At 34.4% G+C, this 72,089-nt stretch overlaps 1 protein-coding gene and 1 long non-coding RNA gene across 4 annotated transcripts; one reads left to right on the forward strand and one right to left on the reverse strand.

Annotated features, from left to right (window-relative positions):
• The first annotated feature begins 9,199 nt into the window (after positions 1–9,199).
• LOC132267266 (E3 ubiquitin-protein ligase RKP) lies at positions 9,200–30,273 on the forward strand. Of its 3 annotated transcripts, none has more exons than XM_059768385.1 (11): positions 9,200–9,448; positions 9,889–11,514; positions 14,663–15,493; positions 15,896–16,056; positions 18,544–18,682; positions 20,857–20,940; positions 23,016–23,297; positions 23,433–23,564; positions 27,421–27,620; positions 28,217–28,421; positions 29,619–30,273. In XM_059768385.1, the coding sequence occupies exons 2-11, from the start codon at positions 10,018–10,020 to the stop codon at positions 29,907–29,909; spliced, it is 3,822 nt and encodes a 1,273-aa protein (XP_059624368.1). In that variant the 5' UTR covers positions 9,200–9,448; positions 9,889–10,017; the 3' UTR covers positions 29,910–30,273. The 3 variants fall into 3 exon arrangements, with proteins under 3 accessions (XP_059624368.1, XP_059624369.1, XP_059624370.1); XM_059768386.1 differs by having other exon boundaries at positions 9,200–9,429; XM_059768387.1 differs by lacking the exon at positions 20,857–20,940.
• A 2,086-nt stretch (positions 30,274–32,359) lies between these two features.
• On the reverse strand, positions 32,360–39,216 carry LOC132267267 (uncharacterized). Its single transcript, XR_009468956.1, has 3 exons — positions 38,799–39,216; positions 35,023–35,287; positions 32,360–32,588 (listed from the first exon to the last, which is right to left on the reverse strand). It is a non-coding gene; the product is annotated as an uncharacterized LOC132267267 (long non-coding RNA).
• Positions 39,217–72,089: the final 32,873 nt, after the last annotated feature.

A 72,089-nucleotide genomic window follows, 5' to 3' on the forward strand; every position in this document is an offset into this window, starting at 1 on the left:
ATGTGTGCCTAAGCACACTTTTTGACATCCATTTTATGTTTATGATATGTAGCCAAGGGCCAAACTTTATTTGAAAACCATGTATCCTCATAAATGTAGAAATTTGTCTTTAATGTGAATAATATAAAAAATCATGTGTTTTAATGTGTCATTTTTGAACCAGAGTGTACATTGGGTGTGAAATTATTATTCGGTATTCATTTACCATATATGAGGTGTGGCCAAGGGCCAAACACCATTTTGTTTTAGGTTGTGCATTTTGGTTTCATATATTGCATTTTTATGCTAAAATAGGAAAATCTAAACCTTTAAGGGTTCATTTCCAAATCGGGTGCTGCAAAGTGTGCATGAGCACATTCATCAGTACTTATTTAATATGCATGAAGTGTGGCCAATGGCCAAACAGTCTTTTGATTGCATTAAAGTCCAGTTGTTGCATATATTGCCTTTAAAGGACATTTTTCAAGCATTTGAGGTTTGATAGGTCATATTTTTCATCGACGATATTTTTGAGTTGTGGATCATTGTAGCATATCCCAATAGATAAGTTACGTCTGCGTGCATGATCGTTTCCGGGCAAAACTTCTTCCTTAGTGATTTGAGTACCCTTTGGATTCATTTTACATTTTCTTTTTCATATCTGATCTTAAGGGCATTTTAGGGGTTTTTTTCGGGAAATAAATTCCGGCTTTGACTTTGTCACATAGAAAATGTGATTTTAGATATGGTTTCTTCACGGCATATTTCTAGAAAATGTCTCATTTTAGATTTTTTTTTTTCAAGAAAATCTGGTGCAGCATGCTATCGGCCTAAAGGAGCCGACTCTTTCTTCAACCGAGCCGACTCGGTTCACAAGGGAGTCAACTTGGTTCATCTGGGCATCATTTCCTTCATTTTTTGTACTCTCAGCCCAAAGGAGCCGACATAATTCTTAAAGGAGCCGACTCGGTTCATTCATGCATCATTTCTTTCATTTTTATTGCTCTCGGCCTAAAGGAGCCGACTCAGTTGTCAACTGAGCCGACTCTTTCTGGCTGCCATGATAACATGTCTTCAAATGGTCGTAACTTGTTTATTTTAAGTCCAAATTAGGTCATTCTTGAGTCTAACTTCAAGAACTGGAAGTCAGCTTTCCATTGGTACTAACCACACACTGAAATTCTAACCATAGTAAGAGTTATGATAGTTTTAGTGAGATAAGGTCGTGGTATCTCTTAATCGAAGGATGTCACTTTGTTCTATCTTCATATCTTTTCCGTCCGGACTCCGAATCAGGCGATTCTTGAGTCTAACTTCATTCATTTTTCGTTGTCTTTCCAATGGTGTGCACGGTAGCACCCATTTTAGTTGAAATAATAATTTTACCCTTGATTCATTTATTTTCGGGTTTGAAATCTTTACTTCAGTACTTGACTCATTTGAGTTCCGTGACTTCATGGGAAGTCATTTTGGTGCCTTAGGGATGACGTACATCTCTAGATCTCATTTTACTTCTTTCGCTTCCGCATTTCAGATCTGTTATCGAGTCAACTTTTGGGTTATCACTGACGCACCGGGTTGTAAAAACTTGGGCCGTCGCATGGAATCTTTGTTTTATAAGCTTTCTGTACATATTTTATTTGCAATATTTGGATGTATGATTTGTGAAATATGAAATTTTGAAGTTCGGACAAATTAGACTTTACATAAAATGACATTTTGGTCTTAAGCATACACTCTTTTATCCCCTCGATAGTTGAGGAAGGTTCTTTGGTAAACAATTAGACAAAAGTGATTTATTGAAAAAGACTACAAGTCAAGGGGTTTTATTATACTTTGTCCTTTTATAAACTGAATGAAAATTCCCCAACAAAATTGTAGTATATAACATCCCTATTTAATCGCAAGATCACATCCCTATTTAATCGCAAGATCAAATCTGATAGATTTTTCATCAAACAAAATTAAAACTATAGTAGTAATGTTAGAAATAAAATAAAATATTAATAATTATTTATATATATTTTTTATTAAATATCAATAACAATATATGCCTCATAAATAGAAATACACGTTAACATGAAATAAAAGCAATGAAATTGTGTGTCAATAATTTTCCTTTGTACTATAATTTTGAAAATGATTCAAAAGTTTATATTCTTTATTATTTTATTCTTACATATAACTTAAATATTATAATAATTTTAAAATTTAAATTTTTAAAGCAATCCTGTCACGAGCTAGGTTAATGCCAATAGTTTCAGGCCTCCAAAGAATCGAGAACCAATAATATCATGCCACCAAAGCACAAATTATTCCATCTTAACCTCATTTTATATAAAGTCATCTAATCTTTACAATATAAAAACGATTATTTTTCAAAATATTATTTTTTTATTTTTTTATCCAAACAATAATTAAAGAGTTAATAATTAATTAAAAAAAATGATAGTTGAACAAAAGATGGGTTAAAGTCTAAGTCACATAATCTTTTTTAACGGGTATTGCTCTTATATTCCCTCTCGCTCTTATACTCTGTGCGTGTTTTGACTTAAATTTTTATTATTTATGACTTAATTCCGTCATTTCCGAATTCACTTTTATTCTTACTTATCGTGACTTAAACTAGAAACAACTAAAGTGTGCCAGGCCTTTCCGCTCGGGCGGTACCACCGTGCCTACATTATTGATGGTTGTAATCATTTTTTTGGAAGGCATTCCAATTAATCGGATTAGGCCCTTCCGTTGTCCCACCACCCCTATAAAGTAAGCATTCATGAGCAACTTGGGGTCTCTCCGATTTTCCACACCTTTCTTGGGAAAAAAAAGTGGCAAACGTGACCAATTGACACCAAAAATTGTCGGAACTATTATTATTAGTACTATTATATTATGCACGTGGATTTTGTGAGACCTTTCAATAATTGGATGAGCTGTCCACTTAATTTACCAAAAACACCCTTACCAAAACATGCATGAAACTAGAAACTTCAAATTAAAAGTGACTACACTTATCGTGCTTCTAGTTTGCAACTGAAAATCAGCCCAATATTTTTTATTGTTTATTATTATTTTTTTTACATACTCACACACATTTTATTAACACTTGGACTTTGCAACCCCTCACTCAGGATGGAGATATTATACTATTAGATTAAAACACGCATGAAAGTAAAAACTTTAAGTTAAAACGTGACTTGATCATGTTTATGGTTTGAAATTAAAAATTAGCATATAATACTTGAAGGAACAGTGTATATTTTTATTATTTAATTTTTACATAAATAAGAAACACGCTCACACTTTAACTTACACTTCTGGCTCACGTTTGGATTCAAAATTGAATTCCTCTCTCTTTTAAAGATGGAAAATTATATCATTAGACATGAAAGTAAAATTTCAAACTAAAATGTGACCGTGTGATTTTAGTTTGAAATTGAAAATCAACATATGCAATGGAAGAGTATTTATACATATATATATATATATATATATATATATATATATATATTAAAAAAAACACTCGTACAAAAAACAAGAGCGAAAGCGAATTTAAGAATAAGAGCGTGTGAGTTGCAAAATAATATTATAAATAGTGAAAATTTGAGTAAGAATATGCGCGAAACATAAAAATGAAAGTACGTTCAAAATGTGAAAAAACACTTATTAAAAAATATTATGTGACTTAGCTTGTATCTTTAATTAACATATGTTTTTTTCGTACACATTCTAACTCAAATCATTCCCATCTTTTGAGGGTTAAGAGAATCTTTATGAAAGCCTTTCATCTGCTTTTCTTCCATAGGAGTTTTATTTTCCCAAGAAGTATCCTAATTTTTGTCCTAATTCTTCTTCTGTTGATCAATTCCCACACTTTCTTAAAAAAAAAAAGAGGAAATGACCGGACGTACCTGGTTGCGATCATAGGAAAAAAGAAAAGAGGTAATGCTAAAATCACACACATGAGAATAGAAATTTCAAACTAAAACGTGACCACACTTGTCCTGCTTCTAGTTTGAAACTAAAAATCACCACAACACGTGAACGAACAGTTGATGTTCGACTCTCCTTAAAGGAAGGAAAAAAAAAAAATTGAAAATAAACCTGTGAACCAAACGCACAATACGACGAACCGGATCCAATAAAGCGGTTCAGTTTGGTCCACCCGAAGTGGCGCAGTGCGCACATCGAGTGACTGAGAGCATCTCTTATCTTAGGGCGGGAATCTTAGGGCGTGAGTGCGCATCGCAGTGCACTTTAGCGTTTGCATGTGAAGTGCACTTTATTGACAATTTTGATGGAAGGTACCAAACTGTTGGTGCTTTTATAGCCACGTCATCAATTCACCTCATTACAACATTACGTAATTGACACGCGTACAGTTATATGTCAATTATATGGTTTTTAATGGTACTCATTAGTTATTACTATTATTATATTAAAGGAATTGTGTTATTTTGAAGCTAAGGAAATTTATTTTATTTGTATTTTGAATTACCTTTTTAAAATTTTATTTCTCTATATTATTATACCCAACGCCCAATTATATTTTTGTTGTCTTATATATTATTATCTTCATAAAAATTTATTTCTTTATTAAATCTAAATTAATAGCAGAGATTTAATAGTGGACCTAAAAATTAAGTCTTATTTTTAATCTTTATCTAATAAAAAATTTTCCCTACTCCCCTTAGTTCTATTTTTTTTCTTCCTCTATCGTTACACCAGCTCTATTGATCATTGAATATATATTTAATTATCTATTTGATTGGTTGTATATATTAAAAAATAAATTTTTTTTAGCATAACTTGAATACAATAATCTAATTACTAGCTTCGTATTTCAAAAAATAAGAAGAATGATTTTTAAATAGACATAAATAACTATCCCAAATTTGTTGGGCAGTTTGGGGATTCCATTTTTTTATTTTAGTGGATTTTAATACTTTTTTATTATATTAATAAGAGTGAATTTATAAATTTATACATGTTATAAATTTAATACTATTAATATATGACATATTTAAAGATCAGTTTTATATTTTTCTAGTGGTTTTGGATAACTTATGGGTTTTACACTAAAATGAAAAAAAAGGAAATGATATTTATAAGAATTATATTCACATAAACACAAAGTATATAAAAAGTTGAACATGATATATCATACGAGTAGAAAAATAAAATAAATAATTTAAATAAAAATAAGAAAGAAAGTTGATTTTTAAGATATAATAAATAAGAAAGAAAGTTGATTTTTAAGACATAATAATGTTTGCCTCAAGATGGTAAGTATGAATGTCTTTCTTATGCTGACATGGATCAATAAATATATAATATGTGTTAAAAACTTCTAAAAATAATTAATAAAAATTGTTTGGATCTTTATGGATAATCCAAAAGGAAAGATTTTTTTTTTTTTTCCTCTCATGCATTTCAGATTTTCTATTCCAAACCCTTCACATTGCAATCCATTATAGAATAAGCTAAACAATTATCCCAAGCATGGTAAATTAACCATAATTGTAAGACTCTAATTATAATGGAGTTTAAAGAAATCAATTTAGCTTCAAATTGCAACAGGCGGTGATAAATCTTAAATTTTTGAATGCCACTAGAGTTGTGCGTATTTATTAATTAGTCGGCCTCGAGTCATCTGGAGATGGCGGTGCAACAGAGATAGCTGACAACTAATGTGGTGACTTGAATCATCTCTAAAGATTGAATGTAAAATATTAGGGTTTGGGAATAGAGGAGGTGGCAAGCAGTGGAGATCGACAAGCAGTGAAGGTCGGTTGGCAAAAGAGAGGATTAATATTAGGGTATCAGAATTGGGGAGATGGTGGGCATCAATGGGGATTTGGTGGGAAGAGAGAAGGAATCGTGAGTTAAAAAAAGGGAGAGCCCGCTACTACGTCTCACATACGCGTGAAAGAAAATTCTTTCTTTTTGGATGACTTGTGAAAAGATCTGAATGATTCAGATTTAATTTTTTAATTTTTTTTGACACATGCCATGTTGTTTATTAGTCTATATCAACATCAGAATGAGAGCCCTGTTTATGCACCTTAAGACAAGTTTTTTCCTTTAAGATAGAGAGTCACAAGGCATCTTGAACTTAAAATTATTATATATTTAACTGATAAAAATATAACATATATATTTTTCAAGGCACGAATGTTAGTTATATCAGAAGTTAGAGATGTTAAGGCTCGAAATAAGCTCTCAGGAGCAATGGTTGGGGAGCAACCCAATCATTGAATTACAAAGGCATTGACGAAATGCATTTATGTAAGCCCGGACGTCAGATACAAAATCACATAACTTATAATAAATAAATAAAAACAAAGGTTAGAACATATAAAAAGTGAAGGAAATTGTTACCTTTTTTTTTTTTTTTTTGTGATATATATATTTTTAGGGTTAATTACAACGACACCCCCTGAGGTTTGACATAATGACAGAAATATATAAGTTGAGCCATTTTTGAATGATAACACCTCCTTAGGTTTGATAAAGTTAACAAAGACACCCTAATGGTTCTGAATTGACATTATTGCCCTTGACACATTCAATTACCAATTTATTTAACACATTTTTTTTATTGACCAAAATACCCCACCATAGCCACCACCACAACCACCACCCACCAGTCGCCACCACTAATACTACCACCCCTTCTTTCTCTCTCTCCACCCACCACTGCAACCTCTGCCACCACAACCAAAACCCATCAATTGAACACATGAAAAACCCACAAAAAAATCCAGCCAATTGAACCCATGAAAAACCCACAAAAAATCCTAATTGTTGCATAAACACAGATTTATAGATATATATAAATCTCAAACCCCCAATCTCATACACTTAAGAAGATGATGCCTAGACCCCAAACCCAACCTATCAATCCTCACTAAACTCGATGACCGGTGGAGCAAAGGCCGAGCTCTGCGCCGTGCCTCGCCGCCGCCGTTCCGAGCTCTGCGTTGAAGACGTCTCAATCGCCACCGTTGTCGAAGAGAAGAAGTTGTTGGCCTTGATGAGTCTCGGAGGTTCTTTCAACTGATGTGGACTGACGAGGATACCATCGAGCCGTTGCAAGATTCGTGAATCGTGAACCAGAAAATCGTCGCTGGAATCGCGACTGATTCCTCATTGCCGGCTCGAATTCTGATTTGCCCGGCAACGGCCTCTGGCCAACAAAAACTCCGATATACTCCTCGGTAACGGTCTCTACCCGAACCCGTAATCTAAAACCCACCATTGCCGCCTCCGTCAACGGCGTTGCCGGATTGAAAGGAGATCGATCTCCACCGTTCCTCCACTTCATCATGTTTGTTGGGTTTTGTGTGGCTTTGTAGTGGTGGGTGGAGAGAGATTGGGGATTTGGGTGTGGCAGCGTAGTGGAGAGAGGTTGGGGAATTGGGTGTGGCAGAGTAGTAGGGCGGCGTCAATGAGAGTGGTGGCGGCTGGTGCTCCCTTCCCCGCTGCTCTTCCATATATATATATATATATATATATATTACGCTAATATTTTAATATATTACACTAATATATAATAATACACTAATATTTTAATATATTACACTAATATTAGAGTAATAATATAAGGGTAATAATGTATATATATAAGGGCAAATTTGACTTTTCATGAGTTCTGATATTTTATAATAAAAATGAATTAAATATTGAAGGGCAATCTCGTCTTTTCAAATGTTTTTAGGGCTTGTTTGGATCAAAATTATTGCAGGGGGTGTCTTTGTTCAAAAAAGAGCCAAGTTGTATATGGCTGTCATTATGTTAAATCTCAGGGGGTGTCGTTGTAATTAACCCATATTTTTAATATCATAATTGTCATTCTATTTTAAAGTGAAATTATTATACTCCTTTTTAACCTTTGTTAGATGGACTCTTCATCATTCTTACTCAGACAACACCTTTGTCTTCTCTTCCTCACAGAGTCAAGATCCTACCTCAAGCTGCGGTCCAAACAAAAAATGCTACCCTAAGAGGAACCTTTGAATGCCAAACCGTTTTTCACGGGAAAGTGGTACCGAGAAACCCGGAGAGACAGAAAAAGAAGGACCGGACCTGAAAAGTTTGTGAAATGTTTTTGATTGTTGTGAAACTGATGTTTGTTTTCACAGGGAAGGAAGAGGATTATTAGATTTTTGATACAGATTATTGAGAAGAGGTCCAATTCAAGCTGTAACAAAGGAGTTTCAAAATTGTTGGTGTAGAAGACTTACTAAATAAATACTTCAATATACATAATCTTATACTCCGTGCATATTTATTTTAGTGATCCACAAGAGTTGTTGTAATGTCAAAAAGAATATTGAATCGTCAATAAAATTATTTGTTAGATAATTTAATTCTAAATTGTCTAGACTGATTTTTTCATGCAATTAATGTTTTTGTTTAATAAGATTTTTCCTCTTCGTTTTTGGCGTTGGTACTATAGTCTTCCTTTGTTGTTGAGAAGTGTCGACCGTTCTATTTGTGCTGGACTTGTGGAGGTGAGATCTTCCATTTCTTGAGAGAGGGGTTGCTTGAAGGAGAAGTCCAGAGAATATGCATTTTGGCACCAAGAATCCTAGCTTCTAGATATTGTGGGTAGGAATTATTTTGTAATTTTATTTTAAGAAAGGAGGAGGATAGAATATGTTAAAAAAAAATTATCTAGAATACTGAAAATATCATATCTTACCTTTTAGCTATTGATTAATAATTGAACGGAAATATCAACCACATTTATATAACTATAAAAAGAAAATTTTAAGAATAGACAATTTTCATAACCATTGAATTTTCTTATAATTTAATCTTTCCAAAAAAAAATAATAATAATAATATGGGCAACTTTTAAACTTATTATCTTATTTAATAAAAATAAAGAAAAACTACACTTATCAAATAATAAAGGACAAAATAGATAAATGAACCATTAAAATGAAAATATTCATCATAACCAAAACATATTGAAAAACTTTTTCAACTTCAATTTTTATTATTTTTAATTTTTCAAAAAAAAAAAAAGAAAAAGAAAGGAAAAAATAGAATGTCAATATCATTGACCGAGTTTCCGGTACAGGAACGGCGGCCAACTATTCTGGAGAGCGGTTTGTGCCCGGGGCGTAGTTTAGCTAAAATGCCACGTTATCATCCGGTAAATCCCTCATGAGCTCAACACGTGTCGGTTTTCCTCTTTTAGGGTTCAGTCAGCGTTGCGAACGGAGCTGCTTTGTCTCGCGGTTCGTTCCTCTTCGTTTCCCGAGTTCTGGCGAACGAATTCAAATCCAAACCCATCTGTCTCTGTCTTTCTCTCTCTAGAACTCTCTCTATCTCTCTCTAGAACTTTATAACGTTCATGGCGTCTGCGAACCCTAATTTCAGTCCGCCGCCTTCCGTGTTTCGAGGAACAACAATATAACGACAGACAACGTTCTCTCTGTATGTAACTCCTGCACTTGTGAGTACTTTTATAATTTAGTGAATCGTTGTGAATTATGGCAAATTATATCCCATCATATGGGAAATTTGAGTCGGTTGTAAATTTATGCGTTGCTACATAGTAGGATCTAATTTATTGTATTTTCTTTCAATTTTGCAAGCATATATGTTGTGTACAGTTCCTCTCATCTCTGTTTGGCTGTCGAGAAAACTGAGGAACAACAAAGGAATGAGAAATTTTGAAAATTTTCATTCGAAACTGTTTTAGCTTCGAGGAAATGCAAAAAAATTACTATAATTGTATCAAAACGTTTAAAGTTTTGAGGCGTCGGTATTCATTTTATCTATTTATTGCTGTTTTGGTTTTTCAGGAGTTTGAATTTGTTGCTATAAAGCGAATTTTTTCTGTGTATTGTGTTTATGCAGTCATATATGTTGCAATATTTTTTGATATTTCAGGGTCAGGAGGATGGTTGATTGTTAGGGTTTTGAAATTATCTGGGGAATTGAACTGTGCCACTCAATTACTTGTAATTGGATTTCCAGAGTTTTTTGTAATTTGGGAGGTAGCACTTGCCTTCCTCACAGATGGCAGAGGACGTCTTACGGATTGGTGGACTTTCTTCTGGATTGGCTGTGGTATTGAATAATGAGAACAGGAAAGACAATTCTCAGAAAATCCGTTTTGTTTCGTGTTGTGATGATTTTGGCGACCAGTCTGTGGAGCAAACTCTTGAACATATATTTGATCTTCCCTACAAGACGATTAATCCGCTGACAAATCCAATTGACACTAGTATAGTTTGTTCTATAATAAAGGACTTCTTGAAGTATCATCCTAATTTATCTACCGGAGTGGGAAATAGGGACGGGGTGTCTACTGTTGGTGATGGCTGTCAACCCCACACTGTTGCAATTGAAGAATCTACCATCTGTGGTGACATTCGAATTGTCAAGCCACCGTTGCTTGTGGAGAGCCAAGCCATGTTCAGTAGTGCAAGGGCCAATGCCTGTGTTTGGAAAGGAAAATGGATGTATGAAGTGACCCTTGAAACTTCTGGTATACAGCAGCTTGGGTGGGCGACTCTTTCTTGCCCTTTTACTGATCATAAAGGTGTAGGGGACGCTGATGATTCTTATGCATATGATGGAAAAAGGGCTAGTAAATGGAATAAGGAAGCTGAGGCTTATGGTCAGTATTGGGTTGTTGGTGATGTAATAGGATGCTGCATAGATTTGGACCATGATGAGATTTCATTCTATAGGAATGGCGTTTCTCTTGGGATGGCATTTAGTGGGATTCGCAAGATGGTGCCTGGGTTGGGGTATTATCCTGCAATTTCTCTTTCTCAAGGTGAGCGATGTGAGTTAAATTTTGGGGGCCGCCCTTTTAGATATCCAATAGAAGGCTTCCTTCCCATTCAGGCTCCTCCCTCCACAAACCTTCTTGCTACTCATTTGCTGCATTGTTTATCTAGACTGTTGGATATGCAACGCATGGAGAGGGCAGAGTTCAGTTCTGTTGAAAAATTGAGAAGACTGAAGAGGTTTGTGCCATTCCAAGAACTTTTTAACCCTGTCTCTCGTGGGATATGCAAGGAGCTATTCTCTTTAGTTAATGCAGAAGCTGGGAGTGCAGAGTATATAGGGTGGGGTCCACTTTTTTCGTTCATAATGGAAGTTTTTGGGGTGCATCCTCCACATGACTATACTAGTTTGGATAGAGTACTTGATCTCTTGCTGGAATTTGAGGGTTCTAGACTGATGTTTGAGCACATTATAAATGCTCTTTCATATGGTTGTAAAACAGCGTCACTTGTTCTTACAGAGTGTCCACATTCAGGATCATATCCCTTTCTTGCTTTGACATGTCACATATTGAGACAGGAAACATTGATGTTGCTTTGGTGGAGGTTGTCAGATTTTGAATTCTTGTTTGAAGGGTTCTTATCACAGAAGAGTCCCAATAAGCAGGATCTTCAATGTATGTTGCCTTCTGTTTGGTGGCCTGGTTCATGTGAGGACGTGTCCCATGAAAGTAGCATGATGATGACAACTACAGCCTTATCTGAAGCAGTCAGTAAGGTATGCCTTCTTTTGAAGTTTAATTTCTCTGTGATTTCAGGCTTTTATCATCCAATCGTGCCTGCAATGCTACCTTCTATATAGGCGTCGAAAAGGGTTGTGAAGGGATGGAAAAGAACTTGTTAAAGCACTAACCAACCAAAATTATGAGTAAAAGGAGTTGAAGTTGGCATTTGCACAGTATTTGTGGGAAGTGATAATTTAAAGAGGAAAATGTAATACATATCAGACAATCTTACCTACAACTTACATTCTTAAGCACGTGTAATGTCAATCTTTAATCCTTTATATAAATCATTTTATGTCAGATTAGGAGGAAAAAATTGTAAAATTCGATAATGTCATATATAGTTTACTATGCTTCCTATTGGATTGTATCTCTCACATAAGAATAAGTCATTTGTTGAAAAAAAGAACTCCTATCGACGCTTATAATGATGGATAAAATCTTGGCATGGTCATACTTATCTGACAATTTTTTTCTTTTTCCGAGTTTGATTTATTGGGCGCCTTTTGACCTGGTAATGCTACTTGTATTAGATTTTGCATATTGGGTTTGTGGATATGTTGAAGATACATACAACTGTCAAACATTTAGCACCATGTGTACTCCAGTAGATTTTACGTAGATTTGGGTGGTTAAACCTTTTTTCACCTACTTCTTCTTGTTTTAGTTTATTTTATTTTTTATTATTTTGTTTTTATTGATAAAAATTTGTGCACGTGCGTTATGACATAATCTCTTTGACAAGGACATCTAATTATTTTGTTGTGTGGCAAACTCAAAGGCTAGCCAAGGGCACGAGGTTTCCGCCATTGTGGGGTCTGCACAGGGTCAGATGTTCGCAGAGTCTAACCTCCACATGCAACCTTGCAAAGGCCAAAACTTTTATGTAAATATATGTATGTATAATACATCATTACAGATTTTGATACATTGCAAAGGTCTAAAATTTTATTCTAAAATACAATATTTATAAATTGACCTACAATTTTTTTTTTTTGAATTTTGGGTTGGGGGGCAAAAGTATATTTCTTAAAAAATTAAATGTTTATAAAATGGCCTACAAAAGATTTGTGATATTTTGGGGGGTTCCATGGCCCCCACTAGTCCCTATAAATTTCCACCCTGCAGCCTGCTATAATTGAACTTCTAGAGATTTATGTCAAACTGGGTAAGTTCTGAACTTTTTGTTTGACACTGATTCTTTGTTCAATAATAAATCAAGAAATCTAGGATGCTTCAAACCGAATGGAGTCTTAGGAAATTTTAGGAAATGTTGGAAACATCAGAATTGCAGGAGGGAGCTTAAAATGATGACGTATTTAAAAGTAAAGATGAGTTCAAATGGTGTGCATCTTATACTTTGCTCAATAAAACAACCACCAGCCTGGTAATATAATTTTGTGGAACAACATGAGAAGTTGCATAAGGATATTCGTGAAAAGTTTTGGTACTGAATGTTTGATGTAAGGACATGAAAACCATAGTGTCGTAGTTTGAAAAATCTCGTTAAGTTACACAGAGCCATAAGTAAGCATATTACCATTTTGATGATTCTATTCTTTTATTTCATTGATCCAACATTTTATACGCATACATATGCATAGTATAAAGCATTTAGCACGAGTTACTTAAAAAATCCTTCAATGTCAATGTGAGTTACTAAAATTGGCTTTGAACATTTTAAATCACGCATTACTAAACTTTTTCATGCGGAAAATGAAAATGAATGATCCCTAGTAGAGCTTGGGGACCCATCTCCCCCAAATGTGCGTGTGTGAGAGTGGAAATGAAATTCTAGGTCTGTCCCTGTCAATGATACTGAGTAGCTGGGCTTAGGGTTTGTGCCTTTGGGTAATGCTGTTTGTCCTTTAAAATTTGAAATAGTAATACAATGATTGTTTTTTGTTTAGCAAAACAAATCAGTTAGGGTTTTGACCAACTTCCAGTTGCTCTTACTCTCTCGATTCTTATTCAAAAATTTTATATTGCAAGGCTTGAATTCTTTTGATATCTTTGGTAGATTGAATAGAACAGAATCTTTCGGAGTTTCAGCATTTTCTCTTTGGGACTTTAAACCACATGGTCAGATAAAGGTCACTTTGTCTTTGATGAATGTATAACTTTCTTCTACCAGCTGAACACTTGTGCTTTTCCTAATCGTTCCTCTCTCTCTCTCTTTCTCTCTCTCTTCATTTACAAACAGTGGGTAATTAGTGTTATTGTGAACAGCTTTCTGTGTGCTATTAGAATAACTTTTTCTTATTTTCATTTAATCAAGGTCTAACTTACTGCTGTGTCTTGTTCATTTCTAGGCACGGAATTCAATTGTTTTCCATTTTGTCCTCCCTACCACCCGTTTGTTGTGCTCCTTAGTTTTTATTGAGCTTTCAGTTACCGCTGATTAATAAAATATGAGCTTTCAGTTACTGCTGATTAATAAAATATGAAATAAGGCATAGGTTCACCTAAACATGTATGTGAAGTATTTTTCAATAAGTGAAACACGTGTACAAGAACTGCATTGATCTGAGATACTGGGATCTTTTGAATTCTTTAATATATATATTTTTTGGTAAACCAATCTTTTGAATTGTTATATATTCTTTGTTGACTTAATGGGAGATTATTTGTTCCTTATATTATTTGACTAGTTCAAAAAGAAACTTTGGATTGCACAGACAAAATTAAAAAAATAGATAAATAGATAAATAAATTATAAATATATAAAGTAATGGAGCCATCATCTGATGCACTGGCAACTGTATTATTATTATTATGATTATTATTATTTTTGGAAATTCATAAAATAGTAATGTGTTAATTGTTCATTTGATGTCATGGGGACTTTAGGCCGGGTGCGTGGCAGGTAATATGGTGAAATCTCTATTATTACATTTTTTTTTTAATCTGCATAATGAATTCTTATGTCTTTTAACTACTGGTGAAAATTGTATTCACTATCCAAATGTGTATTTCTTCATTCCATAATAAATTAATGAGATTTCTATTTGGCTTCACAAATGGTACTGGTTTTAATTTTGGATGTTTCATGTCAATGCAAGATGATATGTATGAATTATTACTGGATTCAAGTTTTCCGGTCATGTTTTTCATAACAAATATAATTGACTTCATTTGCAGATTGAGGAGAAGCATAGGGAACTATGTCGCTTAGTCATGCGGTTCATACCACCTATAGCACCTCCTCAGTTGCCTGGTTCAGTATTTATGACGTTTTTGCAGAACCTTCTGTTGAAAAACCGGGGAGCAGATCGTAATGTGCCGCCTCCTGGAGTTTCAAGCAATTCCGTTCTTGTTTCCTTGTTCACAGTTATGCTTCATTTTTTATCAGAAGGTTTCCCTAAGGGAGATATTTATGGATGGATAAATGGCTGTGGAACAAACACTGATCCTGATGTTGGTTTTCTTCACAGAGGTGGCCAACAAAGTTTTCCCTTAGGCTTGTTTCTTAAGAATGATCCTCATAGAGTTGACATCTCCAGGCTTGGAGGATCATTTAGTCATTTGACAAAATCTAATCCAGCAAACGATGATCTGGAAACAGAAGTAATTCGGTGGGAGGAAGGGTGTATGGATGACGAAGAAACTCGAGTAACACATTTTAGTAGGCAGAAGCCATGCTGTTGTTTGAGTTATGATGCTGATTTCATAAGAATCTCAAAGAATCCAATTAGGTATAACGCCAAAGGTTCCCGTGTGCATTGCAGCTCTCTTACAGAGAGATCTGCTCAGGTTGCTGCAGAGTGCAGTGCCAGAAGTTTGAATGATGAGATAGCAGATAAACCCAGCACAAGTGGCCAGTCTGATTCTGAGTTTGGTTATAGACCAGTGCAGCATATGAAGATTGTACCAAGGGGGAGTAATTTGTCTTCAGCAACACTTAGAGAAGAGGAACTTCTAGATCCTATGCTACTGTTATATCATTTGGGTCTTGCACCAAACTTTAAGCAGGTGAGAAAATTACATCTTCATAGAAATTGGATAAATGTTTCGTATCAACTTCGCCCCTCTTATGATTTGGGCTTTTAAATATTTTTTTGGAATTTGATGCTGATGATCCAACTCACTATTGCCTCGATTATCGGATACATAATATGCTGATATGATGCATATAAAAAAAGGAAAAAAAGAAGAAAAGAACCATGCATCATCAAGAAGGTAAACAATGAAAAAGCACATTAGCAGAGAAATGCTCATTATTTTACACATAATAGGGGACAAAGTTGCACTGCATGTGCTTGAGAACACCCTTTTGTTACCAGTAAAACTATCCGGCAAAGGCATTACATATCATTAATTCATTTATGTTTGAAAATGTCTAATATTATCTTAAATATTTTATTTACATTGTAGGCATCGTCTTACATGTCTCTCCAGTCACAATCAATCTCTCTCCTAGAAGAAACTGATAAACAAATAAGAGAACGAGCTTGTGGAGAGAATCTAAAGCGCTTGAAGGAAGCCCGTACTCTATATCGGGAAGAAGTTATGGACTGCATTAGACATTGTGCATGGTAAGATTATTGCCAGGATAAATACGTTTAGTTGTATAGAACTTGTATATATTGTTTGATATACATATCCATTTTCTCTGTCTTCTTTTTATTTATTTATTTTAAAATTCAATGCATTCTTGCCTCGCTGCTCTGAACCCTTTTTCCTCCCACTGCCCACTTCCCCCCTGCACTATACCAAGGTCCATTTCAAAATATTGGTAATAGTCTATATATGTTTTACTTATCAAAAAAAAAAAAAAAAAAAAAAAAAAAAAAATAGTCTATATATGTTTTATGTTATGCACGACTTGTGACTGTAGTGCTGCCTTTTTTTTATTTGATGACCCGCACTTTCAGTAGCAGCATCTTTGTATCTCTTTTGTGCTTTGCCTGACATTAAGGTTCATGGTATGATGAGCAGTCTAAGGTCTAAAAGTTTTTGTTCTAGAAGTGTTGTTTTCATTCCATAATTGCATACTATTCTAATATCTGCGATAATTGGAAGGTTCAGTGATTCACCATCTATACCTGTATACGTTAAGATATAACAAAACCACAGGGTTATATTGTTTTTTCGGAAATTGAATTATATTGTTGGAACTTGGAAAATTTTGGTTCATGGAAATGTTTTCTTGTAAGATAATGTGTTTATTTTACACTTGTGTCTGTTAACTTTGTTGTTTTTACCTGTTTAGCTTCTTCGCTATGTATGTTTGATATATGGAACTCGTGTGCAGCTCTGAAACTTCATAGGTTCATAACTGCATGTCACATTTACCGAGCACTATATTAGTATTTTTCACTGGCTATTTTTGAATTTTTTTTCTACCTGAAAATGCACTTTACAATATCCATTATTTTATCCTGTGTATACAGTATCTACGCAAGTAATGCCAAAGGTTAGTTTTGTAATCCACACCCATTGGTGGGACCAAAATTGGGTAATAGCCTTTTACGGGTTGAGTTTTCCACAAAATTTTGTTCCATGTTATCAGTGATAGGTCCCCTATACCACTCCTTTGATTTAATTGTGAAATTCATTTTCAACCATCTTTCTAGCAAAGAGAATTTTTTGGTGTCATGGCTGTTGTTATGCAGTCTACAGCACAACAGTACTTGAGGTGCTTAGTTTCATAAATTCACATCGTAAAAGCCTCCCCCCCACCTATTTGGACTGGCAAAATTTTGTTCCATGTTATCAGTGATAGGTCCCCTATACCACTCCTTTGATTTAATTGTGAAATTCATTTTCAACCATCTTTCTAGCAAAGAGAATTTTTTTTCCCTTTGGTGTCATGGCTGTTGTTATGCATTCTACAGCACAACAGTACTTGAGGTGCTTAGTTTCATAAATTCACATCGAAAAAGCCTCCCCCCCACCTATTTGGATTGGCTAGATGAATCCTGATTTGTCATTTCATCTATATGTGGCCGCAACCTCAGTCAAAATACGTACTTCCTATAATTTATTATTATTCATACCAATGTCAGTATTAGTATCCTCCTCCTTGCATTACTCCCAATGTGGATCTGCTTGCTTAGGAGCATTTGGTTTTTTTCTGCATCTGTACTTATATAGTATACAAGTACATTGGTAATTGAAGTTAGCTATGTTCTCAGATTCACTATCATGAATAGGAAACAAATCATATCTCTGTCAGAACTGGGAAGATATGGTCTTAACTGCTGGCAGGAATGTACCCATTTACAATTTATCAAATTGTCCCCATATGATTGGGAGTTCTCATTCATAGTCCTGGTGGTAACAGTGGTGGAGTTCATTTTCCTTGTTATTGACAAACTTATAGAATTACCCACCCAAGGGTGTGACCCATTGATCCTGGGATAGCAGGGGTTAACTGATTTGCCAGTCTGAGAGATGGGAATTCGGACTTGTTGGGTCTTTTTCTTGGTTCGACCATTCAAAATGCCGTGTAAGTCAGAGCTATTCCAAGAGCGAACCCTCGATCTGATGACTCTATATAAGACAACAGAGCGATTCTCCTTTCTTTCCCTAAGCACCGTGAGAACTTGGACGTGTGTGTGGACTCCCTCTTTTTGTGCTACTTCTCCCATTTTATTACATTTTCTCTCATCCAGGGAAGAGGTTACCTACTCTTAATGGTCTTAGAATCATGCAATTCACTATTTGAATTGTAATGATTTGGGTCAACCTTGATTTGAATAGGTTGTTTCTTTAAATGTAGAATCGTGCTATTCGTGGTTCGAACCATGTTATTTGAGTTGTTTAGCCCCTCTTTCAATACGAACAGGTTGACTAAATTGACTATAACAAGGAAGCGATTGGAATTGACGCGAATCAACCTGAATTGAAAGATTCTGTTGATTTGATCGATTCTGGACTCAATCAAGTCCTGTCGGGTCTGGGTAAAATTGCTGGGCCTGAATGGATTGTGTTTTTAAATGTGAATTAGGAATCTTCTATAAAAGTTAGTTCCATTTGTTGCTACTGCTTACACTCTTTGTTTCTGGTATGCTTTACAGGTATCGTATTTCTCTATTTTCTCGGTGGAAGCAAAGAGGAATGTATGCAACTTGCATGTGGATTGTTCAATTGCTTCTGGTTCTTAGCAAAGTGGATTCAGTCTTCATTTATATTCCCGAATTTTATCTAGAAACTCTGGTAGGTAGATTCTTGCTTTCTCATTACCCATGAGAGCTTGTGCAGTAGTATTTTGGCTTCTTTTTGTTCCGCAAATATATGTGAGCTTTTCTTTTACTTTCTTGAAACCTAACATTTGCACGTCATTACACCTGTTTCATTTCTTGCAAGAACCATTTAAAACAGTCCACTAGTTTTTGGAATCATGTGGTGATGTATTAGTTACCTTTGTGAAACAAGTTGAGATTCAAGGTATCTACCATATTTATGAACACTCATTCATTGAAGGTACCTTTGTAGTTGAACCAGGAATATTTGAAATAGAAAATGTCCTTGTTGTAAGGGATGTTAGATTGTCAGCCTATGAATTTATCAAAATCCATTGTCAATATGTGAATCAATGAATACGGAGTGGGAGCATAATCTAACCTAGGTGTAATTTTTTTTTTTTTGATAAGTAATCCAACTAGGTGTATTTGGTCACTTGGGTATATCTTATCCTTCATTTTATGTCTTTCTTTTTCTCATACTTTCTATGCCGCGTTTTTCCATTTATATAGGGATCTTATCACTAACTTATTGGTGATGTCAAATGACTCATTCACTCTTTGAGAATTCATACCAAGTCCAAATCTATATTACACGGATCTTCTATATGAGTGAAGTATCCTTGATATCTGGGCATGGATGTGGGACATGTTTCCTATGGTTATAGTATTGTTTCAAGATGAGCGAAGTGTCCATATTTAACACTTCATATAAAATTTCTTTTTTCATGAATAGAGAAAAATAATATTGAACAATATAATTATTTAGTTGTGTCCCCCCATTATTTAGTTATTGAATGGAATTGCCATTGTTGAGGAGTTTGGAAATTCAAAGGATGTTTGGAAGCCTATGATTGTGAACTTAGTAAAAGAGAGATTTACGATTATGGTTAGGCTTGTTGCAGATTGAACAGCAGTGTTGGTGGAAAAGAGAGCGCAGTTAAATGGAGGGGCAGCGCCGCAGAGGAAATAGGACAATTTTTTGGCACTCCGGATGTAGACTGCATATCTTCCAGAATTGCAATTTGAAAATCTCAAAATTCTTGCACTTGTTTGGTTGAATGATTTCACTGTGTGCCCAAATCTGCATGGGAATCCACTGTAATTTTACTTAGCTCAGTGAAGAAACATAAACTGGGTCAAATATTGAATCTGATCCCTCATTTGTTTTCTTTTGTGAGATCCATATACCCATAGCTTTGTTCTATTAGTACATAGGAGTAAGATTCTAGTCATGTAAGTAAATTTGAAGATTCTGGTCGGTTCAGTACAGTTATTTTCGTTAATATTTTGGAAAGCTCTGCTGAAAATGTTTTTGGATGCTGCAATTTTTTTAGCAGGATGCTGCTTTTAGAATATGCAGTTTGTGTGCTATGTTTTGTATAGTAACAGCCTTGTTGTTTGCCTTCACTAAAAAACAAGTATTAGGTGTTGTCTAAATGAAGAACTTCAAATAACAGAGAGGTGATGGCGGAGGAAAGCAGAGAGAATAAAGTGAAGAGGAGAGATAACATATAGATGAAGAGAGGTAGGAGGGAATAGAAATTGCAATTTCATAGAGAGAGAGAAGTGTTTGGAAAAGAAAATAAGAAAGTAGAGACGGAATATTAGTTATTTGAAAGAGGGGAATTTCGGCAGTCTAAAAACAGTTATTTAACATATCATTAACAGCGTGAGGGCCATCTGTATATTCATCGTAACTTCAAGGGAGGTTGACCATAATTTTTACATATGTTTTATGCATTGGGTTATTACCAAATTTGATGGGAGATTAGGGTTTTTATACTTTACTTATTTATGAATGTACTTTTTTTTCCTCGCATGATATTCTTAGCCTTGTTTGTGTCTGTATGCATATGTGTGTATGCTTATGATCTTCCTAGAGATTTTGATATGAATATTTGTATTTTTGGAAGGAAAATATAATTTTCATCTGATTTACAATGTTTATGAGCATTGCATGTAGCTATGAGTTCCGATGTCTTGTTGAGTCAACCTCCAGGAAGTTTCCACATTTTGCTTCTTCGCTGCACAAGTGCATATTTTGTTATAATTACATAGTATATAGAATGCTATATGGGCATTATAATATCTATCATTGGTTTTCTTGCTGAGCTTTCATTAGTCACTCTTCTATGCTACTTGTAGGTTGACTGCTTCCATGTGTTGCGCAAGAGTGATCCTCCGTTCGTGCCTACTTCAATATTTATCAAGCAAGGACTTGCTTCCTTCGTATGTCGTGATGGTTCTTTTTTCTTTTTGTCATGCTCTCCTTACTTTTTCTTTTCTTTTTGGCTAGACACTGTCACTATGAAAAAGATAGATTTATGTGGATTTAAGTCTTTAATTTTTTTGTTGCTGGATTAGTTCCTTGTGCATCCGTTATAAACTTAAGTGGGATGATCATGTTTTATGATTCTTGATGAAAATTCATGTTTGAAGTGCACAATGGGGTAAGTTGTTTTCTTCTTTCCAAGTAGTTTTTTGTTTGGTTGGATACTTTCTACTAGAAAAAAGAAATATAGAATGTCTGGCAAATCTGTGTGGAGGAGATTTTTATTAAATTACCAACGGGCAGTGGCCTAGCGGTATCAACCTCTTACCTCTCAAAGAGAGGTCGGGGGTTCAAGTCTTAGAAGAGACAAGTGTGTGCGAGTACCAACTAGTTAAAAAAAAAAAAAAATGGTTAAATTATTAGAGGGTGTAACTTTAATAATATCCTTCAACAGTTATGATTCTCGTTTCTCTCTTAATAGATTCATTTCTTGGAATTTTGATACCAAAATATTCTAATTTCCTTTATTGCTTTACTATTTTGCTTAGTCAAGTTAAATTTTTGATGCTATGACATGATCCTTTAGCCTTTTATAATTTTTTTGTTTCATTAGTATTGAACTGATTGTGTATTTGATGTTAATGTAAAATTCGATGTTAGAATCGATATTAATACCTGTCAAATCTTATGATTGGTCTACAGAACTGAAAGGGGAAGGGGAATGGGAACGTGTACATCACATGTGAATTACTTGTATAGATCACACAGTTGGAATTTGACATGGTAGTTTTAAATGTAAAAGATTTTCTTTTAACCAGTTGGAATTGAACTGGTTATAGAAATTTTATTTCATTTTTTTTAGTTATAAAAAAAAAAAAAAAAAGGGTAAATGCATGGAACTTAGTGTAAATTATTAGTGATACATGTTCGGGTTGTTGGAACCGGTAGGTGATTATTGAGCCACTATATTGGCAAGATGAAAATGTATTATTTTCTGGAATGTGCATTCAGATATGAAAATAGTTGGGAATATTATCATATTCTTTTGCAAATCGATACTTGCCTAATTGGCATGTATGTGGTTCCATATCAAGAATTTTTGACCTTGCATACTATTTTTTGAATGGAGAAATCCTATGCTCAAAGGGGTTAAATTTAGGCATCCCACTTAATTCTTGTGATGCGGGAAATAGAGGGTTCTCTTATAAAAATATTATAAATTCTAATCATTGTCCAAAGATCTTTTTTGTCTGGGGTAACAGTTTGCAGGATAGTCCAAATGGAGCTTGGTTCTAAATCATGCATCTTGACATGGATGATAACTATTAGTTGAGTGTTTCCGGTTGACATTGAGAAATCTTAGTTGAGAGAGTTCTAGGATTTTAACCTCGGATCAAAGACATTAGGTATTGTTCTGTCATTAGGGTGGAAAGAGTGAAAAGTTTAGATGACAGGAGGGAGAGTTCTTACAACAACAACAACAAACGAAGCCTTTTGCCAACATCTTGAGGTCGGCTACATTGTCCTATTCTTCCATTCCACTCTAAGGCCATAGCATCAGTCAAACCATGTGTATCTTATCCTTACTAACTCTACCCACATGTTTTCGTTTCTTTCCTTATTATGAGAGGTGTTCCTTCTCATAATTATCTTATATACTTGCTGACATGACATCCTTCTGAATTTTGACTTCATATTCCCCTTTAAATCTGTCATGAGGATCACGGAAGGAGCTTACTTTTCTCTCTCTTATTTTCTATACAAAATTTTCTTGAATCTTACATATCCTTGCTGACATGACATCCTTCTGCGTATTGTTGGTTATACCATTGGAATTCTGTGCTTCAGTAAGAAAATTGTTATGCTGCACTTTAGTTTGTTGGCTTCCTAAATTTAAATGAAGCTAGTATGCTACTACTTGGGCCCATAAACAAACAAGGCAGTAAATATCTTTAATCCACAAATCTTATCATTGTTGTATCTACTTAGTGTGAGTTCAAGGTAAGTTATGATTAAATGTTTTGTTGATCAGGTCACTTTTGTTGTTACCCACTTCAATGATCCAAGGATTTCAAGTGCTGAACTGAGAGATCTTCTTCTCCAATCTATTTCTGTATTGGTACAGTACAAGGAATTTTTGGTTGCTTTTGAGAGCAATGATGCAGCCACCCAAAGGATGCCAAAAGCATTGTTGTCAGCATTTGATAACAGATCATGGATTCCTGTAACAAATATACTTCTGCGGTTGTGCAAGGGTTCTGGCTTTGGTTCATCAAAGCATGGAGAGTCATCATCGTCATCAGTGGTTTTTCAGGTAATAATGAACCCTGTGTGTTACTCCTATAACTCTCTCATCTATTTTTATTTTTATTTTTTTCCTACGTTATTTATATACAGTAACTACCGAGTGTAATTTAGTTTGTTTACTCTTGGTTTTTTATTTTTAAAGAGATTGCTGCGGGAGGCATGCATCAATGATGAAGAGTTATTCTCAGCTTTTCTTAATCGCCTATTTAATACTCTCAGCTGGGCAATGACTGAATTCTCAGTTTCAGTCCGAGAAATGCAAGAAAAATACAAGGTATAATTTTCTTGAAGTGTGAATTATGTTGCTACTTTTACACACAACACATCCAACAGGAACTAGCCTAGATGGTATAAGCTTTCCTCTCCAAAGGGCAGGTTGAGTGTTCGAGCCCCAGTAGGGGCAAAAATATAGTGGATGTGTGCGTGTTTGCTTTAACTTTTGGGAAAAAAAAATCCTAGATCAAAACCCATATGTTGTTGAGAAAATTTAAGCATTGGTATTGAATGTTTTGTTGGTGTTGAAAGCTTTATGCCTTCATGTTTGATGTTTGTGCTTTTCTTATTGACCTCCTAGATGGAAACCTAGGGTGTTATTGAGAAGATTAAGCGTCATTTTTGTGTGGCATGTATTTTGCACTGTAAGTCCCAAAAGTATATTCTTGCACCTGTTGGAATGGGCACTGTAATAAAATTACAGTAAATAAAGATCTAGGAGTGGAGAACCTGAAGGGATAAAGGGAATCTGGGCGGGTCTAGGGACTGAATAAAAGTGAGGATGGAAGTAGATTCGCGTACCATTTGGGCCAAAGAGAAGTGAAAAACGAAGTTGGTTGGCATAGTAAGATCTATGTAGCAAATTATATGGTGAACACAATGTTAATGATGGCAATAACATCAAGACCATGGGCTAATTAATTGTCCGTTAGGCTAAATTTATATGTCTTCCTTCCATGCAAAGTCTACTGTGTAGTATTTGCAATTGGCTGGATGGACGTTCCATAACGTGCGATTCTTAGACTTGATCTGTCTATATTTTGGGTTTTATTAATACCTATTTGGGTTTGTTCAACCCATAATTGAAAGTGACTTTACCAATCACTAGTTCTTTCAGTTCCTGGACCTCGTTATGGTAAAATGTGGGTAAAGGTTGAAGTTGGCAAGTGAAGTCACCCAGAAGTGCAGAGTTAGGAGTCAGCTAGTGTGATACCCCCCAATTTCCGAACGCGAGTTGATCAAGTCCTCACCCAAAGATTGGGGGATATCAAACAATTAATAATAATCAAGGAGAAAATACAAATGGATGAAATAATAAAATAAATAATCACTGAAAAGAAAACTAAAATAATAATTAACTCTTCTGATTCCAAAACTCCGAATAAAAACCGATAGGTAACAAACCTCCATGGTACAACTCGGGAATCCTTATATCATGGACCCCTATGAAAATCCCATAACTGAATTTATAAATAAACGTCTAAGTCTAAATAATAAAGATGTGAAATAAAATCCTACGTCGATAAATCCGGAAGAGTGAAGATAACTGGTCTCTGACCTGCACGAACGACCTCTAAGACTGGTACTGGCGAGGACCTGAAAAATAAAAGTGTGGGTCAGATCCACGAACAAGTTATTTTTACTACAACCCAATCAGAGAACCGATAAGCGATACACCTCTAGCCAAACTCATGCAATAGCTATGTAGTCGATACATGTATACGCACTATCAGAGGGTATTACCTGAAAAATAGCACACAAAGTGGTCAAGAGTCCCCTATACTACTAGGGCCCACCAGTCACCTATACAAGCTACTCGTCTTCGGCGATATAGGCCTCAGCCCTAACCACTGATCCCGAGACCTCAAGCTCGTATCGTGGCTCACATATATATACATTTAATAACATCATCACTAAAGTCATATCTAGCAATGCACAATGTAGAGTGTCTTGACTTTTTAGCCAGCTTACCTACTCATCAAATCATCAAAGCCATATCTAACAATGGCACAAAGTATCAAGGAGACTAGCTTATTAACTATCTCAATGATTTCCGTCACAAGTATACGCTAAATACATCAAACCATATCTAATAATGGTAAACTATAAGATACCGCCATGGATCATACTTGTAGATCACAATTACAACAACAAATATGATTAAAATCATAAATCATGTTAATACATTTAATTACAAAATTTAAATGCCACAAAAGATCAATTTATAACTTAATAGTTAATTAATTTATAACTTAATAGTTAATCTGATCCTTTCCATCAAATCTTGGATCATAAAAGCATAATTAAGTTTTATGCAATTTAAATCATATAACACTATTCCCGAAGCTGACGTGTTCGGGACCTTTAAAAATCAATTTAGGGCCATTCGGAACACTTTTGGGGCGGAACAGGTTCCCAGTGCTCGAGCACACTTATACTGTGCTTGAGCACTATCCCTCAGTACTCGAGCACTGGTTCACGAACAGCATAGTGCTCGAGCACTGGTTCGTAAAACCAGTTTGGTGGGTCCGTTTCAAGTATGAAAATCTATCGTTACGGGTCCTAAATCATGCATCTATGTCCAATTGATTCCCATAATTAATATGAAGCAATTATACATGATTAGAGCAATCAAAACCAAGTTTTCATACATTAATTTGCAAGTTTAAACTCTGTAACACCATACACATATATACACATATACAGGTTAATTTTAATCCGATTATAGCATAGAAACAGGTTTAATTCCTCTGTTTAAATTCCCTAAAGTCAAGCTAATGATGTATAGATGAAAGATACTAAGGAGAAGAGTAGAACATATAACTTGCCTTGTGATTTTTGAATTGAAAACCAAACCTCAAGTTCTCTACAATCGCTCCGGTCTTCTTCTCCAACTTCGGCAACCCTTGTCACATTCGTTGTCCTTCTCCGGTCACCTTCTTCCTCTTCTCTCTCTCTCTCCCTCTCTCCCTCTCTCTCTCTCTCTATGTCTTTTTTTCTGCCTCTTTTCTTCTTATCTCAATCTCTGCCTCTTTTCTTCTTCTCTCAATCTCACGTATCAACGAAACCCTCCTAACAACTTCTCTATATATATATATATATATATATAACTACAATACCACATAATCCTAATCCCAGTTTAAGTCTGACAATTAAAAACAAATAATAATAATAATACCTAATATATATATACACAACAATAAATACACACACACACACACACACATCACCATGGGCCTATGATCCACACCATCTAAGCCTTCTCCATCAAAGCCCAATTCCCTTTTTAAAACTAAATAAATAAATAAATAAATAAAACAACCAAACAAATAGACCAATCCCACCAATACTAACAGATAAATCACATTACAAGTCAATTAACAATTAAGCACCTATAATAATTAAAAAATTCAAATAAATAAAACAATAAACAATTAAATAGACAATTAGCCAAATAATCCAATTAAATGCAATTAAAATAAATAAATTAAATGCTCTGAAAATTATGGGTATTACAGCTAGGAAGAATGCACTCTTTTCCTAGGGGTGCCATGGTGGTGTCGAACACTCAAGACATATGGACGTGTGACACAACCCAGTCACGTTTCTGACACCACAAGATGTGTCCTGAAATTTGAATATATATATATTTTTCTAGTTGGACACGGTGGGGACACTTATGAGTTCAGGACGCGTCAAGGTAGTTTTGTAATTAATTTTTCTTAGAAAGAATGTGATTCCAATGCAATTTAAAAATATATTATGGGTTAATTAATAAAAATTATTATAAAATTTTAGAAAATAAAAACTACTATATATTCAGTATGGGATAAAATGAGCAAAAATTATTTTATAGATATATATATATATATATTATTTTTTGACGTATCCTTGACATATCAGTCTCTATTTTTCTTTTTTTTTTTTTTTTTTTTTTGAGATTTGCCATATCGCCGTGTCTGTATCATTTCGTAACCATGTCCCTTGTCCATATCTATGCTTTCCTTGGCTACTTGATGATTACTATGCCTATAATACTTCAGGCATTTTCTTTATCTTTCCTCTCTCCAAATCCCCCTGTTTTTTTGCTCTTCCTTCATATTTTGCTTATATTTGTTCTTGAACATCTTTTGCAGGTCTTAGAATTTCAGCAACGAAAATGCAGTGTTATCTTTGACCTCTCATGCAATCTTGCAAGGGTGTTGGAGTTTTGGACCCGTGAGATCCCACAAGCATTCCTGTCGGGAGCAGATACAAACCTGCGAAGGCTCACTGAGTTGATTGTCTTTATTCTGAACCATATAACTTCAGTGGCAGATCCTGAGATTTTTGACCTGTAAGTTACTGTACGAATGAATTTCTCCGTTCATTGATGTTTTATTCTTTTGGTGTTGTCCAGTATCATCCTGTTGTTGCTCAAAGGTTGAAAAAAAGAAGTTACATTTTAATTTTGTGAAGGAAGTGATAGCTGAACTTGTTACTGGTAGAGAAAGATTATAACCAGATGACTTATACGATTTTCCTTGCTTGGACTTGTAATCTTGCACATCTTGTTTGTAAAATATGTTTGCTGTGTTGTGGAGTTGTTTATCTTCTTCATCATCGTCATCCTTGCCTTATTCCCATATGAATGGGGTCGGCAATATGAATTCTATGTCTCCATTCCTTTCTATTACCTGCCATATCACTTATTATTTTTTAACTTTTTAAAGTCATTTCTAATAACTTCATCCACGTTATTTTTGGTCTTCCTCTCCGTCTAGCTGTTTGTCTTCTTCAGATATCTAAAAATTCTTATTGTTGCTTCAGTTTATCCATTGGCTTGGGATGCATTTTACTTGGATCATTTGCTGCAATTTTTATCATAAAGAAATGATATGTGAAGGTTATCCTTCTCTCTTTCCCTCATTTAGCTGTATGATCTTCCTGCAGGTCGGTCAGACGACATGGTCAATCTCCTGAAAAAGTAAACAGAGGCATGATTTTAGCACCTCTTGTTGGTATCATCCTCAATTTGTTGGATGCTAGTACAGGGAAACAAAGCGGTGAGCAGAATGATGTGGTGGGGGTATTTGCAAGCATGGACTGCCCTGAAACTGTTCTTTGTGGATTTCAGTATCTGTTAGAGTACAATTGGGTTAGTACTTGTTAGCTTGTTTTCAATATCTGCATTTATATACACATTTATACGTACATGAGAAGAAGATGCTCACATGAAATGATTGATTTTCTTTCCAATAATATGATCAGAGATACCTAGTCCGTAATACCCTAAGATATAATTGTTCTTGAATGATGCTTGGTAAATACAATCAGCTTGGGCAAGCCTGGTTAATTATTTAAATTACTGGTTTTGTGAGTTGGAAGTTCTTGAGCCAGGGTAAAGGTGGTTGGGTTGAGATCTGCAAAGTCTGGGCAACCAAATCCAATTCAGACTAACAATGCTTATAGTGGCATATGTATATATCACTCACTCGTATCTATATCAATCTGTAAGATGCTATATTCCAAAATGTTGATTAAAATATACATAATAGACGATTTAGATTTTTTCTTACCACAAGACTATTTGCTCAGGTACTGTGTGACTTAGTTTGCTTGGATTTTTCTTCTTTTTATTATTATTATTTTTTCCTTTTATTTGGAAGTTCATTCATTTAGGAATCCTGGACAAAAATATGTTCCATCATTAGACAATCTCTAAACAGTTAGCTTGCTCAGATTGATTTATCTATTGATTGAGCAATTCTTGTCTGAGGTTGGGCTGGTTTGTGCTGAAGCCTGACTGAAGTTGGGTTGGGCAGGGTGTTTGCGGTCCAATCAAACCTGCCTGGGTTGCTGCCCCAGAAAAACTTGAGGCTCTCAAACTATTGTCAAAATTGGGGATTGTTGTGTTGTAATTTAACCAAATGGTCGTTTACTGTAAATGTGAAATGGACAACTAACACGTAGAAATATGTTGATTTTAATATGTTATTAGAAATCCGTTTTTTTTTTTACTCAATTCAGTGTGCAATCATTTGCTGTATGTTGTGTTTGGACATTGTCATAATTGTACTCTATATTATCTGGAAATCTTTGAGTTTCTCTAATTATGCATTCCATCTAGCATATGAACCATTCTTTAAAACTCGAATGGATGTGGATGTGTGCATGCTCGAGTGCTTTTATACACGCCGGGAGAATGTCTTTCTGCATGTGTATGTTCTTGGCATGCTGTTGATATGAAATTATAGAATTCTGCAGTATCTATTTGGATGACGAATTCCTTGTAATCTTAAGCTTTTAGCTCGAATGATTTTTCTTCTTACAACTGAGTTTATCAACTTGCCAGGTTGGATCTTTCAGAGGGGATGGTTATCTTGCAAAGCTCAGGCAATTGGAGAAATTCTCAACCCTCCTGATCAGGCGAACCGAGTCACATGAACCCGAGAGAATAGGATGTGAGGGAGAACCAGATGGTGATGATAGCACCTGTTGCATTTGTTATTCGTCAGAAGCAAACGCACAATTTTTACCATGTTTACACATATCTTGTTTTGGCTGCATATCCCGGCATCTCCTTAATTGCCAAAGATGTTTCTTTTGCAATGCAACAGTTGTGGAAGTGATCAAGACTGAGTGAAAACAGTTTAAAGATGGTGATTTTCTTCATTGCATGGGTTGTTTGTGTGTTTCGGGTCAGTAGTGATCAATCAAATGGTTGAGGCCTAGGTCAGAAGGTGGTTTGTAATTTCTTAAATTTGAGGTTAGATGTGACTATGATGCAGAAAAAGGGTATTTATATCTTATTGTTTAGAAGCTGCAATTAGGGATATAATTATAAGTGTGTATATGGGTTTGGGAGACAAACATAGTGGGTGGGAAGAAATTTTGTTTTGGGGCTAAGAATTTTGTAGGGGAAGCTTAGGGCATTATTTTGTAAATGTGAGATGTAAATGGGATAGAAAAGTAGCCCCCATCTCTCTCTCTCTCTCTCTCTCTCTCTCTCTCTAAACTTAAAACTAGAAACTGCAAGGAAGACAAGGAAGTTGTGAAAAGTGGACTGTAGATGGTGAAAAGTTCTTTTAACTTGCACGATGAGGAATTTAGAAAATTATTTTATCAATTTTGTGTTTGATTGGGCATAAAATTGAATATGACATTTACTCAAAAACTATTGTGCACCTTGTAATTGGTCTACATCAAGTCGCTATATGCTGCCTCTGACCTTCACTCGTTTTTTACTTCAAGCTTAATCACTAAGCAAATAGGATAACGTGTCAAACAATTGTTCATCATTGGTAAAGGCCAAAATACTCCTTAGGTGAACACGTGTCCATATATCTTGTATCATGTCACGAAAGTATTTTACACATTGGATTTTTGAGCAGTACAAAGAAAAGACCCTTTTGCCCCTGAAAACTTCTGTAATCAAATCACCTCTGAAATCCGGAGTATAGCACACAATTGGCCTGTTGAGGGTCTGTAACCACAATGTAGCTTCTTCAAGCTATTAGCTATGTGAAATGACTTCATAAGAATGCAGAATGACCATACTGCCCTTGTTCATTAATGTAATGCACTGAACACACCAGAATCACTTGAAGCTTGCCCGGATGAACTTGAGACAATATTTTTGACATTCACAAGAGCAAACCCTAATTCAAAGGTGGCACCAACTTCTTTTGTCAACGTAGAACTGAATCCAAGATGGTGTGTTAGGCAGCATTGAATCGATGAGCTTTGGATTTGAAATTTGAGGAAATTTTGTTTTAAAGATGTAATTATATTTGATAATTCGAATCGGACCAAGCGAGCTGGTAGGTTTGGTTCGATTTTTCACGGTTTGTTTTGTTTTCAATTCTAAAAACATGGAACCGTTTATAAACGGTTCGGTTATGATTTGAGGTTTTACAAGACCGATCTAAACTGTTTATAAATTGTATATATATTTATATATTTTGTATTATATAAATAAAAAAATTAGTCTTTTAACCACTCAATTATATATTATAATATATAACAAAAAATATTATAATAGAAATTATATTATATATAATATATTTTTAATTATATAAATATATTAAATTGAATTATAAAAAAGCAGAGAACCACGGTTTGAATTGGTTTAATTCCATTGGTTTTACGATTCAGTTCAGTTCCAATATCATGAATGGTTTGGTTCCAAAATATTTTCGAACCGGTCTAATCCGAACTATGTACACCCTTATTTAGTAGCAATACTTGATGTTGGAAGTATGATGTGCTAAATTAATAGATCAAAATTATATTTATATTTTCGAACCAATCTTAAAATGAAAAACCTTATATTAAATAATAATAATATGGTAAATTACACCGACCTCCCATGTGATTTGCCATAATTACAGGGACCTCCCCTATGGTTTAAAAAATTACTCGAACCTTTCCCAAAATTAAACTAACCTACATAGACCTCTATTCCCAGTGACGAACAGTAAAACACACTAACATGTTTATCTAATTTATTGAAATACCCTTAAGTTGTTATGATAAATGACTGTAGTACCCATCTATATGTATGAGAGAGAGGAGATGGACGAAGAATAATACGAAAATTTCAATTTATTCAGTACATGACATCAGCAAAACCCGTCATTGACTTGCGTTGACCGTAACAAAAGAGAGGTCCGAATAATTTCCCAAACTATAGAAGAGGTGTATGTAATTATGGCAAACCATAAGGGAGTTCCGTGTAATTTATCCATAATAATAATAACAATAATAATAATAATAATAATAATAATAAAACCAACCTTGTAGAATTTTGTTAAGAGTTCCAAAGTATAAGGTTAAGGGCAAAGTGAGAATGCGAGTGTTTCTGCCAAGGTAAAAAAAATAAAAAATTATGATTGAATATGATAATACTCGATTGCCTAAATTTTCTATGGGGGGCAATAGTAGCTTGATTGTAAAGCCAAAAAACCCTAACCAACAGTTCGCATTTCTCCTGTTAGGTAGTTCCTAATGTACCTGGAGAGCAGCTATAAGAATGCTAACACATCACGCAATACATCTGCTGAAAACTTCGAATTAAAAGAAGAAGAAAAAAAGGAAAAGAAATTGAATTAACTACTCTATACATTGCATAAATTACAGTTTATTAGTGTCATTGGTAAAATTACAATGGACACTAATATGTCATGTGTTGAAAGTCACATAAAATGGCTGTATTATATGCATATTTTGTCCCCTCAATATCTTCAATTTCCAATGTCCTGGTTTCCATCATACTTGCCCTTCACCTTGTTTCAATTGACTAGCCCAGAGGGTAAAAAATTTCCTGCAAAATAACGGCGCAGCCTTATATATATCAATTATCTCGTCATTCAAAAGTCTCGGGAGAAATTATTAGATAGTCTCGTACAATGTTATCCAATCTAATCAAAACTCTCAAACTAAGAAAAGTGGACCTACAAGAGTTCATTAAGATAGTACAAAAAAAACTAAACACGGTTTTTGATTGGACTGGACCATGAAGTGGCTTATGGTCAGAATAGTCTAGGCTTTGTTTGCATAAACAGGAGTGAAAAGGAAAGAAGGGATATCATTAGTTATGAGAGGACATAAAATAAAAGAAACAATAAAAATAATCTCTATTCATGTTTGGACGAATAATGAAGGAAAAGAAAAGAAAGGAAATGCTATCTGGGTCCCAAATGACGCTACGGAGGGACAATCCCCCGTACTAGAACCAAGTCCTAGCCGTAGCCAAACAACGACATCTCCAAGTTTTCAAAATCAACAAATTGTGCAGGCACATTCGTCGCACCGCGGGCGCCCGCGGATCCCCTCTGCTGGCAATAAAATGGGCTTGAAAGCCCTTAATTTCTTTGTGATTCTTTCAGCAAAAAAGGTAGGAAAACCATCTACGAATTTTGCTTTTCAATGTTCATGAACCAAAATTTAAAATTGTGTATTGAAATATGTGAAACCTATAATTGAAGCACTAATCCCACATCGAATAATTACATAAAAACTCTCTTGTTTAGATTTGAACCAATCATAACTAATCCAATTATGTAAATATCATCCTCTGTAAATGCCACACAACTTCTAATATTTAATGCAAAGTTTGTGCAGCAAACTCAAAAGAAAATAAAAAAATCTAGGGATAAATGGGATCGTGGTTGAGCCTTCAGCTGATTTAAAAAAGGGAATAAATCAATTTTTTTCGTTTAACTTTCTTTTCTGAGTTTTATTTCTCGTCACTGGGTGTCGTCTCGAGTGCTTGCCGCCAGGAGCTCTACAGCCACTGCCGATACTGGAATGGAAATGGAGAGCATTTCTATGGATTTTATGGAGGCATTGCCTAATTCCTTCAAGGATCACAATTCCATTTGGGTCATCGTGGACAGATTGACTAAATCAGCTCATTTCTTGCCTGTTCGCACAGTTTGTGGCTAAGTGCCTTACCTGTCAGCAAGTGAAGGCCGAGCACCAGAGACCAGCTGGTTTATTACAGCCATTACCGGTAGCGCAGTGGAAATGGGATACCGGGAGAAGAAAACAATATCAAATACTGACTCATGTGCTAACTCAAGGCATGAGTATCTCCTGATAGGTCTGTCGCAGACCTGGCCTGGCTGTGCCGGTGGTGGAGAGAAGAGAAAATAAATTACTATCATATCCTTTTATAATATAGGACTCAAGTGTCATAACAAGTTTATTCTTTTAGTTGTTGAGGGTAGTTTCGGAATTATGAAAGTATTACTTAACCAATATCCTACCCCTCCAAATCTCACCCAATCCTTTATTTTCTCTCCATTTAAGACAACGTAAATACACTTCACACTATCCTTTCTTTTCTTTCCAAATCCCTCCAAATCATTCAATCCAAACCCGAAAAAAATAATCTCCAGTTACTCTCTTGCTCAACGACGTCCAGTGAGCAATGGTGATTAACGCCACTTCTCCAACATAGCCTTGTCATCACCAAGTCAGCAAGTTAAGAAAGAAATTTATTTTTGTTTTACCATATATACGAATTCCACTTTACACAATATATTATAAAGAGTATATTATTAAACAAAGATTACTCTATACGCTATAATTTATACGTATAATAGTATATTATTATACAATTTAATATTACCTTTTTATTTAAATTAAAATACATTTTTTACTTGTACTCTTCTGTATCAGGAAAGAAATCGTTCACCTCTGGTTCGCAAGAAAAAATCATCTTCGCTGATCTGTTCTTCCCTCTATTTGGTAAATCGTCTGTTTCTTCTTCCGGAATAGGTTTGATTTTTTTTCTTTGAAGAGAGAGCTCGTTAATCACAAAGCATTACTTATGCAATGCGTTCTGGATTTGCTTTACGTTGGGTTTGGTTTTGCTTCTTTCATACTTAATTTTGATGAGAGAAAATTTTCATTTCATTTGGATGAAAAGCTGACTTTTGAGGGGAAGGGTTTTGTTTTTTGTTTTTTGTTTTTGGGACTCATAAAGTAAAAGTTAAATTCATTAAATAATGCAATATATATATATATATATATATATATATATATATATCTATCTATGTTATATACGAAAGTTGTATGTATAAATTGGAAGCTTGTTAAATATGACTCAACTGGAGAGGATTCTTTTCCTCCAAACGGAACTCTAATGATTTCTCATGGCTAGGCCATCATCTAAACACAAGTCTACACTAATAAATATGAATGCATGTATATATATATATATATAGGGAGAGAGAAGGAGTTGTCCATACATTATCTGTCTTTCCCATGTCTTGTGTTGGAAGGGTTCTCAGAAGTGGAATCCAATCCCAAACACTTGAGGAAAGCTTGTGTAGCTAGCCCAAGAAAATGGCAAGGGTGGTAGGGCCCTTGAATAAGTGTGACATTATTAGTTGGGTCCTCCTTTGTTGAAGAGCACTCCCTTTCTTGGATGTTTTCTCCTCTTAGTATTCTTTTGCTTCTTCTACTTGCACTTGTACCACCTATATGATCACCTTTTTTTGTTTCTTCTCCTACCTGCTACCACAACACAAAGTTTTATGGTGAAAAAAGAGAAGATATATATATATATATATGAAAGGCTTTTTTAGGTTGCCTGGTGCATGTTGGACGGAGATTACATGTATCTGTGGTGGAACATGATGTGCTTTAAGAGGGCAAACACAATCATTGTCAACTAAAAAAAAAAAAACCAAAAAAATTGAAAACTTCTGAGTTGCTAAATCTAGATCATAAGAATTTACAATTCATTCACTTTCCAAACTAATTAAAAAGTTCAATTTTTTTTTTTTTTTTTTTTTTTTTTTTTTTTTTTTTTTTTTCAGTCCCGAAAAGCAACACAAAAATAGTACATACTTCTGCTCCTAACAAATGGGACTTCAACCATCAAACCTTTAATTTTGAAAGGCAAGCAGAAATACCACTAAGTTACAACCTTTAGGGTGGGTGGTGATGGATCTTAAGAGTTTAGGTTCTATACAATTGGTGCATACTGAATCTGCAGAAGTTAACGCAAAAATTTCGCATTATCATTTGGTCAAATCTATTTGACTAAATGTCTTTGGCCTAACGGTATAACCTCCCCTATCTTCAAAGAGGAGAAGAGGGATTGGACCCCGGGCGTGGGCAAAAGGGTGTGTGTTTAGTTTACCATTTAAAAAAAAAATAAATAAATAAAAAAAAAAAATAAAAAATCTATTGGACTAACATAAGAATTATAAGGGTAAAGTCTCTTAACTTTGATCACAACAGGGTTTAGCAGCGGATTTGGAATATTTCTATTTAATAAGTTCAAATCCTAATCTAATGTGTGCATTTTTTCCTTATTTTATTTTTTATTTTTCATTCTTCTTCTTTGGTAAGTAAATAATGTACATGTTTAAGAAAGGCATACATGCCTTAAAAAAAAATGTATAAATTTATAAAAATCTGTACAAACTTTCCGGGAAAAATACGAAAGCATAAAGACAACAAGGAAACAAAACCATAACTAAACTCTATCCAAATCAGAAACAAACACCAAGTAAAATCCAATCATGCAAAAAGAGGAGATCTCAATTGGGGGACCAAATAGTGATATAAAGTTAAATTTAATAAATAAATAAAATAATTGCAACAACAAAAATTTCCCCGTGCATTTTTATGTACATTTTTAAGAACAAATCTATAAACGAACTATATGAGAAAAATAAATAGAAAGAAGATTAGTTAACAGTCCATTAATAAAGTTGTCATTGTCTAGAATTTTTTTTTTTTTCCTTCTTTTGTCTCTCTTTAAATCATAACAAATAATTTATATACTTATATATATATATATATATGGTGCACTAATACGTTTTAGCAAAACTTACAAAATAATAAACACTTCTAATACTAAATTTGAACCAAAAGGTTGAAAAGAGTCATAAATAATTTATTTCACAAACCATCATTAATTTCCATATATAAGCAACTATAAATGAGAACTTTATAAAATTGTGGGAGGTCAACTTTAAATTTCTCATGCAAAATTGCTATCAATAACCACGAATAATTACTGTTAATAGAATTCTGAAAAATATTTGGGGGGCCAAATTTAATATTCCATACAAAATTACCATTAATAATCATTAATAAATATACATTATTATTACTAATAAATTTTTTAAAAAAATTGGGTGGGCCATGCCCCTGGCTCCGCCACTCCGCCAAAGAAGGAATATACTACATATGATGCAAAATATTAACCACGTTCAAAATTGATTTAAAATTTAACTTCAATTAGAATGCATGACTGATACAAAATAAAAAAAAGGTTTAGCTTTTGAATTAATATCATATATTATAGTTTTATAAGAAATTATTAAAGACCCTTAGAGAGATATATAAATATATAAAATTGATAACTCTAATTTGACTCGGATCTAAATCGAGTTTGATTAATAAATTTAACAAACATGACCTATTTAAGTTGACTCATATCTAAATCGAGTTTGATTAATAAACTTCTTCTAATGGTCGAGAATTTAACAAACATTACCTATTTTACCACTAATTTCAAATTTTTTTTTTTTTTTTTTACTGAAAAAGTTAGAACATGGATAACATAGAAACGAAACTTGAAATGGGAATACTTAAATCATATTTCTATTAAAAAAATACCACCCCTCAATTAATCAATTTAATAAGCTTAGGTAGCAGTGACACATTTCTAAATGCCACCCCTCAATTAATCAATTTAATAAGCTTAGGTAGCAGTGTCACATTTCTTAAAAAAAAAGAAAAAAAAAAATTTGCCACCCCTCAATTAAATCAATTTAATAAGCATTAGTAGTAGTGCAGATTTGATTCTCCCAACAAAAGGTTATCTTATCGAAATATAATAAAATATCATTTGATTAAAATAAGCATTGCTTACAACAACACAACAAATACTAGCCTGGCCAGATACGATTTATCAACTCCATATATGTATTATGTACACACATATACACACACATATGTGCGTGAATGGAAATGGATGGAGTTGTTTAAGTTTGACATAACTCACAAGGGGTTTACACACACGTGTGTGAATGGATGGACTTGCTTCAAGTTTGACATGCCACAAGGGGTTTAATCCTTTCTTAGAGAGAGGTCAAAATGGTCGAAAAAACTACACAGTCGGTGCCACAGGAGTATTCGGTAATTTCTTGTTTGAAATCGAGAACAAAGAAAAATAGATTAACGAAATAAAAAGCTTACCAAAGTACTAGTCGTTTATTGACTATGGACATAGTTAGAATTTCACAAGTTTATTTATTTATTTATTTTTAATTTAATAAAAGGAATATTAAATTAGTAAAGTCATTAAAAGCTCTAGAACGCGTCATAATAAATGGACTTTTTTGCACACTTTTTTCAAAACATTCATAGATTATGAAAATTCGTGTAGTTTATTCTAATATTCATTTAATTAACAAGTTACCGTAGTAAGAGCCTTTTGAGTAAAGTTAATAATATCAATTATTTGACAAATTTTCATTGTTAAGTGAAAGGGAATGATAAGTGGCATGAAACCAAAAAGCAAAATAAGCAAAATTTCACACTTTTACAGGATTTATAAGCATCTTCATAATATATAATTAGAAGCAAAAGGTTTTTCTAAATAAATTAGATTGCTTTTTCTTTAAAATTTTCAACAACAATAATAAATAAATAAATACCAATTTGATAATAAGGATATACAATTGCCTACCTTACAACGCATTCCATTCTTTAACTTTACTCTTTTATGTGTTTAATCAAATGGGTTTCTGTCCCTGTTGAATACAATTTCATCTATCCTGTTGAATACTTAAATTCTTAACATGAATTAAGTAAATTACATTATTTCTATTCTATTTTCTATTAATTTTTATACTTGAGCCTAAATTTTAACTAAGAAAAAAATAAAATAAAGAAAAAACAAATTTTCTGGGCAACCAAACAGAATATGAAAGGAAAAACAGGGGAGAAAACAAGAGAGAGAAACAAATTAACCCAAGAGAGAGAGAGAATTACAACACACCTGGGTATGATTTAAGCTTGTTGTGAGGGTTGTGGTGAGGTTTGGGCGGTGTATAATGGAGGAGGAGAGGAGAGCTGTGGAAGCAGCAGCAGAAGACGACGCCGTATGGGAGGAGTCTTGGGAGAGATCCAAAGCGAAGATGTAGAGCAGAATTATGAGGAGTAACATCACCAACAGCTGGATCCATATGAGCCATGGTATTCTATAGCTTTCAATTATGAGTTCATCTCCCAAATTAAACATGGTATGTGATATTTACTTGTATGTATATATATGATTGATATAGATATACAGACAGATAGAGAAAGAGAGAGGTTAATTTGGGCCCTTTTGGAGATACGAAGAATGGTTGGTGTGAGATTACTTGCAGGTAGAGAGAGAGAGAGAGAGAAGGAGGGGGATGAATGACAGTGAAGAACTTTTATTACTTATAAGGTAGAGACTTGAACCATCTATTGTATGCTTAAAAAAATGAAAAAAAAAAAAACATAAAAAATCGTTTTGCAAGATTGTGACTGGCGCGTGGTCATTACTATGGAACCCACTAAAAGAAGAGTAATGCTATTCATATCCTGCCTTTGGATTATCCATATGGTGAGTCCCACCAGGGTTACACATGAAAATGAGCGATATTGAATTTGAGAGGAGAAGTGGACGGTAAAATTATGTTATAAGTAGTGAGAATATGAGCAAGAATGACATATTTAATGGTTGAGATATCTGATTATTTGATTATTATTTTTTGTTTATTTCCTTAGTCTTTGGATTATCTATATATTGAGTCCCACCACTATATTCAATGGTTGAGATATCTGATTTTTTTATTTATTTTTAGCAAAGTAGGGGGAGGGGACCCAAATACCGGCACTCCCGTTCAAAAAGGTAGACATTTTACTAACTAGGATACTGGGTAATGCCTAAACATTTTAGTAAGCAGTAAACACAAATACATATCATTTATGCTATGTGTGGTTAGAGGGAATGATTGAGGGGAAATGAATCTTTTCATGTTTGGTTGAAAGAAAGGGAAGGGAAGGGAGGGATGAAATTGTCCCTTCCCTTCCCTTCACTACGTGGGTGAGTAACATAAAGCTACTCATAGGAGATAAGCATGCATCGACCTAACGTTTTATAATTATATCACCTTAAGGTGAAACATGTCAATGGGGCTCATGCCACCTAACGTCTATGTCAAGTGAGACTCATGGATCATCCTAAGCTACTCATGTAATTTAAAATGAATAACGGCATACAAGTATACATGTTCAAGTATACAAAACAATGTTAAATATGTTATACAACATACAAGCATATATTTTCAAGTATACTAAATCACATTAAGACAAGTAATGCAATGTCTAAGCATATTTACACAAGTATGCATTTTTTTATGAAAATCTCGTAAATCAAGTATACCGACACAAGTATACTAAGCTAAGAGAGATACACCTAAAATAAGTATACACGGCACAAGCATACTAAATGAAATCTAAACTCACAGAGCAAGCATACAAGTTCAAGTATACTATATGAGATCTAAATGCACAAAACAAGTATACAGTTTCAAGTATACTAAGTAAGATTCAAATATCCAAAGCAAGCATTAATTCTCAAGTTACAAGTAATCCATGATTAGCAACTTGAAATTGAATGCGAAATCAAATTAGAAAGACTAGGATATGTGGTCACTAGACCAAGCAAGTGTTTCCGGGTAATTATGACCCACAAGGCACTACCTAGTGCACACATGCATAAGTTATTCCGGGCAATTACGACCCACAAGGCACTACCTAGTGCACACATGCATAAGTTATTCTGGGCAATTACGACCCACAAGGTACTACGTAGTGCACACTTATGACTTAGAAGACTCTTATCTCCGTACTAGAGCCAAACCCTAGCCATCACGTGAAATATGTCCTCACAAGCTTTCCAAAATCAATAAGTCCAAAACTTATACAAAAATTAATAAGTTAGACCAAACTTATACCAAATCCACTAATGTATAAGGCCATCTTCCATGCACAAATAAGGTTGAATCCACACAAACCATGTCCTAAAATTCAAGTCTAGATAGCATATGACATGTCAAGCCTCCAATATGCAATTTATACACCAAAATAATAATATTTTATAATAATTGAACCACATTACCACACTAAGCCACAAGTACTAAATAAGTCCCAATTTAGTAACTAGCTTCCAAGGTAAACAATTGTAATATTCTAACAAGGTATACACTTACACAAGATATATCTAAACAAGCTATGCAAGTCAATGATATTTTATATCATGCTAAGTCCAATTACCATTTCAAGATGCCTCAAGTACTAATTCTACATCAAATTTGTAATATGCTCACAAGGTGATTAAATGGACTACGTTTCAAGGGATTAATAACCTATTACCTCTGATATCAATTTAAGTGACCAACACACTTAAAATAAAATTAATTAAGCTCATTAATTAAATTTTCTCTAAATTTTCAAACATATTTAAATGTCCTCAATTTAATATATGTTAAAGAACTCACCAAGGCTTACTTTAATATCACATTACAAGTTGATTCCATACTTGATACAACTAGGTGAATTAAACTTTCACAAAAGATAAATATTAAATAAAATTTGCAATTCTTATTCAAATAACCCTAATTTAATATATATCAACCACCATACCAAAGCCTAAATTTCTAGTATGTCTCAATTTAATTTTAAGTTGCCTAGCATCATGAGAATTAAATCTTAAATAAAGAAAATAATTAAATTAAATTCTAAAAACTTGAACAAGGCATGCTCACAAGTTGTATATGCTTATAAAACAATCAATACAATAATAATATAAACCTAAGACACCCCTTACCTCAATTTGAGATGAAAATCTCAAAAGCCATCAAAATGAAACAGCTCTGAATCCGACAATACTTCGGGGTTTCGTCGGGGACAACGCCATGAACGATAAACTCCAAAGAGGACCCATGAAAATCACAACTTGATTTCAAAACCAAACTCAAAATTTGGCCAGAAATGGGTTCTAATAAGGGTGAAAGAAGCGCGTAGTCAATACGAACACAAAACGCAAGACCCTACTATGTTCTGACAAAGAAATGAAGTTCAAATGAGGAGAGAGAAGGTGGCAGCCTCCCTTGGGCTGCCATGGAAGCTTCAGGTCGTGCAAGAGAGTGGGGAAGATGAAAAAAATAAAATATCTAATCCCCCTTTTATAGAAATCTCAAAAAGTGCCCCGAACGGGCCCCGCCGGGTCCGGAAAAGTGAAATTTGAGCAGACACGCTTAAATGATGAAACTCTGTGAACGAAAAAGATTCAAAATAAGAATAACAGAAGAAACGACGTCAAAAACCGAGTCCCGAACAGAAAGTTATGTCCTAAACAAGTTTGACGCAAACCGGGGCCTGAAACCCTAAAACTGGAAAACATCGACCAGAAGGGACTTCTAAGAGTTTACGACTTGATGAAAAGTGAAAATGAATCACGTACGAGAATCCAGACTCAAAACAAGATAATTTGCAACAACTTTCATTAATTGCACAATGACCCCCACAAAAAGGGTTAACTGCAAAATTGCCTTAGAATGAAAAAATCTTCCAAAAGATATTTTCTTAGATACCCCTGAAATAAAATATCTTTAAAAGATATTTACGAAAAATACCGCAAGAAAAGAAATTAATTTCAAAGAATTATGCATCATACCCATATGGACACCAGGAGCAACCAGAGTATTTTCCTACAAAAGTAAAGATACGTATTTCATGGAAACCACTCACGATAAAGATACGTGAAGTCAAAAATCAACTTCGAGCACAAGAAGTGAGGTTTTGTCAACAAAGTGACAAACTAGAAAAAGATGAAATAGGGAAAAAGACGAAATAGGAATAAGGACAAAAAAGTGAATAGTGTCGAAAAACGAAAATTGTGAAAATGACTCGATTCTTAAAGGAAGTTGTCAATTCACGGAAAAGAGTCTCAGAAACTATTTCCGAACACTCAAGACGATACTAAGTGACGAAAAACCATCCACAGAAAAGAAAAAACAACAGAAAAAAATTTATCCGCAAAATTTGAGGAAAAAAGAAAAGGAAGAAAATGACCGGGTCATTACAATATATATAATGACAAAGTCCCTCTTCTTCAAATGTGATACTATATAATAAATTAATAATTAATAAAATCTAACAACTTGATCTAGGACATAATTGGAGCTGAGATGAAGCTCAAGTTTCTTAGCTTGTTGGGATACCCTAGCTGAGAACAAGTAAGGCTTGAACAACCCTAGACTTGGTAAACTTGACGTGACTCAACTTATAATTCCAAAAAAAGAAAAAAGAAATAAAAAAGGACCTTTGTAATATTTGAGGAGTCTTTATCCAATTTCCATCTTCATTGTATGGAAAAATAAAAAAAAATAATAAAAAAAAATGTTTAGGCTTCTATGATTATATAGAAAGATTATTATTCGTAATTATTATTTTTTTTTTAAAAATGATTTAGGACTTACTTGATTTACTACTAAAAAGCAGTTCTTAAAGACTCAGAAAAAAAAAAAACTGTTTTCAAATAACTATAAAAAAAAATTATTTAAAAAATGTCTTCTTTTTATTTTTTTTATTTATTTAAGTGATTGTTCAAAAATTAGTTTTTAGAATCTATTTAACAGCATATTTATATACAGTTTTTTATGATTTTCAATTTTCAATCAATCAGACTTAGATTTTGATGAAAAAAGATAAGAGAAATCATGTTTAATTATGATTAAGTGACCCATGTATCCTCAATTTAATTAGAATTTTAGTTATTAGGACTCCGTTTGTTTGGATATAAAATATTTTCTTTAAAAAATAATTTTTTTTTAAAGTAAAATATTTTTTTATTTTTACTTATTCGGTATTTGGCAGAAGTCTAGATTGAGATTGAGGTCGAATCAATTGGACGAGAAGTATTGGTTAAATTATATTTGTTAGATTTTAATTTTTTTTTTCTTCGTAAATATTTTACGACAACCAAATAGTAGAAAATAAAAAATATATATTTAAAAAAATATTTTACACCCAAATAAACGGAGTCCAAAAGCTTAACATTTTACGTTTATCAACAACTATTAGTCTGTGAGAAAAAAAAAAACTATTAATACAATTATTCTGTGTCTCAATTAAATAAGTTCACGGGACTCATAAATTTTTAGTTTTTCCTAAGTTCTGAAAGTTTATGGTTTTGGACTAAGAATTACACATACTTCTACAAATGTATAGTGTTGGTGTGTCGAATGCTAACACTGTTAGAAAACTATTGTTGTGATGTGCTACTATTTAAAATATGTGACAAATCTAAATATATTTTATATTCTAACTATATTAATTATTTAATGCAATAAGAATAAAATTTAAATAACAATAAAAAAAAAAAACATGTACGGTCTTCTTAAGATAATATTCACCCCGTTAGGTACTAAACAGACTTCCTTAACGATTGTCTCTCATAATACAATGAATTTTTTTTCTAGTTGATGGCAGCATTTCAAACCAGCTAATTAAACCCACAGACCAAACAAATTTGAACAAGGACACACTTGTTAAAATTCCAACTTAATTACATTTATTCATGAACTAAATGAGTTGAAATTATCTCAAATATAATCTCATTTATTAAACAATCAAGCTTAAATATCGATACACTTAATTCATGTATACTATGGACACTTGTTATTAATCCTTTAGACTAAGGTTATTGTTTTGAACTAATTTTTTTTTTTTAATTTTAATTTTTAATCATTAATTTGGTGTTTCCTAACATGACTTTAACAGTCTCTAAAATTTATTTAAGCTATAAGTAAATAACAAAGTTTACCAAAACACACCCCTGTTTGTCTGAAAATTGTGTGTGAAATGTTATTTATTTATTTTTATTTTATTTTGGAAGGTCAAGCAAATTGCATATGTTAGTAAATAAAAGTTGCATGTGCTCCAGCACTTAAGCAAGCCCAAAGGGCTAAAACGCCCAAACAAGGCCATGAAGGCCATTTTGTGCTGCATTTGGGAGTTCTGAATCACCATTTAGGAATTAAAATAAGAGAAAATTTAATTTAAATGTTGAACTATTTATTTTCAATTCTAAATCCTCTGGACAATGTATACTGAGCAAGAGAGGATCAGAGTTCCGAATTATAGATGTAAGTTTATAATACTAGTCTCAGTATAGGCTTCAGTCTAAATAGTGTACTATATTAAGAGACCATTGTGATTAATTGTCAAATGGAGTGGGTTAATATTTATTTGGGTGAGTTAATATTAATAATAATTAAATTTTTTTTTTTTGGGATTGGGCTAAAATTGAATATAATTTTTTTTTTTTGGTGGACTTGAGCCCACCAAAGCCTACCCCTAGATCCGTCAATAATTGTGACTGCTCACACGTGTGAATAATTACAAAAGTTTAGTATCGAATCTCGACTCTTATGATAATTTTGCCGCTCAATATAAAAAGTAATTGAAAGTATCGTATTATCCGAATAGTTACGTTACTCCCGTGTCTGAAAGGTTGTGTTCTAGCCTGACCAATTCCTATCCACTCTAAACCACTAGCCATAACCCCTAATATTTTTACCAAGAAAAAAAATAAATATAAAACGTAATTCACTTTTCAAAACTCAATTTTTTTAAAACTTTATTTTAACACACCACTTTGCATGGGATATTCCAAAGATGCCTAGGGATTTTGGTAGGATGGAGTGGTAAAAGGCTAGAGAGAGAGAGATCACACTGGCCACTTCAAAGATGTTAGGGCCACTTGACAGATTAGTTTTCTATAGAGAGAGAGAGAGAGCAGTGTTTGCACGTGATATATTACGATCTCCGTGTATTTGCAGCTGTAAGATTCAATCAAGAACAATGTGGTCTAATAAAATTACCATAAGCGTTAAAATTAAATATAATATTAAATTGAACAATACGTTATATTAATGTAAACTAATAATAAATAAACCACCATCTATGATGATAAGTGATATCTATTTCACTATATTTAATTTAATAATTAAAGATGACATGTTTATTTATTATTGGTCCATATCAATGAGTATAATAATTTTTTTTCTATTATTATTTTTTTATTTTATGAAAAAGTAAATATACACACTTTTTTATCCACGTGAGTCTTCTTCTATCATTGGGCCAAAGGCCTTTGGTATATTGTTAAGAACCTAAGTATTGTTCAAATTAAATTAGGTATAGCCTATTTATTTTCGGATACATGTTTTAAATCTTAATTTTTATTTTTAAACATTTAATTTAAATCTATTAGACCTGGATGACGTTCATCCAATTTGAATAAGACCCACACATTGTCTAGATTGAATTTTCCCATCTCTCAGTTACTTTGAAATTGATGGATACACACATTTTTTATTTTTATTTTTTATAATACTCCCAAAAAGACCAAGGGGGTATAATTTAATAATTATTATTTAGTAAATTTTAATAATTTTTAAAAGAAATTTGTATACTAATCAACACAAGTGACGACTTATTCGTGAATTTTAAGCTATAGTTGTTATTAAAAAATTAAAAATGTTTAATAATGGTACTTTTTACGAATTTAATGAACAAAAATAAACTTAATTATGAAATGAATAAAAAATTATATTATACGAGAATGTTAAAATAGAAAATATAAATAAAGTATAAAATAAAAATACTATCAAGCCTTACTTTAATTTTTTTTTCCTTATTGAAAGACAAAATTTAGAACCAATAATCATACTTTTGAGATTTCTTTTTCCAATTTAAGTCCTAAATTACTAAACCTTCCATTTATACCCTTATAAATTTATATACTATTGTGACAATATTAGATATAAATTTTAGACTCAATTTTTCAAATGTACCTTTCAAAGAAATGTTGACCACCTTGATTTTCTGTCGAGTTTTTTCTATTCTCGCTTTGCCGGGAGAGATAACTGATGGAAGATTTTCCAAACAAGGCCAAAATATTGGATATCACTATTTAGGTTCTTGCGCTTTCAGTACTTCCAATTGGGTTATTGATTTTGGTGCTTTTAGCCCCATCATTCACCTACGGGAATGTTAGACATAAAATTCGAATAAAAAAAAGTACATTTTATTAATTTTTATAGAATAATTAAATTTTTATAACTAAAATTGTGTATTCTACATAATTATTTGGAATTGAATTCATTTACACTCCTCATGGTTTGTTACGATGGCCGTGTCATTTTTTTCTTTTTTCTTGACATTCATTTTTTTAAAAGTATTTATTTATTTATTTGTTCAATTCTTTTCTTATTGTCTTAGGGTTTTGTTTTCGGAAATGTTTTCCGACATCACGTGCATTCGTTTTAATTTAATTTATTATTAATGCCTAAATTAATTGAGTAAAAAAACATATTTGTTTAATTTCATTTCCTAAGGGTATGAATGCGTAGTTTCTTCGGAAACATTTTTATTTTTCGGGGTGCTTTGTGTAATTAACTTTTTGAGATATTTTGTCTCAGGGACCTTTTTGTAATTATTTTTTTCAGATATTTAGAAGAGGGACTATATTGTAATATTTAGAAGAGGGACTATATTGTAATTTTTGAAAAGTGTGACAAGTGTCACCTTTTCCATGGACCATTTGTTGACTTTTGATTGGAACACTTGTAAGCTTAGGATGATGACATGTGTAGGGAGGGGGATTGAACCTTGTGAGGAGGCTTAGGATCATGACAAGTGGAGGGGTGTGATGTGTGTGTGTGTGTGAGAGAGAGAAAGAGATGTAGTATTAATATAGTACATGTGACTAATATCTCATTTTAGTTAGTGGAATTTCTAGTAATTCACTTTGTCTTCCTCACCTCTCACCTAAGCGACCACTGAAGTTTGAAACCCTATCCTTGGAAGCTCATTTCTAACCACTAAACTTTTGGTCTTGCACTTGGAAGACAAAAGCTTCCCCCACCCTCCTCTAGAACACCTTGTCTTGGATTTCTACTTTGCTTCCATTTTCCCTTGGTTTCTAGAGATATAATTCTCTAGTGAGGTAGGTGGTGTTTTATGTTTATTTCCTAAGTGTTTATTATATTCTTTGAAGTTAATATACATTGTATGCATGTTATATAAATTTAGGGTTGCATATAGGTGAATATTTTATGTATGTAACCTAATGTTTCATATTGTCTTGTATACAATCTTTTTCTTGTATTGATATTGTTTCAATTGGTGGAGAATTAAATTCTACTAATTTCCTTTAGTGTGATTATGAGGTCCTTATATGATTCTTTCCAATGGTTGTGTTGTGAGATTAATACTATGTTGTTGTTGTTTAAATCAAGGTTTGAAGCTTACTATGTTAGCATGAAAGGATTTCCTAATTTGACAACATTGTAGTAGCATAGTTATATTCACATTGTGAACTTGTCATTGCAAATGCCATTGTCGTTGAACACTTAGAGCCTAATTTGTGTGATTTCGAATATTGGATGTGTATGGAAGGTGGTTAAATGCATTGTATAACTATGTGGTTATTGTAACATTATTGTTGATTTTGGAAATACTTGGGGCATTGTTTCATTGACATGGCTAGGGTATGACCCTAGTGCGGGAGGTGCGAGTTTTCCCCAATTTAGTGTGTACTTAGGTGGTTCCTTGTAGGTTAATAGCCTAAAACAACTAATTGTCTTGGTTGTGGTGTTCATAACCAGACGCCGTGTTCAAGATATTCCTATTGTTTGATTTCGCGTTTCACTTTCCAAGTTGACATTACTTTGCTATTGTAACTTCTTGTTTTACATTGGATGTTCCAACATTGTTCAAATGCATTACTTGTCATTTTACATTGGATGTTTCAAATATTGTACAAATGCATTACTTATTGTTTTACATTGGAGGTTCCAATATCGTTAAGTATGTTACCTATTATGGATTGTTTTCAAAATGTTTCAAATATAACTTTAGGATGATCTATTAGCTTCCCTTTGAAACTAGACGTTGGGAGGCATGATCCACATGTGTTTGTTTATATAATACTTGCAAAAACTATTGAAACTTTAGGGTATACGCATACGCATTATCCTACTGAGTAACTCGGTTACTCACCCTAATTGATTATTGTTTTTCAAGAAATGAGACACTCTTCTTGGATGCTCAACATCCCTAGTTCGGCTTGTGTTTCATTTGAACATCTCTTGTATATTTTTGGCATGCAAGTGTTAGCATGATTTAGTTGTCTTTTGAAGTTGATAATGTATAACCTAATAGAAACATGTTTTGCTTCCTTTTGTATGTGTTATAAGTACCTCAATCACTTTCCTTTGATGCAACTTAACTTGTATGTAATGAGGCCAAGGACCAAACACTTTTAATGTAATTAAGTTGTTTTGTATCATGTTTTTATCTCTTTGAAATATCATGCACTCGGGGGAATTTCTGTCATTTTACTTTACTTTTTATTCTTGGTTTGGACCATAGGTAATCTTAGAACCATTTTTGAGAAGGGGTTGCTTCACAAACTTTTTCCAAAAAGTCCCATTTTTGTATTGAAATTTAAACATTTTCGAAAAATCACAGCTTGCAGCCCAGCCATTTACGATCGATCATAACCCATTTACAATCGATCGCACCTACGCACCATTTTTTGTGCCTATTTTCCGTCATTTACGATCAATTGTAACCCAATTACGATAGATCGCAACCCATTTACAATCGATCGCACCTGGGCACAGGGTGCTTTCTTGGCAACTTTTTAGCCAAACTTTGAACTTGCATATCTCACTCATTTTAAGTCCAAATTAGGTGATTCTTCAGCCTAAATCAATATATTTTTTGTTGGCTTTCCAATGGTGCTAATCCCATTTTTAGATTCAATTCCTAAAGATAGATATGATCATTTTAGTGGAATAGTGTCGGGATTTTATTCGAATCAAGATACGATTTTCGTGGGATTTCACTTCTAATGACCTTAGGACTTCATATGAGGTTACCAGAGGATATAATTGGTTTATTTTGATCTCATTTGACTTGTTGGGAGTCAAATTTCCTTCTCTTAGGGTATAATGACCATTTTACCCCTAGTTCCATATTTGATCTGTTTTAACCTTAGCTTCCACTTTCGTTTCCTTTTTTTAGTTCCGTGACTTATTAGAATGTCACTTTATCGTCTTAGAGGTGGTGTCTATCTCCAGAGACCTTTTCTTTTTTTATTGCTTCCGCGTTTTGGACTCGTTATCAGGTTAGTTTTTGGGTTACTAGCTGATGCACCAGATTCTTTGAAATTCGAACTGTCACAAGTGGTATTAAAGTATCTGGGTTCGGATACCTTAGGACGACAGGTTTTGGGTTCATTTCATACTTCTTGTTGACATACTTTGATGTGTTCACATGTTTATGTGCTTCAATGTTTATGTGTTTAGAAGCATCTTTTATATGACATGTATGCTTATGTGCTAAATTGTTTAGTGCTTTTAAGATGTGGTTTCTTGAAGTGTTTACTATAAGATTTTTCTATGTGATACGTATGATCTTAGTGGCTTTATATTTATTTTGTATCTTGTTTTGACCTTGTGAATTGCTCATGCTCGGTTAGGTGAGATTAATGTTGGGGCATTGTTTTTTGGAGTCCACAGTATTCGTAGACACGTCCTTGTCATTTAAAACTTAGTCCTTGGGTAGGAAGGATTCGTTTTGTAAGGCCTCCATGGTGGGAGCCTTCTTGTCTGTTTTGACGGTTTGAGAGTTTTGAGATTTTGGATTGATGGTTGATGTGAGTGAGGCTCATGTAAGCATAAGGTTGTAGCCTTTGTTTGACGGGATGAGACGGGGGCCATGGAGGCATTGTTTGGTCTCATTTTCTTTTGTTGCTTTACGACGTAGTCGTGGTTGTGTTTGAAGTGTTGGTATCATCTCTTGGGGCTTTGTGGTAACCTTGATGTGATGACATCATTAGGATTTTGTTTCTAGTGCCATGGGATGGTGAGTCAGGATTGACTTGAATTCTTCTTTGGGAATGAGAGATTTGTTTTTGTGAGCCTCAACGACGAGGTTCTCGTGTCTTGTCTTCTTGGAGTGATGGTTTAGGGACTTGAGTGGTGTGTTGACCTAGGGTTCTTCTTGCGTTTTCTTAGGACAACTCTTGTGAGCTACGGTTGTGATGTGTGTAGTTTCGTGTGATTAATTGTATTCGTGCAATTAATTACTTTTCCTTGTCGTTGGAGACTTGGGGTTGCGTGTTAGGGTTCCGATAGATCCTATAGAGTTCCCATCGAACTCATTGGCATCTTGAGATACGTCCTTTTTGTAGATGTCTTGTGATGGTTAATGTTGGAACTATCTATTATATTCGTTGCCTTATTTTTATGCGATGCAGATGTTCCACCTGGGGTAAAGGATAGTTTTGGGAAAGGCTTGTTGACCCTATGTTTTGGAGACCTCAGTGGTCGTTTTGGGAGATGATTCTTTTCTTTGCAGTGACAGATTGAACATTTCTATGTTTTGGGATACTGTAATGACCCGGTCATTTTACTTTCTTTCCTTTTTTCCATTTTTACGAATTTTTTTTTTTCGTTAATATTTTCTTTAGCATAACCTCACTTTTCGTGTTCGGAGTTGATTTTGGCCTCACGTGCTTTCATTCCATTTGTTTTTCTTGAAAGGCGTAGCCTTACTTTTGAAGAAAAGCTTGCCGGTTGTCTCTTTTTCCCGTAGGGGCGTGGACGTAAAGTTTCTTCAGAAACATTTTTATTTCTTGGGATGTTTTTCGTAAATATCTTTTAAAGATATTTTGTCTCAGGGGTTTTTAAGAAAATATCTTTAGGAAGATATTTTCATTTAGGTTACTTATGTAGTTATCCTTTTGTGCAGGGATCTTTGTGTAATTAACGTAAGTTAATTGCAAAGTGTCTCTTTTAAGTTTGGATCCTCGTACGGGATTCATTTTCACATTTTGTCGAATCGCATACTCTTAGAATTATCTTCTGGTCGTTTTCCCCAGTTTTAGGATTTTTGACCCTAGTTGTCGCCAAACTTGCTTGGGGTATATCTTTCTGCACGGGACTCGATTTTCAATGCCATTTCTTTCGTTATTCATTTTTTTGTCATGACAGTGCTTTTTTATTCATGGACTTTTGTCGTTTGAGCATGTCTGGACAATTTTCACTTTTCAGGGCTGCGCGGGGCCTGTTCGGGGCATTTTTTGGAATTCTATAAAAGGAGGGGTGATATTTTCTCTCCCTCTTGGACAGCTGCTGGCCATTTCCTTTTCCTTGCTTTTCTTCCTTCTTTCCTCGATTTGAACTTTTTAACCTTTGATTCTCCCTTGGCCATTGAAGGCATAAGTGTCGGCCTTGACGAGGCCTTCGATTCCAACTGATTGGAATCCCGTTTTGGCCATTTTTTGAGTTCGGGATTTGGCTCGATTTTGAATTTTGGTGTTACCGTAAGAGGGTTTGTTGTTCTCCTTGTTGTCCTCGTCAAAACCCCTAAGTGGCGTCGCATTCGGAAAGGTTCCGTTTTGGTGGCTTTTGAGATTTCATCTCAAATTGAGGTAGGGGGTTGTTGTATGTTTATATCCCAAGTTTTTTAGTATTTTTGGGGCTTAATATATATTGTTCACATGCTTGTAAATCATAGTCTCGTATATAGATGGAAAGCCCTTGAAATGACTTTGGTATATATATGTGTATAGCTGTTTAAATTGTAACTTATATGTATATTGTATAGCTCGTTTCATGATTTAAAGCATGCCTAGCTTATATATATATATATATATATATATATATATATATATATATATATATATATATTGTGTAGAGATATCATGAAAATTAGTTGCTTATGGAATTGTAACTTATATGCATTATATAGCTTGTTTAATAATTCAAGGCCTTGGAAGCATGTATAGCTTGTCGTAAGTAAATTGTTTCATTTACTAGGTTGCTAAATTCTAGAGATTTTTCATATTGGGATGACAATCTCTTGTAAAATAATACATTTAATTACCATGTGAGCATGTTACTAACTTGTTATAGAATTAGCACTTGTGGCCTCCTATAATGGTAATTTGGTTTAGCATGATATATGACGACGGCCGTTCCAATACGCCAAACTGAATGTAGTGAATGTGTGGTTCAAGAAAAGCCTTTTATGTCAGATTTAAATTTATAAAAACCACTACCAACACCACTACTAACATAGCAAGAGTGAGTAGGGATCGTCTCAAGGGATTATACGTGTTGGAATTTCAACTTCGACTTTAGCGTACCAAATGATTGCAAAAGAGAGTTGGGTTGGTTGATTATACTAAATGATCTAAACTATAATAAAGCAATGCAATAAGATAAAGAATAAGTAAGAAGGAAAGGTCTTGGGGTGTAGAGATCACCACCAAACAATACTATTCCAAACCATAATCAAGTGACTAATGAGGGAAATGAATGTGTTGCAACAATGTTGTGTGTGTAAAAGACATTCAATTGGTAAGGTTGACTCAATAAGTGTATAATGTCTAAACAACATGTGAAAGGCCACAATATATCTATTGGAAGAGGAATATATTGTCTAGACAACATGTGAAGAGAACAAAATATCAAATCAAGTCATTAAACATTTTATTAAGCTCATAGTCCAAGCAATCCATAAAGATGATTTAGTTAAACATGCATTATATAAACATCATGTGAGAGGTACAAAATATCTATTGGGAGAGGAATAAATTGTCTAAACATATGTGAAAGATACAACATATCATAACTAGTCATTAATCCTTCATTAAGCTCAAAATCCACATACAACACAATATTAGAGGAATATGCCATTTGGACTCACAAGCATGGAACATCAAACATCAAGAGTAGATTGTCCTCCCCTCTAACATTACACTACCACTACACTAAATCTACACTACTAGCATGAAAATAAAATTATCTAGACTAGGGGAGAGGCACAAACCATCAAGAATAGGCATAAACCATCAAATGAACCAAAATAGCATTCATTAAGCATATCATCTTGATAATCTCTAGATCTATAGCATCAATACACATAGACATGCATCAAAAACACTAAATCTAGAGATAATCACATGAATATCCTACTCTAGCATACATAGACATATGGGTAGAATAGAATAGTCAATTGGAAGCATTAAACCATACAAACCATGAAATAATCAAGATTTATATATACATGAATATCAAGATGTATCATACAACACTAATCCCTCAATAATACACAAGATTAGAGTATAGAAAGCATGCTTGGGGCTAACTCTAGCCCCAAGAGGATGTCTAGCCACTCATGGTAGTGATGATCCAACCCTCAAGGGCTAACTCCATGGTTGCTCCTTGTTGGTGAAGATCTCCTCCAATGGTGCTCTAGCTTCCCTCCTTTCTCCTCTCCAAGAATATCCTCCAAGATGATTTTCAATGTGTGACAAGAGACTCTAGAGCCCTCTCCAAAAAGTGTATCATATTCCTTATATAGGTAGGTCAAATACATCCTATGATGAGCTGTGGTCGTGCAAGGCATATTCTCCAATGAATGGATGAAGGACGGAATAAATGAGCTGGACTTTAACTTTTTCTCGCTGGAGGAAGTTCGATCGATCGAACCTTAACTTGGATCGATCGAAGATGGGTTCGATCGATCGAACTGCATCTTGGATCGATCGAAGTGGTCTGACTCCTCCGGTTAAGGACAAGGCTGAGATATTTCGAAGATATTTATGGGGAAAAGGACAAAAGTGGTTGGTAGGCGTACAGCTATGGATAAGATTAATCATTTGAATAGGACAAAATAGGGTTGGATCGATCGAAGGTGATGTTGGATCGATCGAACTTTGAATTTCAGCAAAGGCCAAGGTTGGATCTATCGAGAAGTACTGTGATCGATCATAGATGTTCGATCGATCGAACTCTAAGTTGGATCGATCGAACTTTTCAGCTGCACAACTTAATTCCTTTTTGCTCCTTTCTTTCTCCACTTTGCTCCCTCCTTTGGTTTATCTCAAGATTGCTTCAATTAAGCTCTTATTTGGCTGAGTTAGCTCAATTTTGGGATTAGTGCCTGAAAATATAAATAACACGTAATAAGTCTAAAACGGCAAAGTAAGATAGATAAAGGTACTAGAATGCTTAAGTTTAACGGGTTTAAATGCGCACTTTTCAATGCTCATCACACCCCCAAACTTAAATATTGCTAGTCCCTAGCAATGAACTAAGAAGTAAAGGAATGAAATAAACAACTATACAAGTATAAACTGGAAAGCAAGTAAAATGATAACACCATTTTCGTAGGGAATACGATTGCATTTAGCATATGCAACAAGCCTTTTAAACCCCTAGGTTACCCCTAGTGGACGAGTAAAGTCTCGTGAGGGTTTCCAGAAATGATACCTACAAACATTAAGCTCATTCTTTCAAAAGAGGCACCAATATTGCAAACAAGCATTGGGAGAAAACTACCTCAAGTATGCAATTTTTCAACCGTTTCCAAGCAATCTCCCAAAATTTCAATATCAAGCAAGCAAGTATGGTCCTCCATATATCAAGAAAATGATCATGAAATCGAAACAAGTCTAGAATCCATGTGAGAGGTACGGCATCAAGTGTGTTGCTATCTTAGCCAACTAGAGAAGTAATCACATCCTTACCCTCAAACTAGCACACAAATCTAGTACCGATCATCAAGATAAGAGAGTGGACCTTTTATTAAAGCTTTATTGTTCTAGGTGCGCTTATTCTTTTCACTCTATTTTTTTTTCTTTTTATTTTTATTTTTATTGAGGATCAAAGATGGAAATATTGTGCAATGTGTTGATCTCTTAAGCTTTCTAGAAGATTCATGTAGCGAGCTTTATGTCAATGACTCCCAAACCAGATGGCTTTAGGGCATTAGGTGTTAAGACACCCCTACGGACTTACAAACTCAAATCAACTAGGCTACAAATCAAGACAACAACCATCTAATCATTTCCTACTTCTCACCTTTTGGGAGAAGTCCTCACTTTTATTGCTTTTTTTTTTTTTTTTTTTAAATCAATTATTAACCTGGAGTTTGGGCCCTCCACCTTTCGGCGCGAGAAGTTCACTGCTTAATGAGGCAAGAATCCCGGCTACTCAATGAAAAGGGTTGTTATCCACCTTTATCAAGAATGAAAGCTTTCAATGCACTACTAGCCCAATTGGGATATAACCAATTCAATAATCAACAAAGCATGTACCCCACAATTGAATGCTAGCGTGCACCGGTGCTAGTGTAGAATCCTAGAATGAATCTCAAAACAATCACAAATTCAGGATGATGTGGACCACAAATGCAAGCAAGATATCAATCTTTTGAAAAATTTACTCCTAAATGGCATCCTCAAGGCATACAAGGAGTATTGGACTCTCAAGTCAAGCAATTTTTAAATTTTAAGCAATATAGTCCTCAAAAGATCAAAATCATAGCTAATATCAATCTCAAATATCAATCATGCATTTAAAGCTCAAATCTTAAATAGAATGCAACAAGACACCTTACCCCCAAACTTAAACCGCACATTGTCCTCAATGTGCAATGAGAACAATGGAAAAAAAAAATGGAAAGAGTATACCGAGGTGGTGTAGACATGAAGCCCGGTCATGATCCAATTCGAAAGACGTTTCCCCCAAACTTGGAATCAACAACCTACTTGAATAACCACGCTAGCAAACTCACATTAAATATCAAATGGGATAAGAATAATCAAATCAAGCATTCTAAGGCAATGTAACACATGATGCAAGAGAGATATAAGATCAAGCCCTAACTAAAGCATAAAGTATGCATGACTACACATAAGGGCACAATGATGAATCTTTTTATATTTTTCATTTAATGAAAGCAAGTATATACAAAATGAAAGAAAAACAAAGAATAAAATACATGAACAAAATATAAAAAGAAAATTAAATAAGGCAAAATATAATGAAAGAATATGTTCATTGTAAGAAATGAAAAATAATATGTGCAATGCAAGAAATGAAAAGGAACATGTACAATGCAAAAAAAAATGGATGCAAGTATATACAAAATTTTCTTACTTTTTGTTTTTCATTCATTTTTTTTTTTTTTAATATATATGTGAAAACATGCGAAGAAAAATGAAAAATGTAAGAAATATGCAAAATGGGTGCTAAGTTTAACGTCTCTACCAAGACGGAATGCTTCTTTGAAAAATCGTCTTTTTTTTATTATTATTATTTTTTTAGACAAAACAAATATGTACATAAATAAAAATAAAAGGCAAGTAAATAAAAATGTAAGAAAATAAGGAATGCAAAGATTTTTTTTTTTTTAGTCAAGAAAGAGAGGTAACTAAATAAAATAAAATAAAATAAAATAAAAAAAATAAAATAAAAATAGAAATAGGAAAAAGTCAAAAAGTGAAAGGGTCAAAGGGACAAAGTTGTGATCGATCGAAGATGAAGTTCGATCGATCGAACATAGCTATGATCGATCCGAGATGAAATTCGATCGATCGAACATGTAAAATTTTGGAGATCCCGAGAGCATGCATTTTGGAATTTGGATGCAGGTCCAAAATTTTTCTAAGTGTTGGGACTCATAATCGATCGAACCACATGTTGGATCGATCGAAAGGTAGTTCGATCGATCGAAATGGTTTACGATCGATCGAACTTTTGAAAATTTGGAGATCCCGAGAGCATGCATTTTGGAATTTGGATGCAGGTCCAAAATTTTTCTAAGTGTTGGGACTCATGATCGATCGAACCACATGTTGGATCGATCGAAAGGTAGTTCGATCGATCGAAATGGTTTACGATCGATCGAACTTTTGAAAATTTGGAGATCCCGAGAGCATGCATTTTGGAATTTGGATGCAGGTCCAAAATTTTTCTAAGTGTTGGGACTCATAATCGATCGAACCACATGTTGGATCGATCGAAAGGTAGTTCGATCGATCGAAACCATAGTTGGATCGATCGAAGAACAATTCGATCGATCGAAGGTGCTCTTGTGATCGATCGAACTGGCACCAAATGCTTAATTTTGAACTGAAAGTGCAGAAAATCCTATGCTAAGCCCCAATGATGGTAACAAGAATGAAAATTTGAAAAATAGATGGAAGAATGTAGACAAGAATGAAAAATAAAAAGAAATGAGGGAGGAATAGAGTTGTGAAACTCTACGAATACTAGTGTTTAACGTCTCTAGCAAGACGTTAGGTCAACTCACTAATCAAATGAATCAAAAACTGGATATGAAACATCCTTATTGACCCTCTTTTCACTTTTCTCATTTAATGTCCCACTTATGACAATAAAATCATCCTCCAAAAGAATGACTTGAAAAGAAATAAAAGAGATGATATTGTTCCTTTCATCCACGGTCTTGAAAACAAAATCAATCATAGTTAGGCTTGCCTCTTTGTTGTGTTCTTGAAACACATTCAAATGATCATCCATATTGATAATTGGTGAGCATTGTCTTTCAAAGACTCATTTGGATTAATAAGAAACACCCTCTCTTCATCCCTCTTCTCCTCCTCATAAATTACCATTTCCTCACCTTCTAAGTAAGCTAAGGAGTCCATTAGAGAGTTTATTTCATTTTTAGAGCTTTTAAAGTCAAAACCACAATTTTTATACATTTCCAAAAGACACTCCTCAAGAGGGTCATTAGAGATAATAAAAGGAAGGCCCTCTTCAACAAGTTCCTCCTCATTCTCTCCTACCTCAAGTGTGGTCAACATCTCCTCACTCTCTAGAGTAGCCATCTCAGAGATAAAATCATAATCAAAACAAGGAAAGTCCTCATTAATCATGTTATGTTCTATTGGATTAGCCACTAACTCACTTGCTATTTCCTCCTCTATACAAGATAGAGTGCTAGGCATTAGCTCACTTGTTTCATTCTCCTCACTCTCATCATCCTCATCTATATTCATTGAAGTTCTTGCCATTTTTTCATTTGCCTCTTCCTCCTCCTCTTGATGAGAAAGAGTACTTGCAATTTGCTCAACTTGAGCTTCTAAGTTGGCTAAAGCTTGAGAATGAGAATTAATAAGTGAAGTGTGTGAAATATGCACATTAAGTAAAGCTAACACTTTTTCTTCAAATCCGGGTGAGTACTTAGAAGGTGGTGGAATTGATTCATCATAAAATGGTGGTGGAGGGCAATAGTCATAAGAAGGATTAAATGAGTGATCAAGTCCATAATAAGATGATGCATGAAATGAATTGGACTCAATCTCATAAGGATTAAAATGTGATGGAGGAGCATAAGGTGAAGGGATGTAATTCCCCCCCAAACTTGGATCAAACAATTCCTCTATTCACAATTAAAACCCAAATGCAAGAAAAAATTGGCCTCAACAAGGGCCTATGCTTGGACAAAAATTTAGCAATAAGATGAGCCTCAACAAGGGCTATCACAAGCATACAAAGAAGTGAAACAATTAAAATACAAGAGTGCCAAGAATTGCTCACAATGGTCCTTTAGCACTTCAACTCCAAATTTTAATATTAGCTTTAACCTCCAATTAGTGCTTCAAGTTCCAAAGTTTGCCTTCCTTGTAGTCAAGTACCTAATTGAACAAATAGTAATGAGAATCAAGAGAAAAGAATATACAATGGAAAATAAAATAAAAATAGAAGCAATCTAATGAACACTATTGTCTAGTTTAATTCCAACAAAACCGTTAATCCCCGGCAACGGCGCCAAAATTTGACGACGGCCGTTCCAATACGCCAAACTGAATGTAGTGAATGTGTGGTTCAAGAAAAGCCTTTTATGTCAAATTTAAATTTATAAAAACCACTACCAACACCATTACTAACGTAGCAAGAGTGAGTAGGGATCGTCCCAAGGGATTATACGTGTTGGAATTTCAACTTCAACTCTAGCGTACCAAATGATTGCAAAAGAGAGTTAGGTTGGTTGATTATACTAAATGAGCTAAACTATAATAAAGCAATGCAATAAGATAAAGAATAAGTAAGAAGGAAAGGTCTTGGGGTGTAGAGATCACCACCAAACAATACTATTCCAAACCATAATCAAGTGACTAATGAGGGAAATGAATGTGTTGCAACAATGTTGTGTGTGTAAAAGACATTCAATTGGTAAGGGTGACTCAACAAGTGTATAATGTCTAAACAACATGTGAAAGGCCACAATATATCTATTGGAAGAGGAATATATTGTCTAGACAACATGTGAAGAGAACAAAATATCAAATCAAGTCATTAAACATTTCATTAAGCTCATAGTCCAAGCAATCCATAAGGATGATTTAGTTAAACATACATTATCTAAACATTATGTGAGAGGTACAAAATATCTATTGGGAGAGGAAGAAATTATCTAAACACATGTGAAAGATACAACATATCATAACTAGTCATTAATCCTTCATTAAGCTCAAAATCCACATACAACACAATATTAGAGGAATATGCCATTTGGACTCACAAGCATGGAACATCAAACATCAAGAGTAGATTGTCTTCCCCTCTAACATTACACTACCACTACACTAAATCTACACTACTAGCATGAAAATAAAATTATCTAGACTAGGGGAGAGGCACAAACCATCAAGAATAGGTATAAACCATCAAATGAACCAAAATAGCATTCATTAAGCATATCATCTTGATAATCTCTAGATCTATAGCATCAATACACATAGACATGCATCAAAAACACTAAATCTAGAGATAAGCACATGAATATCCTACTCTAGCATTCATAGACATATGGGTAGAATAGAATAGTCAATTGGAAGCATTAAACCATATAAACCATGAAATAATCAAGATTTATATATACATGAATATCAAGATGTATCATACAACACTAATCCCTCAATAATACACAAGATTAGAGTATAGAAAGCATGCTTGGGGCTAACTCTAGCCCCAAGAGGATGTCTAGCCACTCATGGTAGTGATGATCCAACCCTCAAGGGCTAACTCCATGGCTGCTCCTTGTTGGTGAAGATCTCCTCCAATGGTGCTCTAGCTTCCCTCCTTTCTCCTCTCCAAGAATAGCCTCCAAGATGATTTTCAATGTGTGACAAGAGACTCTAGAGCCCTCTCCAAAAAGTGTATCATATTCCTTATATAGGTAGGTCAAATAAACACTATGATGAGCTGTGGTCGTGCAAGGCATATTCTCCAATGATTGGATGAAGGATGGAATAAATGAGCTGGACTTTAACTTTTTCTCGCTGGAGGAAGTTCGATCGATCGAACCTTAACTTGGATCGATCGAAGATGGGTTCGATCGATCGAACTGCATCTTGGATCGATCGAAGTGGTCTGACTCCTCCGGTTAAGGACAAGGCTGAGATATTTCAAAGATATTTATGGGGAAAAGGACAAAAGTGGTTGGTAGGCGTACAGCTGTGGATAAGATCAATCATTTGAATAAGACAAAATAGGGTTCGATCGATCGAAGGTGATGTTGGATCGATCGAACTTTGAATTTCAGCAAAGGCCAAGGTTGGATCTATCGAGAAGTACTGTGATCGATCATAGATGTTCGATCGATCGAACTCGAAGTTGGATCGATCGAACTTTTCAGCTGCACAACTTAATTCCTTTTTGCTCCTTTCTTTCTCCACTTTGCTCCCTCCTTTGGTTTATCTCAGGATTGCTTCAATTAAACTCTTATTTGGCTGAGTTAGCTCAATTTTGGGATTAGTGCCTGAAAATATAAATAATACGTAATAAGTCTAAAACGGCAAAGTAAGATAGATAAAGGTACTAGAATGCTTAAGCTTAACGGGTTTAAATGCGCACTTTTCAGTGCTCATCAATATATGATATCATTGTCTTGTATAGCTTATTTAAATATATCTTGTATAGGAATATTATTTATTTAGAATATCACAATTGTTTACCTTGAAAGCTTGTCACTAAATTGGAGCATATTTAGTACTTACGGCTTAGGATGGTAACTTGATTTGGTTGTTATACAATATTCTTGTTTTATGTATAAATCACATATTGAAGTTGTGACATTTCGTATACCATATAGACTTAGAACTTTAGGACATGGTTTGTGTGGCTTCAACCTTACTTGTGTATGGAACGTGGTTTCTTGCATTATTTACTTGTATATAAGTTTTGAACTTTTTGATTTTGGAAAGCTTGTAAGGACTTGAAAAATGATACGACTAGGGCTTGGTCCCAGTACGGAAGGTACGAGTTCTCCCTACATCATTAGAGTGCGCACTAGGTAGTACTTGTGAGTCATAATTACTGTTGATGTTCTCTCGCAATAGCACGATATCGTATAAGATAGCTCTATGTAAAGAGGATGTCGAACCCACAGGGAGATGGAATTTGTATTAGTCTTTAAATTAATTTCATGGTTTACAGATAACTTGGTTGGAAAGTTTTTTGGTTGTCACGGTTTAACAAACTAGAATTAAAGCAAAATATTAAATAAAAGCGAAGTAAATAAATTAAGTGATCAGAGAAAGAGGAATCTTAAGGCTTTGACTTCACCACAACCATCATACTATAGTTAATTATACTAACTCTGGGAATTGAACAATGATATTTTCTAAATGAATTGAACTCAATAACATTCATTCAATTTGGGTTTTAAAGAAAGATGTTTTGCAAATTTAGCTAACTAGCATGGACCGTCTGCCTACCTACTCTAACTACTTTAACTACGTTGCAAACAATCCACTTTTCCTAAGTATAGACTATGAAAACGTTCTTTTGCAAAATACATTAGAACACCATTATATGACCTCTATTCTTATGGCCGGCAGGGCTCCGCCAGATACCGTCCAATAAGGTAGGTTGAGAATAACAAATAGACTATTACATCTAAGATAAGGTAGTAACAATTTATAAGCTATTAAAGCATGACAACCACTTGAGTTGTCTCAAGTGCTCGTAGTCATATAATAATAAAAAAACATATATTAAAAATAATCCCAAAGTTAAAACAATCAAACCATAATATTAGGTTGGGTTACATCAGTGCCTAAAGAGGAGAATTTTGACTAGGTTGGATATCATATGTATTGAGTTCATCTCCTTCGTCACGGACGACACTTCTCTTCTTAGAATCTTCACTTCTAGGGTTGTAGGAACCCTAAAAGCCACCACACCTTCAGCCTTCTGAATAACACCGTAAAAGAGATTGAAATTTTGGACCTCTTCTATCAAGGCTTACACCTTCTTTTATAGAAGAAAATAATATTTGGTGGGTTTTTAGGTCTTCTGGCCCAACTGGGATGAGATACGGCTGATAAAGAGAGCAATCTCGCAATATTAATATGACATGTCATGGAAGGCTCGAGCTTCAAGGACAAAGGCTCGAGCTTTAAGGTTCATGCTCGAGCTTCAGGAACACCAGGCTCGAGCTTTAGTACACTAGGCTCGAGCTTCAGTTGTTAGTGCTCGATCCTGGAGGTAAGGCACGAGACCTGGGAGCATAGCCTTGTGTGATACCCTCGATTCTAGAGCCACGGGTGATCAAGTCCGAGCACAGATCCGAGAGATACCAAACAATTAATATGTAAACAAGCAGAAATTAAAAACTGAATTTAAGGATAAATTAATAATACGCTGAAAGAAATCTAAAAATAAGAATCCTCAAACTTGAAATAATAAATTAAGTATAATTTAAAACCGTACAACTCGGGAATCCACCTAGTGGACCCCTAATCCCAAATTCTTGAATAAATTTTCAGAATTAAAATCTAACATTAAAATAGAAAGGAAATCCTACGTAATCGGAAGAGTGAGTGTATGTATCTACATCAACACGATTACTCTTTAAGCCTGGTACTGTCAACCACCAAATAATAGAGTGGCTCAGGCCTACATGCAAGTCCTGATCTACTACGATCCAAACAGGAATCCGATACGCAGATACATCTTAGATAGACTCAACAATATCTAGAGTAGTCTATATATGTATATATTACACTATAGGACGCTCACTAGTCCAATAGGTATATCTCAGCCTGAGTAAAGATACCATGCAAATCGCACGTAATATAGTCATGTGTATCTAGACCTACCAGGGAACAAAACCACTGTCCAGTTATCCATCCTAGGCGATATACGCACCCTAACCATGGTCCTGAGACTCAAGCTCATACCATGACACCATAACATAAATATATAAAGTCCGTTCAAGGTGTATCATTCAAATAGTTTATTGACCTGACACATAGTTATAAGTAGGACTTAACTTTTGTAGTTAATCCATCTTATTTCAATATATGTAGGATTTTGTGTTTGAACTAATCCATCCCCAATATAGGTAGGTCTTAGTGTTTTGAACTGAATCGTCCCTAATATGCCACCGTCCTATACCGGTGCATAGACATCCACATAAGTAGGACTTAACCTTTTATAGTTAATCCAACTCATTCCAAAATAAGTAGGATTTAGTGTTTTACTAATCCATCCTTAGTATGCCACCGTCCCATACCGGTGCACACAATCCTCCAAACAACATAATTGTAAAGACAATACCTGTTACTGTCCAGTTATCCAGAATATGCATAAATACAGTTTAGTACATATAACATGACATTAGGCATTCATTACAGAACATAAACATCACATTCCAACCATTTAAATTGCTAATATGAGTCATAGCATTTAAATCCTCCATTAACCAAAATTGACCAACAACAGTATAAATAGTTTTCAACTATATTCCAAAATAAGCACAGATATAATTTCACGTGTGTAAAACTAAATCATGCATCCACTAACAGAGTTAGAATCCAAATCCCAATCCTTTAAATTGACAGAATCCAACTATGCAATTACCTCCTCCAAATAGTGTCGTAACAGATGAGATATATAACAGATTTAATTATCAGTTAATCCCAACTAAGCATACATGTAATTAAATAACAGAATGCTTATAACTCAGCTGCAAAACATGATTTATGATTCTAAGTCATACAGAGAAACTTAAATCCCTAAAACAGTAAGCCATTACCAGTTTATGTCAACCCTTTCTCCTACAGGTTTACTTTGAACCTTAGGCTAATTCCATCCCAAATTTCTGGATTTAAGCTTACTTCTCAATTCTTGTATAAGTCTTAAGCAGTGTATTACATCATTTAGTAGCCTTGAAACAGTTTTAGAAACTCAGTCTTAGCCAAACAGTCCATTAAAACTCAGTATACGCAAAAACAAAAGAAAGAGAAGGCTCTGAAACTCAAAGAGCCCTCTCTATTCAAGGAGAGCCGGATCCCCTTCCTTGGGAGCCTAATTTAAATGGTTGAGAGCTGGCTCTCAACCCTAGAGAGCCGGCTTTTGTGTTTTGGGAGCAGGCTCCCTCCATTTTTGAAGCCTGTTCTCCCCTCTAAAAGTCGTGGCTGCGTCTGCGTGTGTCTTCTCTGACTCCGGTGGTTTCCAGTCTTTAAAAATAGTTTCATTATAGATTTTTAAAGTCCTATCCTCATCCCAGATTGATCACAAGACAGAGTCATACCCCTTTTAGTTGAATAACAGATCAAAGTTTGAAACAACGACAACCATACAAAAGACTGAACTTGTAGTCGACTGAGAAACAGATTTAATTCCATGATGCTAGAAACTTATTTAACCTGTTTAATTTCAGGTTTTAAGATCCCACTCACATCCCAGAGTAACCACAAGATAGAGTTATACAAACAAGAACGGAATTAAACATCAATTTGTAAAGCATCGACAATCAGATTTTAAGCTGAACGTGTAAAACTATGAAGACAGATTATATTCAATGATGTTTAATACTGTTACAACATGTATAAACAATGTCATTAAGTCTTACTTTAATTCCTGGAGTATAACTAAGCATGCACAGAACATAAATTCCTAGGAAAGAGAAGATCAGAAACTTGCCTTTGAATTTCAGATTTGAAATTCTAATTCACCGTCTCTGTATAATATGTTTGGGTCCTAAACTGTAAGTCTACTCCTCCAGTGCCTTCATTCAACCCAGAAACACCTCTCATTCCTCCTTCTTGGTCCAACCTTGATCCAGACCAAAACGTAGACATCCTCTCTTTATCTTCCTTTGTGTCTCTCAATACCTCACTGTATCTCTGTTTTACAGAAAACCTACATTTTGTTTTGTATTGTTTTAAACCCTAATCCATTGTAATATACATATATATAGGTTTAGACATTAAACCCTAATCCATATATAACCCGGCCCACATGTAAACCTAGGTTACAGTCAATGATGGCTGCCTATGAAAACTATAAACCCAATGAAAAGCTATATAACAGTCATGTTGAGAACCAACTAAATTAACTATCACAAAATTAATTCAATTAAAATAATTAAATTAAAACAATTAAGACAACTAATTAAAACAGAACAATTAATTAACAACGAATGCAATTAAAATCAATTACACAAATATTAATTAAATCAATTAAACAAACACAATTAATCACTTAAAAACAAAACAACTAAGTCACACAACTAAATCAGTTAATCAATGAAAAACAAAATTTAATTTCCAATTCTATCCTTTTGAAAATTAGGGGTATTACGCCTTGCAATTAAATCAACTCTTTAATTTTCGATGCCTCATGCTCGAGCTTGAGGGTCAATGCTCAAGCACCCTTAGGTAAGGCTCGAGCACCTTATTCTGAGGCTCGAGCTTCAAGGTATGAGGCTCGAGCTTCAAGGTATGAGGCTCGAGCTTTTGGGTGTTGTTGATTTTTCATCTTTTCTTTGCTGTGATGCTCGAGACTCCACACTTGGGCTCGAGCTCTAAGGCTTGAATTTCTTCAAACTTCACCATTTAAGCTCTCGGCTTGCTCTGAATAACCGACAATGACTCTGTAAGCTTCGATATCATCATAAAGTTCATGGTTTAACCATTTCTCTGGGAAAATACCTACAAACACACATTAAGCATAAATTAGTCTAACTATGGATATAAGTATTACTTTAGATCTTAACATATACGTATTTAGGGGCTCGAATATGCATATATTCAGTGCTCATCACACCCCCAAACTTATATATTGCTAGTCCCTTAGCAATACATAACTAAAATGCCGCTTTCGTGGGAATCACGGTTGTATTTAGCTTATGCAACAAGCCTTTAAACCCCTAGGTTACCCTTAGTGGATGAGTTATAGTCTCGTGAGGGTTTCTAGTGAAGATACCCACAAACTTCTCAAATTAGTGCCTTACTGCATTGCAAGCTAATTCAAGCATGTTTTCAAATCATATCATCTCTGCAGTTCAGTAATCAGTCAAATACAACACGTATACCAATCATGTAATCAGAAAAACTTTCAACTTCTAATTTCAATTAAGCAATTATAGTCCCCACATATCAGTTTAATCATTTATTCAATAATCTTAATCTTTAAAACACTTTCTGATAGTGATCCTACAATTTAATGTGTGGCTTACTGTCCATATTTGCATTTATTCCTTGTTATTCCTTAATTCACAGGTAAACTTTTCAAATTCCAACTCCCAAGGCATTTTATTTTTCCGGGATATGCATTTTTCAAAAAGGATACTATGCAATGTTCAGGTTTATTAAGCTTTCTAAATCACCCATGTAATGAACTTTTAGCCAATGACTCCCAGACCAGATGGTCTTAGGGCATTAAGTGTTAAAACACCCCTAAGGACTTAATTGTTCAAGTAATCTAGGCAATCTAAACCCCTTATGTAACAAGATTTTAGCCAATGACTCACAGACCAGACGATCTTAGGGCATTAGTTGTTAGAACACACCCCTAAGGACTTAATCACTCAAGCAATCTAAGTACAAACCTGAACTTGATTTTTTATTTTTTTTTATTTTTTTATAATAAAGCATGTATAGACAAAATGCAAGAAAAATAAAAATACAAAGAGAAAAATAAAGAAGGTAAAATGTAATGAAAGAATATATATAATGCAAGAAATACAAGTAACAAACAAAATGGGTGCTAAGTTTAACGTCTCTAGCAAGACGGAATGCTGCTTTAAAGTGTTTTTTTTTTTTTTTATTTGTAAAATGTAAAAACATCCTGATCAATCGAGCGTAGATCGATCAAATCTCGATCGATCTAACTGGTGAAAACCTGTAGATATGTTCGATCGATGCACAGAGAGTTGAAATTTCAGAGCCTCAAATTTTTTTCTAAGTATAGAACTGAGATCAATCCAAGGAAAAGCTGGATCGATCTGAGAATTCCAGATCAATTGAGAATGAAGTTCGAACGATACACAGAGAGCTAAAATATGTAGGAAATTTACGTATGATGGGACAGAGAGGTAATTGGATGCAGAGATGACTGTTCGATCGATCGAACATCTTTTGAGATCGATCGAACATGTAAGAATATGCATGAAGATTGAACATCCCTTGAGAACATTGAGTGCATCACTATATCTCTTCATAGATTGGATCTACCAAAAGGGCAGCTTCCATATGTCTTTGAAAAACTTGTCCCTCAATGTAGGGTTTCAACCTTTGCCCATTCACCTTAAATGTGTTGCCATTCTTTGAACTTTGAATTTCAACCGCCCCATGAGGTGCAATAGAAATGATTTCATAAGGACCTTCCCATTTGGTCCGCAACTTTCCGGGAAATAGTTTTAATCTAAAGTTGAAAAGCCAAGCTTTTTGACCAGGCTTAAAAGATTTTTTCACAATGTGTTTGTCATGAAAAGCTTTGGTTCTCTCTTTGTAGAGTTTGGCATTATCATAGGCATTGTGTCTCAATTCTTTCAACTCACTCAATTGGAGTAATCGATTCTCTCCGGCTTTGTTAAGGTCAAGATTGAGCTTTCTAATCGCCCACATAGCTTTGTGTTCTAGCTCAATCGAAAGATGGCAAGGCTTTCCATAAACAAGTCTATAAGGAGACATGCCGATGGGAGTCTTATATACCGTTCGGTAAGCCCACAAAGCATCATTCAACTTACATGACCAATCCTTCCGGGTTGTGTTGACCGTTTTCTCAAGAATATGCTTAATTTCCCAGTTTGAAACTTCTACTTGCCCACTTGTTTGAGGATGGTAGGGAGTGGCGACTTTATGAGTAACAGAGTACTTAAGAAATAATTGCTTTAAGAATTGATTGCAAAAATGCTTTCCTTCATCACTAATCATGGCTCTTGGCATACCAAAACGAGTGAATATGTTGGATTTAATGAATTGAACAACCACGAAGTGGTCATTAGTCTTGGTAGCACAAGCCTCCACCCACTTAGAAACATAATCAACGGTAAGCAAAATGTATTGAAATCCATAAGACATAGGAAATGGACCCATAAAATCAATGCCCCAAATATCAAAGATTTCAACAACAAGAACATTCGTTAAGGGCATCATGTCTCTTCTTGACATTGATCTCATTTTTTGACATCTCTTACACTCCTTGCAAAAATTGTAGGCATCTCTATTAATGGTGGGCCTAAATAGCCCACTTTGAAGCACCTTCAAAACAGTCTTCTTTGCACTAAAATGCCCACCGCATGCAAGGGTATGGCAAAGCACAAGCACACATGAATTTCACTCTCTGGAATACATCTTCTCACAATTTGATCTGGACAATATCGAAACAAGACAGGATCTTCCCAATAGTAATTCTGGATGTTACCAAAGAAATGCTTCTTCGCTTGTTTTGACTAAGTAGTTGGAAGCTGATGGTGTTTTCGCCTCACCACACCACAAGCTTAGAGAGTGTGCATTAAGACGAGGGCCAAGTTTTACATTTATAAAAGCCACCACTACCTTCACTAAAAATATAGTTAGGGTGAGTAGGGATCGTCCCAAGGGATTGGAGTCGAATTTGGTTGTGGAATCGCTATTAGGGTTAGTAGGTCGAGTGATCAAACAAATAGTTAGTTGGTTGATTAAAGTAGAGAGCAAATTAAACTAAATAATTGAATGCAATAAAGAGTAAGTAAGAGAGAGATCTTGGGGTTTAGAGGTCACTACCAAAAAATACTTTTCTACACCCTTAACAAGTGACTAATGAGGGAAATGTGTGTTGTAATATTGATGTGTGTGTGTGTTTGGTTGATTCAATTAGCAAGGGTAGCCAATTAAGCATATATTGTCTAAGTAACAAGTGAAAAACACAATATATCTAGTAATTAAGTATATATTTTCTAAATAGCATGTGAAAAGCACAATATATCTAGCAAGTCATTAATCCTTTCATTAAGCTCACAAACCAAATACACCACAAGGTTAGAGACATATGCTACTTGCATTCAAAAGTATGGAACATCAAACAATAAGCATGGATTGTCCTCCCATCTAACAACTATGCTACCACTACACTACAATTAAGCTAATGACATGAAATTAAACTAATTAAGCTAAGGGAGAGGCACAATCCATCAAGAAATGAGCATGAACCATTAAGAAAATTACAAGAGCATTCCATTAAGCACAATGTTTTGACAATCTCTAGATCTATGGCATTAATACACATAGACATGCATCAATAACACAAGAAATAGAGACAAATACATGAACATCTATTCTAGCATACATAGACATATGGATAGAATGAAATGATCAATTGGAAGCATTAAACCACATAAATCATTGAATAAACAAGATATATATATATATATAAGTGCCAAAACATGTATTACAACACTAATCCCTCAATAATACACAAAATCAAGATGTAGAAAGCATGCTTGGGGCTAACTCTAGCCCCAAGAGGATGTCTAGCCACACATGGTAGTGCTTCTCTAACCCTCAAGGGCTAACTCCATGGTAGAGATTTGCACCTTGGTTGATGAAGAGTCTCCAATGGTGTCTCTAGCCTCCTCTTCCTCTAAGCTTTTTCTCCAAGAGTTCTTACAAGGTTTGATATGATATGATGTGTTATGATGTAAAAAGTAATCCTTATCCTTATATAGGTAGGTCAAATGACACCCAAAATAAGCTGAGGTCGTACAGCAAATATTCCCCAATGATTGGATAAAGGACAACTTTTTGTGAGTTGAAAATTTAATTTTTTCGCACTAGAGGAAGTTCGATCGATCGAACCTTGGACTTGGATCGATCGAACATGGCTGAGATATATCGAACTGAAGTTGGATTGATCCTTAATGGCGGCGCTTTTTGGATAAAAACAAATCTGAGATATTTTGAAGATATTTTTGGGAAAAAGACAAAAGTGGTTGATAGGGTGGTAGAATTAGATAAGATCAATCATTTAGATAAGGACAAGGTAGTTTGATCGATTGAAGAATAATGTTGGATCGATCGAATTTTGAGATCTCTGAAAATGTCATTATGGCTCTAATCCGTCTTGAAGTGCTGAGATTGATCATGTTGGATCGATCAAACTTTGATCTGAGATCGATCGAAGATGTTAATTTCCACATTTTTCTTTCTTTTGCTTCCACTTGGCTCATTTCTTTGATTCATCCCAGAATTGCTTCATTTTTGCTCTTATTTGGCTGAGTTAGCTTATTTTCGGAATAAGTGCCTGAAAATGGAAATAATACGAAATCAATCTAAAACGGTAAAATAAGATAGATAAAGGTACTAGAATGCCTAAGCTTAAGGGGTTTAAATACGCACTTTTTAGCGCTCATCACACCCCCAAACTTAAATATGGCTAGTCCCTAGCAATGAACTAAAAAGTAAAGGACTGAAATGAATAACTAAACAACTATGAACTAGAAAACAATAAATAGATAACGCCACTTTCGTAGGGAACACGATTGCACTTAGTATATGCAACAAGCCTTTTAAACCTCTGGGTTAACCCTAGTGGACGAGTGAAGCCTCGTGAGGGTTTCTAGAAATGATACCCACAAACATTAAGCTCATTCTCACAAAAGAGACACCAATATTACAAACAAGCATTGGGAGAAAACTACCTCAAGTATGCAAATTTTCAAACATTTCTAAGCAATTTCCCAAAATCTCAACATCAAGCAAACAAGTATGGTCCTCTACACATCAAGACAATGATCATGCAAGTCAAAACAACTCTAGAATCCTTTTTGAGTGGACCGGCATCAAATATGTTGCTATCTAAGCCAACTAAAGAAATGATCATATCCTTACCCTCAAACTAGCATACAAATCTAGTACTGATCATCAAGACAAAAAGTGGACATTTTATTAAAAGTTTATTGTTCTAGGTGCGCTTATTCTTTTCACTCAATTTTTTTTTTTTTTTTTAGGATCAAAGATGGAAACATGGTGCAATGTGTTGATCTATTAAGCTTTCTAGCGATTCATGAGGTCGAGCGTTAGGTCAATGACTCCCAAACCAGACGGCTTTAGGGCATTAGGCGTTCAAACACCCCTACG

The sequence above is a fragment of the Cornus florida genome, unplaced genomic scaffold (assembly GCF_030987335.1).
Source record: "Cornus florida cultivar Cherokee Brave unplaced genomic scaffold, ASM3098733v1 CherokeeBrave_3.0.0_Hap2_Chr07, whole genome shotgun sequence".
NCBI classification, from domain to species: Eukaryota; Viridiplantae; Streptophyta; class Magnoliopsida; order Cornales; family Cornaceae; genus Cornus; species Cornus florida.

Bases quoted from the DNA above. Each gene is read 5' to 3' on its own strand.
- LOC132267266 (XM_059768385.1), top strand. From the start codon at position 10,018: ATGGCAGAGGACGTCTTACGGATTGGTGGACTTTCTTCTGGATTGGCT. The intron at 16,057-18,543 runs GTAAGATTATTG...TATGCTTTACAG, and splicing joins TGCATTAGACATTGTGCATG to GTATCGTATTTCTCTATTTT. The intron at 28,422-29,618 runs GTTAGTACTTGT...TCAACTTGCCAG, and splicing joins ATCTGTTAGAGTACAATTGG to GTTGGATCTTTCAGAGGGGA.